Source organism: Capra hircus, chromosome 1, assembly GCF_001704415.2.
Source record: "Capra hircus breed San Clemente chromosome 1, ASM170441v1, whole genome shotgun sequence".
Taxonomy (NCBI): domain Eukaryota; kingdom Metazoa; phylum Chordata; class Mammalia; order Artiodactyla; family Bovidae; genus Capra; species Capra hircus.
Window position 1 is genome coordinate 96,233,893 of NC_030808.1, and position 72,089 is coordinate 96,305,981.

Consider the following 72,089-nt stretch of genomic DNA (forward strand, 5'->3'; position numbering starts at 1 on the left):
CAGACATGATAGACTTCAAATGGTTTGATTCTATTTATGTGAAATTCTAGAAGAGGCAAAACTATAGTGACAGAGAGCAGATCAGTGTTTGCCGGGACCTGGGGGTTGGGGTGGGCATGAACTACAGATGGGTATCAGGGAGCTATCTGGGAGGGTTGGAAATGTTCAATACAGGCAGTCCTCAATATGTGTGCTTTCAGTGATCACCATTTAGTTAAAAAACACCAGACTCCATTAGCTTCCCAGGTGGCTCAGTGGTAAAGAAGCCACCTGCCAAAGCAGGAGATGCAGTTTTGATCCCTGGGTTGGGAAGATCCTCTGGAGAAGGAAACGGCAACCCACTTCAGTATTCTTGACTAGAATATCGCATGGACAGAGGAGCCTGGCAGGCTACAGTCCATGGGGTCACAAAAGAGTTGGACACCACTGAGTGACTGAACAACAACTCCACAACAGAGTTCAAATTTCAGTATCTTAACTGTAAGTGCTTAAGTTAAAATATATGCAGCTAGCTCCTCAGTCCACAGACCACGATGTGAGAAGCAGGAATGCATCGTGATCAGTGATGGACCACATCGCTCCTTTCAGCCTGCTGATTGTTGGTAACCGACTACCTGTTCTCCAGTTCACAGACACCTTTGTGTTCCTGCCTTGTCTCCCAGTGATAACCCACGTGACATTTACAAAAGTGGATGATGGAGAGAAGGAACTGGCCAACAAAGATGTGCAGCAGATAGATGAAAAATGATAATGTTGGAAGTGAAATTGAAATCAAATGAAAATCAAGTTATAAAAGAAATAGGCAAACATGGGAATGCTGACATGGCCACCATTCAAGAGATTCTAGATGAACAGTGGAGAAACTCAGTGAAGGTGAACTTATTGTGCACATAAATGAGGAAAATGGCTGTGATTAAAAGGATGAAGAGGCGTGACAGCGGTAAGAAAAAAAAACCCACATTAACCCCGTCACTCTCAGAGAGATGGTTCATGAGCTGTGTGACACTGAAAGTGGGGAAGATTCAACACTGGAAGCTGATCCAGACTTAGAAAGGAGCACAATGATCTGCCAAGGTGTAGAAAAGATGCTCACTCTGCATTAAACTGGCTTCCCTGGTGGCTCAGAGGTTAAAGCGTCTGCCTGTAATGCGGAAGACCCGGGTTCGATCCCTGGGTCGGGAAGATCCCCTGGAGAAGGAAATGCCAACCAACTCCATTACTCTTGCCTGGAAAAATCCCATGGAGAGAGGAGCTAGCTAGGCTACAGTCCATGGGATCGCAAAGAGTCGGACATGACTGAGTGACTTCACTTTCACTTTCTGCATTAAACTACACGACAAGAAAAGGGCAAGTGCTGTTCAAACTACTCTTGATAAGCTTTCAAAGAGTAAATAAAAACTTTAGTTCTCAATTTCTTAGATATTTAAAATTACAGAGTACAAAGCATTTCTTTTACTGTTTTTCTAAATTTCTCTATTCATTTATAACTGATAGCAAGATAGTTTTTTAAAAAATATTTTGTAAACATTTTTGAAGGTCATGGGATAATCAAAAGCTTCCCCATTTTTTTTTATTAAGATTACTTTGCACAGTCATTTTTTACTTCTGTATTACTGTGGAAAGCAAGGACTACCTAAGTCATGATTGAGGGGTGGTTACAAGGCTATATATAATTGTTAAAACTCATCAGACTTTACATTTAAAAGAGGTGACATTAAATAAAATGATTTGGAATCATTCAGTGAAACTGCTATCAATAGCTGTTATATATTGAAATTGCTGTTTAACTGATATTTGACATATATGGAATCTTACAGCAACCCTACAGGTAGTTACTTTTATCCCAACTTACAAATAAAAGAATGAAGCCTCAGGAAAATGGTGTGACTTACCCAGGCCGTTCAGGAGGCAAGTACCAGAGCTATCACCAAGCCCTCCCTGTACCAGTGGTTCTCAAACTTAACTGCTAATTTTTAGAATCGCTGGAGGAGATTTTTTAAAAGTCTTGATGTCTACGCCACACCTTCCTCAGGTTGGGGAACCAATGCTTATATCATTCTTGTCTTCCATGGGCCAGCAGAAAACAATATGTGATGACTTGTTACATGAAAATACACATATTTTTTAGTGGGGGGCAGTATCTAACGTCTGTAAAAAATAAATAGTGACGGTTCAATACAGTTTTCCTATATAGAGACACAAACTACAAACTAAACTTTATTTATACAATTTATAATGTTCTCTAGTGTTAGTTGCTCCATCGAGTCCAACTTTTTGTGACCCCATGGACTTTAGCCCCCAGGCTCCTCTATCCATGGGATTTTCCAGGCAAGAATACTGGAACGGGTTGCCATTCCCTTCTCCAGGGGATCTTCCCAACCCAGGGATCAAACTTGTGTCTCCTGCATTGCAGGCAGATTCTTTACCATCTGAGCCACCAGACTGACCAAAAACAAAAATAGGTATAATTGAGATCTTCTTTGCAGGTAGGAGATCTGGGGTCTGAAAGACTTTTTGGTTGCAGTTAAGACTTTATTTTTTGCAGTAGTTTTAAGTTGACAGCAAAATGGAGCAGAAGGTACAGAGATTCCCCACATATCCCCTACCCCCACACATCCCTAGCCTCCCCCAAGATCAACATCCCCACCAGAGTGCTCCATTATTTACAGTTGTTGATCCTGCATTGACACATCCTTATCAAGGAGAGTCCATAGTTTATATAACAATTCACTCTTGGTGGTGTAGTAAAAGTCTTTTAAATCTCAGTTTTAGCTGATTTTTCAATCCTGCATTTTCAGCAGTTACTGAGTACCTATTCTGGGCTGGGCAGTCGTGAAGGGCTTTTTTTATATCATTTCATTTGTTCCTCAAATAACCCCATTATCCTCGTTTTACAGTTGAGATTCAGATTAGTTAATTTATTCAAGGTCTTACAGTTAGAAAGTAGAAAAGCCTAGATCTAAACCCACATCTGACTCTGAAGCCTGTGCTTTTCTGGGCCTTTCTTGCTAAGTCTGTGTCTGACTCTATGAGACTCCACTGGACTATATCCTGCCATGCTTCTCTGTCCATGGGATTTTCCAGACTAGCTTACTGGAGTGGGTTGCCTTTTCCTTCTCTGGGAGATCTTCCTGATCCAGGGATATAACTCGAGTCTCCTGCTTGGCAGGCGGATTCTTTACCACTGAGCCGCCAGGGAAGCCCTCTTTCTGTGCTTTGTATGAGTGTGCACGCACTCAGCCATAGTCTGATTCTTTGCGACCCCATGGCCTATAACCCACCAAGCTGTTAAACTGTTAATATGTTATATTACCTAGACAATCTGTCCAGAAAGTTTCTTGGTGCATAGACAGAGCTCAGCAACCATGAATCCCCTTCCCTGAGGATTCTGTCATCAATGTTGGGAGGAATTTCCTGGGGCCCAGCAGGTAGAAACCTCAGGTGGCCTGAACACTGCAGGTTGTGAGTGGGACTCCAGGCAAGTGACAGTGAGGCAGATGAAGAAGTCTGTGCCTTTGATGACTAAGGGGCAGGCTGGGCTGGTGGGAAATGATCATGTGACGTGAGTCTACATGCTGGGCTTATGGTAGGCTTCACTAGGCTGACACCTAGGTAGGCAAAAGGCAGGATGCCCACTGAACTGTTAGGATGCACAGGATAGCTGCTTAGCTTAGGTTTGTTTTCTTTGGGAAAGGCCTCTTTGAAGTAGGTTGATATTTGTTTCTTAAAGATTTCACTGGCCATAAATCATATGAGTTAAAAGCCTGGTGGTGAAATGCATGTGCTTCGGCGTCAAGCGTACCTGAGGCTGAATCCAGACCTGATCACTTATTAACTGCGTGACCTTGATGAAGTTGTTATCTTACTTGTAAAAAGGAGACAAAATGCCTAGGACTTAAGTTTATTGTAATCATTGAGTTCGTGAATGTAAAGCAGTTAATGCAATGCATAGCATACAGGAAGTTCTCAATAAACGTTAGCAATTTTTTTCAGTTTTGTTGAGATATAAGTGACATATATTAGTTTTAGGCGTGCAGTGTGATGATTTAATATGGATATATATTGCAAAATGATTACCACCATAAGTTTTGTTATCATCCATCACCTCACATAGTTATACTTTTTTTCTTGTGATAAGAACTTTTAAGATCTAGTCTCTCAGCAATTGTCAAATACATGACATATTATTAGTAGCTATTATCACTGATGAAACACACAAGCAGTTAAGAGGATAACGCTCTTTTATCTCTTGTTTTCTTTCTGTACAATTGTTCTTTTTTGAAGGTCAATTATTAGAGTATAATGAGATGACAGCTGACATTCACAGTAAATTCTAAGATAGACCATTCATACCTTTCCCTACATGTTCCTTAAAGCACGATTCATGTGTTAACTTATCTGCAGCGCAGTTCTTCCTTGCTTTATGGTTCCTTACCTTGCTTTAAAAATTTTATTTCACCTTTATTGTGACACTTCACATGCTGTTTCCTGCAAAAATAATAGTATTGGGACCTATATTAAGCTTCAAGGGGCATATGCTTATCCTTGGAGAAAGTATTGGTTCTAGCATCTTTAAAAACATAAATATTTAAATAAACAAATTGAAAGTGACATCCTAAGTTTGTTAATGCCAGAATAAACCAACTATGTTCCTCACCATTTGGAATAGGTGACCACAAATAAATCAGAAAAAAGTTTAATTGAAACTGGAAACAATACCTAATGCAACTCCCCAGACTACAAGCTATGAAATGAGAGAATAATAGAAAAGAGTTGTGGTTTGAATAAGGGTAAATAGCAATTTGCAGAATCCAGGATGGGACCAAAAATGAAGAAATGAATACATATTAATCTTCTGTAGTATATATAGAAAATAATATCAAATTATTAAGGAGGGGTTGATCTAAATATTGAAGAGTATCAAGATGTTGGATATGGTCAGGTTAAGAAAAACAAAATTAAAAAGAAAATATAACAAACAGGAGAAGGGACAAGAAGAATGAGATGAGGAGAGAAAGGGAGAGAGTTGGATTTTAGATTTTACATAAAGAAGAATTTCCCCAGAGAAGAGGATAAAGTTTGTGAAACGGATGGAACTATCTCCTTGACTGCTTTGAAGGTCAAGTTCAAAATTAAGGATGGATATAAAAGGACCTCAGTTGCTTCGAGTGCTATAATTCCATGAGACTCGGCTTTTTGGCTTGCGCCCCTGGACTCACCGTGTTTCTAAAAATCAAAACCTTAAACTTTGCAGCTTACATGGCTGGTGCATCATTCAGGGAACTCAAATCAGATTTCTGGCTTTCTCATTCTGTGGTTATCACTCAATTACATCTGTTAAGCAGCCAACCAGACCCTGTAAGAGTAGAAACAATGGGTCAGCTGAAATAGAAACAAAGATCTCTACAACCAATTAAGACTTCACATCAGGTTCCAGATGATTTGGAGGGTAATCTGTGCACAATGGAAGATGCTCTCCTTGTTGTTCTGCTGCTTCTTTACAGGAACCCAAGGATGTACGTTCACCTTAAAGTTTTGTATGACATTATCTTTCATTCTATCTGTGTCCAATGAGTAGCCCCCCGATGGACCCCATGACAGAATACTGGGATGGGAGCACATAACCAGTGTGAGGAATGGGACGTGACTCAGTTGTGAAATGTTGAAGGGTCAATATTTCTGGCTAGGGATGGTTCCTGCATCCTTGGAATGGGAAGTACGATTTACTGGGACATCTTGGGAGGAAAACTTACAGAAACAAAATTACAGGATTGGATTCATAATTACCCGCTTGTTTTATTAGAATGGATGGTCCCACACTGCATGCCCAGGTACCAGCAGTGCCAGTGAGGTCATAAAGAAATCTAGCATGTTATCTTCAACAACACCCCCTAGGGTACAATGCAACAACCCAAGGCACTGTGCTTCTGAAAAAACGTGATTCCAGCTGTGACTGAGAAGTTGCTGCCACATAAAACCTTCCCTGATATTAATTGAAAAAATAATCTGTAACCCCACTCGGTAAAATTGTATTTAAAAAAAAATTTCCGCTGTGCTTTGGCCACCTCATGCGAAGAGCTGACTCATTGGAAAAGACTCTGATGCTGGGAGGGATTGGGGGCAGGAGAAGGGATCGACCCAGGATGAGATGGCTGGATGGCATCACAGACTCGATGGACGGTGAGTCTGAGTGAACTCTGGGAGATGGTGATGGACAGGGAGGCCTGGCATGCTGCGATTCATCCGGTTGCAAAGAGTTGGACATGACTGAGCGACTGAACTGAACTGAACTGTGCTTAAGAACCTCATTTTCCTGCTACCAAGCTCACGAGTTGCCTTCCCTCTTGTTCTCTTCATCTGCACCTCTTTCCCCGGCCCCACAACTTCACAAATACCATTTTCCTTTACCAGCGGCTCCATGCTTTCATTGCGCCTCGATTCACGGCTCTCATTTCCTTTGATGGTCTCACTACCTTCCCAGTGAAGCTCCCCATTTCACTAATAGCCAAGCTTAAAATGATTTGGAAGCCCCACCCCCCCAAAAATGGTTTTCCACAAGGGCAATATGCTTGTTGAAAAAACCATGTAAGTCTGGGTCTCTTTGAAGAATACTTTTCCAAACAAATATGATAGATTTATGTTTAATTAATTTACATTAATCTTATATCCTACACAAATATATTTAAAATTTTGTATCTCATATGTTATTAGATGCCCATAGGAGACTTAGAAAAACTGGCAAAAAGATAAACATTACTCAGTTTCAAAAAGCAGAATTCTTTTTTGTGTGTGTGATTCTGTTATGCATATACTATTTTTGAAATTATTTTCTATATCTTGGATTGCAAGGAGATCCAACCAGTCCACCCTAAAGGAAATCAGTCCTGAATATTCATTGGAAGGACTGATGCTGAAGCTGAAACTCCAATACTTTGGCTACCTGATTCATTTAAAAAGTCCCTGTTGCTGGGAAAGATTGAAGGCAGGAGGAGAAGGGGATGACTGAGGATGAGGTGGTTGGGTGGCATTACCGACTCAATGGACACAAGTTTGAGTAAACTCTGGGAGTTGGTGATAGATAGGGAGGCCTGGTGTGCTGCAGTCCATGGGGTCACAAAGAGTCGGACAAGACTGAGCAACTGAACTGAACTGATAGGTTATTATAAGATACTGACTACAGTTTCCTTTGCTATACAGCAATCCTTTGTTGCTTGCCACATATTTATTTCTTTAAATTAGAAATCTAGCATTCTATTCATACTAAGCCAAGCAAATAGAATCAAAATATCATAAAGTTTTAGGCAAAAAGTCATGTTTTCTAAAATATATATATTATACATATTACTTACATATATGTATACAAAAGCTTTCCTACTACACTTGATAAAGGTGTGAGAAAGAACATTTAAAAAAAGAGAGATGAAATTGGAAAATATAAATGAAATGGGAGCACTGAACATGAAATAGAAAAAGTGAAACAAACTAGATAAAAGTAATAAAGATCCTCATATAATCCAGTTTGAAGAATACTTTTTACTAAGTCGTTAGAGTGATTTTTACTTCCTGCCTAAGGTCAAGGACAAAGAATCTCTTGGGATGTTGCCTCCCCACCTCTGTTTTTCTACCTAATGTGAAAATAATAGCCCATCCCTACAGTATTTCTCGCTGGTGTCTGTTTGCAGGTGGTCATCAGTTCCCCTTGCTTTTCAGCTCCATGGTGACATATTTAGCTTTGTGTGCTGGTGCTAAAAGCTATTTTCCTAAGGAGAAATGCAGCAGCACAGAGTGGACTGCAACAGCAGCTTTATTTAAACTTTATTTATTGACTGCGACACTTTATTTCTAGGAAGCTCCTATGATCAGTATTCAAGTCATTCTCTGCACATACCAGAGAAATAGGAAGGCAAATCTGTTTCTCTCTGAGCTTATCAGTGTGGAATCTGGACAAGATGCTGAACCCCAGTGAGCTTTGTTTTCCTCATCTGGAAAGTGGAGGTAATAATAAACTTTATGTGTGTGTGTGTTAGTCACTCAGTCGTATCTGACCCTTTGTGACCCCATGCACTGTATGTAGCTCCCCAGGCTCCTCTGTCCATGGAATTCTCCAGGCAGGAATACTGGCTTGAGGTGCCATTCCCTTCTCCAGGGGATCTTCCCAACCCAGTTTCCCCCAATGAGGGAAGATTCTTTATAGTCAGAGCCACCAGCAAAGCTGTATTTTATACCATGTGAAAATTAAATGTGTTTGAAGTCTTTGAGAGGTCTTCATAATGCAGAGTAAGAGCACAAACTGGGGCTGTACTGTCCTTGCAAATTCCCCATCAGGCTCTCACTGTATGTGTAATTTAGGGCAAGGCAAATTACCCTGTGCCCTGGTTTGCCAATCTGTAAAATGGGACAATAATTGAATCTATCTTATAGGATGTTGTAAGATTAAACAAACTAATGAAAACTTCTCAGCAAAGTGTACATGACAAATACCACGCATGTGTTTGCTATTATTATCAGAAAATATTAGCATTATTAGAGCTATTGAAATAATCTGTGGCTTTGAAAATGTTGTCCTGAAAAACTGATAAAATCAAAGTGAAGCTGCAAAGGTTTAATCTTCAGTTATACAAAGAGTAAGATGTTTCATTTTTCAATTTGACAAAAAGATTCAGGGATGGCATTGTCTTGGAGAGACCATCTGGGAAAGGAAGAATTCCCAGGTAATCTGTTATCTTCACATTCCTCAGGAAGCCCTGGTCCCCAGATGACTTGCACAAAGTGGGGAACTCTGACCTCATTATTGAACAAATCTGCTCTTTAAACCTGGAAAGAGAGCTAAAGGGGTGATTATGACGGATAATATTTCCCTTCAGGGAAACAACTTAATATAGTTGGAGGTCACAGGAGACAGTCCTCAGTACTCACTAACAAATTAATATTTGCTTGTTTTAAAAAGGGTGGTGATCAGTTCAAAGCAGGTTGGGAAATTATATGTTGAGACCGATATAACACTTGTTGATAAGGTTTGAAAAACCACATGTAACTACTTTATGCCCTTTTTGAGTCCTTTGTTGGGCTTCCCAATTGGGGCTCGTGGTAAAGAACCCGCCTACCAATGCAGGAGACTTAAGAGACTCAGGTCCGATTCCTGAGTCAGGGAGATCCCCTTGAGGAGGGCACGGCAACCCACTCCAATATTCTTGCCTGGAGAATCCCATGGACAGAGGAGCCTGGCAGGCTACAGTCCATAGGGTCGCAAAGAACTGGACTTGACTGAAGCCACTTAGCACACATGCAAGGCCTCTGTTAACTTTCATCTGCACCAATTATTTTGTTTTTCACTGTTTTTAAAACTCTTGGAAGAACCTGTGAGTGAGTGCATTGCTGAGAGATGTATGAGCCATTTAATGTGAATGAATGGTGAAAAGCTGTTTTTCTAAACCTAGGTGTGTTTTGTGTACCATTTTAAAACAGGTGTCCAAAAGAACCATCATACAGAGCAGTGTCAAGTAAACACTGAATGAAGAGTCTTCTGGGTGAAGTGACCTTGGACAAATCACTTCTTTGAATTTTAGTTTCTATTTCTCCTGCTTGTCCCTGAGGATTTCTGTGGATGCCAAACAAGATGAAGAATGTGAGGAAACTCTTTTTAAGTGCAAAAGTGGTACTAATGAAAAGACCTTATAAATGTAAATTTATAAAGCTGAGATTAGGAGAAGCAGAATGAGAAGGAGAGAGAGGCATTAATGGGAAGAAAAAGAATGTGAGAAGTGAGGAAAAAATTGATTTTCAAGACATTAACCTCAGGCACAAAAACAAAGCAGTTTGGAAGTTAAAAACACTTGACAAATGAAACAAGAGAAGGAAGTTAAAAATAAGTTGCATACAAGTATAAGATAGTGCACCGGCCGGTCGCAGCCTCCTGCGCTTAGTGAGCCGGCCAGGTCAGGAAAGGCGGCGGTGAGGAGACACCCCTCATCCAAGGTAAAAAGCAGCGGCTGCGCTTTGCTGGAGCAGCCGTGAAGAGATACCCCAGGCCCAAGGTAAGAGAAACCCAAGTAAGATGGTAGGTGTTGCAAGAGGGCATCAGACGGCAGACACACTGAAACCATACTCACGGAAAACTAGTCAATCTAATCACACTAGGACCACAGCCTTGTCTAACTCAATGAAACTAAGCCATGCCTGCGGGGTAACCCAAGATGGGCAGGTCATGGTGGAGAGGTCTGACAGAATGTGGTCCACTGGAGAAGGGAATGGCAAACCACTTCAGTATTCTTGCCTTGAGAACCCCATGAACAGTAGGAAAAGGCAAAATGATAGGATACTGAAAGAGGAATTCCCCAGGTCAGTAGGTGCCCAATATGCTACTGGAGATCAGAGGAGAAATAACTCTAGAAAGAATGAAGGGAAGGAGCCAAAGCAAAAACAATAGCCAGCTGTGGATGTGACTGGTGATAGAAGCAAGGTCCAATGCTGTAAAGAGCAATACTGCATAGGAACCTGGAATGTCAGATCCATGAATCAAGGCAAATTGGAAGTGGTCAAACAAGAGATGGCAAGAGTGAACATCGACATTCTAGGAATCAGCGAACTAAAATGGACTGGAATGGGTGAATTTACCTCAGATGACCATTATATCTACTACTGCGGGCAGGAATCCCTCAGAAGAAATGGAGTAGCCATCATGGTCAACAAAAGAGTCTGAAATGCAGCGCTTGGATGCAATCTCAAAAACAACAGAATGATCTCTGTTCATCTCCAAGGCAAACCATTCAATATCACGGTAATCCAAGTCTATGCCCCAACCAGTAAAGCTGAACAGCTGAAGTTAAACGGTTCTATGAAGACCTACAAGACCTTTTAGAACTAACACCCAAAAAAGATGTCCTTTTCATTATAGGGGACTGGAATGCAAAAGTAGGAAGTCAAGAAACACCTAGAGTAACAGGCAAATTGGCCTTGGAATGCGGAATGAAGCAGGGCAAAGACTAATAGAGTTTTGCCAAGAAAATGCACTGGTCATAGCAAACACCCTCTTCCAACAACCCAAGACAAGACTCTACACATGGACATCACCAGATGGTCAACACTGAAATCAGATTAATTATATTCTTTGAAGCCAAAGATGGAGAAGCTCTATACAGTCAACAAAAACAAGACCAGGAGCTGACTGTGGCTCAGATCATGAACTCCTTATTACCAAATTCAGACTCAAATTGAAGAAAGTAGGGAAAACCACTAGACCATTCAGGTATGACCTAAATCAATCCCTTATGATTATATAGTGGTAGTGAGAAATAGATTTAAGGGCCTAGATCTGATAGATAGAGTGCCTGATGAACTATGGAATGAGGTTTGTGACATTGTACAGGAGACAGGGATCAAGACCATCCCCATGGAAAAGAAACGAAAAAAGCAAAATGGCTGTCTTGGGAGGCCTTACAAATTGCTGTGAAAAGAAGAGAGGCGAAAAGCAAAGGAGAAAAGGAAAGATATAAGTATCTGAATGCAGAGTTCCAAAGAATAGCAAGAAGAGATAAGAAAGCCTTCTTCAGTGATCAGTGCAAAGAATAGAGGAAAAGAACAGAATGGGAAAGACTAGAGATCTCTTCAAGAAAATCAGAGATACCAAGGGAACATTTCATGCAAAGATGAGCTCGAGAAAGGACAGACATGGTATGGACATAACAGAAGCAGAAGATATTAAGAAGAGGTGGCAAGAACACATAGAACAACTGTACAAAAAAGATCTTCACGACCCGGATAATCACGATGGTGTGATCACTCACCTAGAGCCAGACATCCTGGAATGTGAAGTGAAGTGGGCCTTAGAAAGCATCACTATGAACAAAGCTAGTGGAGGTGATGGAATTCCAGTTGAGCTGTTTCAAATCATGAAAGATGATGCTGTGAAAGTGCTGCACTCAATATGCCAGCAAATCTGGAAAATTCAGCAGTAGCCACAGGACTGGAAAAGGTCAGTTTTCATTCCAATCCCAAAGAAAGGTAATGCCAAGGAATGCTCAAACTACTGCACAATTGAACTCATCTCACATGCCAGTAAAGTAATGCTCAAAATTCTCCAAGCCAGGCTTCAGCAATATGTGAACCGTGAACTTCCTGATGTTCAAGCTGGTTTTAGGAACCAGAGATCAAATTACCAACATCTGCTGGATCATGGAAAAAGCAAGAGAGTTCCAGAAAAACATCTACTTCTGCTTTATTGACTATGCCAAAGCCTTTGACTGTGTGGATCACAATAAACTGTGGAAAATTCTGAAAGAGATGGGAATACCAGAACACCTGACCTGCCTCTTGAGAAACCTATATGCAAGTCAGGAAGCAACAGTTAGAACTGGACATGGAACAACAGACTGGTTCCAAATAGGAAAAGGAATGCGTCAAGGCTGTATATTGTCACCCTGCTTATTTAACTTATATGCAGAGTACCTCATGAAAAACGCTGGACTGGAAGAAACACAAGCTGGAATCAAGATTGCCGGCAGAAATATCAATAACCTCAGATATGCAGATGATACCACCCTTATGGCAGAAAGTGAAGAGGAACTAAAAAGCCTCTTGATGAAAGTGAAATAGGAGAGTGATAAAGTTGGCTTAAAGCGCAACATTCAGAAAAAGAAGATCATGGCATTCGGTCCCATCACTTCATTGGAAATAGATGGGGAAACAGTGGAAACAGTGCCAGACTTTATTTTTTGGGGGTCCAAAATCACTGCAGATGGTGACTGAAGCTATGAAATTAAAAGACGCTTGTTCCTTGGAAGAAAAGTTATGACCAACCTAGATAGCATATTGAAAAGCAGAGACATTACCTTGCCGACTAAGGTCCGTCTAGTCAAGGCTATGGTTTTTCCAGTGGTCATGTATGAATGTGAGAGTTGGACTATGAAGAAGGCTGAGCACCAAAGAACTGATGCTTTTGAACTGTGGTGTTGGAGAAGACTCCTGAGAGTCCCTTGGACTGCAAGGCGATCCAACCAGTCCATTCTGAAGGAGATCAGCCCTGAGATTTCTTTGGAAGGAATGATGCTAAAGCTGAAGCTCCAGTACTTTGGCCACCTCATGCGAAGAGTTGACTCATTGGAAAAGACTTTGACGCTGGGAGGTATTGGGGGCAGGAGGAGAAGGGGACGACAGAGGATGAGATGGCTGGATGGCATCATGGACTGGATGGATGTGAGTCTGAGTGAACTCCAGGAGTTGGTGATGGACAGGGAGGCCTGGTGTGCTGCGATTCATGGGGTCGCAAAGAGTCGGACATGACTGAGCAACTGAACTGAACTGAACTGAAGTATAAGATGAGCTGTTATATGGGTATAAAAATTATTCTTACGAATGGCACGAGAAATACTTATAATGCTGACCCCAGAACAGAGCACCATGGTGCACGAATGTAGAGAATAAAGCTGATTGTATAAGAATAGAATCAAAAAAAGTTGGAAAGAAGTATGGTAAAATTAGTTCCCTCGGTTGTTGCTGTTCAGTCACTAAGTCAAGTCTGATTCTTGGCAACCCTACGGACTGCAGCATGTCAGGCTTCCCTGCCCTTCACTATCTCCTGGAGTTTGCTCAAACTCATGTACATTGAATAGGTGATGCCACCTGAGCATCTCACTTTCTGTTGCTTCCTTCTCCTGCTCTCAATTGTTCGCAGCATCAGGGTCTTTTCCAGTGAGTTGGCTATTTGCATCAGGTGGCCACAGTATTGGAGCTTCAGCTTCAGCATCAGCCCTTCCAATGTATATTCATTCAGGTTTGATTTCCGTTAAGACTGACTGGTTTGGTCTCCTTTCTGTCCAAGGGAAGCTCAAGAGTCTTCTCTATCACCACAGTTTGAAAGCATCAGTTCTTTGGTGTTCAGCCTTCTTTATGGTCCTACTCTCACATATGTACATGACTCCTGGAAAAACCAGAGTTTTGACTATATGGACCTTTGTCGGCAAAGTGATGTCTCCGCTTTTTAATAGGTTTTTTAGTTGCCTCTGAAGGAGATCAGCCCTGGGATTTCTTTGGAGGGAATGATGCTGAAGCTGAAACTCCAGTACTGTGGCCACCTCATGCGAAGACTTGACTCACTGGAAAAGACTCTGATGCTGGGAGGGATTGGGGGCAGGAGGAGAAAGGGACGACAGAGGATGAGATGGCTGGATGGCATCACTGACTCGATGGACGTGAGTCTGAGTGAACTCCGGGAGTTGGTGATGGACAGGGAGGCCTGGAGTGCTGCGATTCATGGAGTTGCAAAGAGTCGGACACGACTCAGTGACTGAACTGAACTGAAGAAGTGAGCAATTAGAAGAGATTATTTTTATGTTTTTATTCTTTCTGAAAATTAAGGTTTTCTTTAGTAATCATGAATTGATTTTTTAAATAAACTAAATAACCACAAAGCTGTGAGAAGGGCTAGATCAAGGAGGTTCTCTGATTAAAAGAGCATCAGCAAACATCCTGAAACTACTTTGGGCCTAATTGTGGGGTTTGTACTCAGAAGATCCAATTGAGTACCTTGTTACTCTGCTGGCCAGCAATCTAGTGTGCTGACAACGACAGCATCAGCAACAACAACAGATTTCAAATATATGCTTCTTATTTAGAGCCAGAAATCACTGAAAGTTTTATAAGTAGCAACTCACTGAGTCCTGAAAGATACCCCATTGCATCCTTTTGCTAGAGCTTGTGACTTAGCATGCACACATGCTATAACAAAATACCACAACCAAAGTGGTTTAGATGACAAAAATTTATTATCTCATAGTTCTGGAGGCTCGAAGTCCTAAATTAAAGTGTCAGCAATGTTGGTCCCTTCTAAGACTGTGAGGGAGGGTCTGTTCCAGGTCTCGCTCCTTGGTTCACGCATGGCTGTCTTCTTTCCCTCTGTCTCCTCACAGCATCCCGCCTCTGTTTATCTTTCTTTTCACATGGTGTTCTTTCCATAAGGACATTCGTCATATTGGATTAGGGGCTTACTCTCCTCCAGTGTGACATTATCTTAACTAATTGCTTCTGCAGTGACCCCATTTCCAAATAAAGTCACATACTTGTGGGGGCGGCTAGGAATTTATCATATGAATTTTGAAAGGACCCAATTCAACTCATAACATCCATGAAGAAGACAGGATGTTTGTGTCCCACTTTACAGATGTAGAAAGCGAGGCACAGAGCCATTAAGTGACTTTCCAAGGTCCCAGAGCTACTAAGGGGTGGAGATGGAATTCTAAGACCAGCAGCCTGACTCTAGAGTCCCTGTGATTGTATGGTCTGCAGCCTCTCTGGAGAGCTAGAGGAGAAACACATAGAAATTTCCATTTTCTTACATAGGCAGGCAAGAAAACAGTGGGAAAACTGAGTCTGACACTTAGCTCCTGTGGAGTCTTAAAAATTGCTTTCTAAAGTAAATTAGGCTGGATTCATTTTTGCAAGGATTGCCTGAGACGTCTACCTGTCTATGTCTAGTTTATACCCCAAGATGTCCCTTACCCTATAGGTTTTACCTCTCTAAAATACTAGTTTTGTGTGCTCTAACCTGGACAGAACTGACTCAGAGTTTGTCTATACTCATTTCAATCTGAAAACTGATTTAGATACTAGGCATGCAGAGGTTTCAGATCTGCTGGCAAGAAAAGAGAAGAGCTTTAATTTGTGAAGAAAATGCAAAGTCAACACATTAATACAACTCTCTTGTTTTCATTTAAGGTAGCAAGAAAGTCAGAGTTCATCAGCAGAGTGCTTTCATTGTGGCCATTTATTTATGATTAGCAGTTTCTTGGTATTTGGGGTTTGCATATTTAACTCCTCCAGAAGTTTCTTATGGGAAGAAGACAACTAAAGTTGAATGAAATGATAACTGTGGCACTGTATGTATATCTTTTCAAAGTGCTGAGACTCTCCAGGACAATTTATCCCTATAGTATATTCAGAAGAGGGAACGATAAGAAAAATGCACAGATATATGTGTTTACATTTTATGTATACAATATTAATATGATCTATTGTAATATATACATATATGTGAGTATGAATATACATACAAATATATACATTGCAGGTCTTCCAGTGGCTCAGCAGTAAAGAATTCGCCTAAAATGCAGGAGACGCAGAAGTAGAGCAGAGAGCAGGTATACGTATGTGAACACGTGTGGATGCGCTCAGTCACTTCAGTCATGTCCAACTCTTTGTGACCTTGTGAATTGTAGCCCACCAGGCTCCTCTGTCCATGGGATTCTCTAGGCAAGTATACTGGAGTGGGTTACCATGCTCTTCCCCAGGGAATTCTCCCAGTGGCGGGATTGAACCCGCATTTTCTGCCTTGTAGGAGGATTCTTTACCAGCTGAGCTATGAGGGAAGCCTCTATATATGTGTATACCTTGCTTACTTTTGCAAAGGATGAGTAGTTATCATTGCTCCCCACATTGATTTATTATTTGCCCTTGACAGTGTATGTGTAGTTATTCGAATGCTATCAACAAATTCTGAAGAAAACAAGTAATAGGAAAAAGAATTTGGTGACATTTCTTGATGATCTGAAATCCCCGCTTCTGCTTGGTGATATGTCACAACCTCTTTCCAGGTGACTCAGGAATCACGGGCCATTTTCCCCACTTGTTCTCTACGTCACACACATCTCAGTCACTATGTTGTTATTTCTATGGCCACAACTAAAATCTTGCTACCCTACCAAGTTGAAAGAATTATGGAGATCTTATTTTTGTCTTAATCCAAGAGCTTTGGGTTGTTCATTATATTCCTGTGAGTCATTCTGAAACTCAGGATGCTGCTTGGGACCTGAAATTGCAGTGATTTAATACTCTATTGTTCTTTTTTTTTCCACGTGGAGAACAGATTCTAATGTGGATCTAATTGAGTTAATATAATAAGTGCACTTTTCATGTGAGCAAATCCCTGGTGGGCTGCTGCTTTCTCTTTGAACATGAATCACAGGTTAGGAAATCTATAAATACCAAAGCAAATTTGCTTCTGCATTTAAAGGAGGAAAGATACCTTGTCATATCTTATTTTATATTCAAAATTCCTTTTCATATTTACCTTCTAAATCTTTGAGGAGTAGTAAAGTAGATTTTTCAGTACTTTCTCCAAGTAGAAAGTAAGATAAGTAAGCAAAACAGACAACAAAATAATGATTATATGAACCAGTTTTGAGTCTCAGCCAAATGGTGTTTTCAAAACATCACACAGGGGTTTACATTTCACATTGATTTTTATGTTTTTACATTAATGGTTTGCTCACTCCTGAGTCTTGCTTGTTCAAATTGAATAGACAGCAGTGACAAGGCAAGAATGACTCTCTCATCTTCTAAAAATGGCTCCAGGCAAACATCTCATTCTTCTGCTTTCCAGATGAAGTCTGAGATTGGGATGACACCTGTTTCAATAAGAAGGCAGCAGCTTGAGGTTTCTGGCAGAGCCCACTCAACCTAATTTGAATCTATGTTAATCAGGGGTCTTGCAGGGTATCAGGAGCTCCTGACAATTACCACCTAGCTTTTTCCCATCTTCTGCTTGATCACCATGCTGCTTTCACTAAGCTGCTGATGCCCCTCTATCACTATGCACTGATTTGTTAACCAACATGTATTAAGTGATGTTAAGTGCCAGACATTCCCCAGGTGATGGGAACCCTAACATATTCTCCTTGTTCTCAAGGATAAAGTTTGTTGATTTCTTAATCCCTCAAGGCTCCTAGAACACTTAGGTTTTAGCTAGCCCATCCTGGGTCCCATAGAACTGAAAACTCTAAAGTAATGAATGCTTTAATCAGATCTATATCTTCTAATCTGGCTTTGCGGACACAAGGGAGATTTGGAAGGGGAGTAGGGGGAATACCAATATTCCATTGCCCAGTTCCTTTACATAATCCACAAAAGCCTTACCTGCGGGTGTCATAGCATTTGGGAATGGCTATGGCACCCCACTCCAGTACTCTTGCCTGGAAAATCTCATGGGTGGAGGAGCCTGGTAGGCTGCAGTCCATGGGGTCGCATAGAGTCAGACACGACTGAGCCACTTCACTTTCACTTTTCACTTTCATGCATTGGAGAAGGAAATAGCAACCCACTCCAGTGTTCTTGCCTGGAGAATCCCAGGGACGGGGGAGCTTAATGGGCTGCCATCTATGGGGTCGCACAGAGTCGAACATGACTGAAGCGACTTAGCAGCAGCAGCAGCAGCAGTGTCATTTTGAATCTGAGATGTTTATGCTGCTCTGTAAACCTAAATCTGCATGTCTCCTCAGCTGTATCATGAACAACTGGAGAAAGAAGGATGCCTTTTATTTCTCTGAAATCTGTATATGGTATCAGGTACCCGGTAGGTTCTAAATACATGCTCTTAAAAGGCATACAAATGCATGTCACTGATTCATCACCAAGCTTGCTCTCAGTGAGAATGTACAGATTGGCAGTAGAACCAGCTGCTAGGAGGAGAGCATCCTCATTGCTCTCTAAATGGCTCCTATAAACACTAGACCATCCAACCCCAGGTCTCTCTCTTTTACACATTCAACACATCATGCTCATCTGTGATAGCATGTTTACTTCATCAGAGCTACAATAATCTTTGGGGTAATTTGAAAATTCTGAGCAAACCGCCACTAAGCACAAGGCTGGGCACTCAATACATGTTTATAAAATATTTGGAGTTGAAACCACCAATGTTCAGAGACCTCTTAGGAGGTCTTTTAAGGCCCTGTGAATATGACTTATTCTAGGCTGCCTCTAAAATACACCCCAACACTGTTCTCCTTCCTCCTCTTCCCCACCTTGCCCTGGAGGGCATGGGCGTGCTCACTTCTGTATCCTGAGTGACTGAAGTTTACCTTCCTGGTAAGAGTCCCTGGAGCTGTTTGAAACAGATAAAAACAAGTATGTGCGGCCAGGAGGCCAGCCAAGGGGTGGTCCCATGTGTTGTTTACAGGTTCACACAAACCTGTCTGAGATCAGGCTCCCTGGCTTCAAACTAAGACTCTGGGGTCAGGCTCTCACTTGCCAGTTTTGTGACTTTGGACCAATTATGGAACTTCCTTAATGCTCATTTCCTGATCTATAAAGTTGGGGAAATGATAGTGCAGACCTCGTCGGTTTATCGTGAGGATTAACGGATGAAATGAGTGCCAAGCGTTTAGCAGACAGACTGGCACAGAGCAAGAGTGTAAATACAGTTTCTCCAAGAGCATTCTGCTGAGGCATTCTTTTCCTGGGTTCCATCCTGGCCTTTTCAACTTCTCATTGTTTCTAGAATCCCTGTTCTTGAGGGTTTTCTCTGTTTGACTGTCTGCCACTTCTCTTTCTCACCTATAGCTCTAACTGGAAGGTAGAGACTCTACAGTACCCCAGCCCGAAGCTCTAGCTCCCAGGAATGAGTGTTTCCAACCTGCACTTCATGGGCAGATAGCTTTTCAGGAAGACATCAGAGTCAGTAGTCTCCTTGACACATCCCTTTTTCTCCGCCCAGCTCCCATTGGCTGGTTAAAGGTGGTTTATGGCTTGAATGAGTTAACACCATAAAGAATAATTTTGCTTGATGACAAGTTAAAAATATGAGGTTTTAAAAAATTTTTATTAGTTGGAGGATAATTGCTTTACAATATTATGGTTTCTGCCATACATCAACATGAGTCAGCCATAAGCAGACATATGTCCCCTCCCTCTTGAACCTCTCTCTCACCTCCCACCCCATCCCACCCCTCTAGGTTATCACAGAGCACCAGATTTTGAATTAATAGTTATCAAGATGTTTGTGGAGCTTCCCAGTGGTAAAGAATCCTCCTGCCAATGAAGGAGACGCAGGAGATGTGGGTTCCGTCCCTGGGTCAGGAAGATCCCTTGGAGAAGGAAATGGCAACCCTCCAGTATTCTTGCCTAGAAAATCCCATGGACAGAGGAGCCTGGTGGGCTACAGTCCACACAGTCACAAAGAGTCAAACACAGCTTAGCGATTGAGCACTCACGCATGCAAGATGTTTGTAGATATTTGTCTCATGACTGAGCTGTTTACTGAGAGCATGTTATAAGCAAAGGTTAGTGGTAGGAACTGTAGAAAAGGCATAGACAAATATAATTCCATTTCTGCTCAAAAAATTTAGAATTTAGTAAGCATTTACATAAATATTAAGATAGTGACTACTGTTTTATTATACATTTCATATACAAGGTTCAAAATATAGTAACTTTAACCCTTGAAACCAGTCTTTCTCACCTTGTAAAATGCATATAACCTTTTTATTTTTATTCTTTGATGTGGACCATTTTTAAAATCTTCATTGAATTTGTTGCAATATTGCTTTTGTTTTATGTTTTGATTTTCTGGCCACAAGGCATATGGGATATTAGCTCCTGGGCCAGGGATCAAACTCATGTCCCTTGCATTGGAAGGCAAAATCTTAACCACTTGGCAGCCAGGGAAACTTCATATAGAACAGTTTTAAAGAAAAAAACCCATTACGGTCACTAGCATTCACATAAAAACTCTGTGCTTCAAAAGTAACCATTAAAAGAGTAAAGAAGCAAGGCATAGAAGAGGGAAAATACTGGTAACACGTGTAACTGTTGTATCAATAACACAGGGGAAATACAGGCAAAGATCTGAAAGGGTACTTTCTTTTTAAAAGTTATCCAAATATCCAAAAATGTGTGCAAGGTCCTGAATTAGTGATCATGCGAAAGCAAATTAAAAGCATATATCTAAGTTTTCGGTGAAAATCAATAAAGTTGACGATGCCAAGTTTTGGTGAGGATTTAAAACTGTGGGAACTGATATATTGCTCATGGGAGTATAAAGTAGGACAAACACTTTGGAGAACAGTTTGACATTGTTTACTGAAGTGGAAGATACATGCACTTTCTTACTTAGAAATTTCACTCTTAGGAATATTCCCCAAAGAATTGTGTGCACACACATCCAAACACATATACAAAGATGTTCATAGCAGCATTATTCATACTGAAAGTGAAGTGTTAATCGCTCAGTCATGTCCCACTCTTTGTGACCCCATAGAGTACAGCCTCCTCTGTCCATGGGATTCTCCAGGCAAGAATACTGGAGTGTGTTGCCATTTTCTTCTCCGGGGGATCCTCCCGACCCAGGGATTGAACCCAGGTCTCCTGCATTGCAGGTGGATTCTTTACAATCTGAGCCATCTATTACCTCTATCTGAAAACAACCCAAGAGGCCATCAACAGTAGAGTGGATAAATACATTGTAGCGTATGTTGTGGGATACTGTAAGAGCAATAAAAATGAATGAACTACAGCTAAATGCAAGGAAACAGATGAATCTCACAAATATCATGCTGAGTAAAGGAAGCCAGATCCAAAGATGTATATACTGTGTGGTTCCATTTATACAAACAGGCAAAACAAACTACTAAGGGATGCACACTAGTGGTGAAATAATAAGCAAAAGCCAACAAGTAACTGACATAAAAGTCAAGATAGTATTTGTCTCTGAGGGGGGGATATAAATTGAAACAGCCACAGCCCACTCCTCTGAGGCTGACACTGATTAATTTCTTACCCTGGCAAGTGATTACATGGCATCAGTTCATCAAGCTGTGTATTTATGTGGTATGTACATATTGTATGCATATGCTATTTAAGAGTTTTTTTAAGTTTTAAAGTTTTTTTTAAGAGAAAGATTAAAACTTACAGATATTTCTTTGTGGGGTTTAGGTGGATAATAGCAGAGCTATCTTGGCTTTGTGGGTTATTTACTGTTAACCTTTGAGAAAGAAGTTTCATAAAAATGTGTGAGAAGTAGCCACACTTTTTAAGGTTTAGGGAAAAAACAAATTTTAAAGAAATGGAAGCTGATAGTAAAAACTTGCGAAAAATGCTCTAATGAAAGGAAAGGGTATGATAAAGTAGCTTAATTGGGCAGAAAGTTTACATTTTTACAATTTCACAATTGTAAAAATTTACATTTTTACAATTTCACAATTGTAAAAGTTTACATTTTTACAATTTCACATTTTATTTCTAAAATTACATTTCTATTTTATTTGTAAGACTTTCAGAGACTTTGTGAAGACACAAAGGAAGGAAGATAATCGATGGATTAGGTCTAGCACTATGAATCATTGGCGGCAAGATTGCCTGTAACTGGGATTAACAGGGAAGGGGTTACTTCCTCAATGATGGCCATAAGGGTGAAGACCCAGAGGAATGGAAAGGAGAGGATCAAAGAGAACCAGCTGAGAATCAAAGCCCACCCCTGCCCTTCTGCTCAGTAGGAGATACTAAAGTAGCTGCAGAGACCTGAGACAGTTGGACCTGCCCTAGGCAGATACCACGGTTTGTGGACAGCCATCCAAGTCCAGCTGAAGTTCGTAGTAAGAATGTGGGCAGGTTCAATCAGCAAGGCTTTGGGGGTTCTCTGGCAGACACAATACTTTGAGATTAATAACAGTAAATGTAAATGGAACAGTGCCATTTATCATGGTCTGCATATTGATGACGGAGCAGGCATTACTATAGGTATATTTGCCGGGAAATTTCAGAAAACTGAAGGGGTCAGAAAAATACTGCTTCCTTGTGTTTCTCAATAACAAAACAGACACGAATGTTTTCTAGGCATGGAGAGATGAAGATCTTAAAGAAAATGGAGAAAATTTGGAAAAGCCATTGAGGTCAATAGAGGAGGGAGCTGATCAAAGTCAAGAGCAACACTGAGATAATTTTATGGTTACCTGAGGGGTATGGGTGTGAGGGATAAATTGGGAGACTGAATTGGCACGTATACACGGCTATATATAAAATAAATCACTAATAAGGACATAAAATATATCCCAGGGAACTCTGCTCAATATTCTGTGATGGCTATAAGGGGAAGAGATGTATAACATTCACTTTGCTGTACATCTAACACAACACTGTAAATCAATTATACCCCAATAAAATTTAAAAAATAAGAGGGCAACACTGAGAGCCTGACTGAGGTTCTAAGCCATGGGTTTTCCGTTGCACGAATCTGTGGTTGCAGGATTTTTTCCACCAGCACTTAACTTCTTGGAGAAGGAAAAAGAAAACTGCAGTGCGAAATCAGGTGCCATATTTTGCTGGGTAGGTGTAGCAAGAGACAGGGCAAATGAGTAGTCGCCAGGAATCTGAAGGTGCTGGCAAAGAGTGGTTTAGACTCTCGCCATGGGGTCCCGTGTTGGAAAGAAAAGCCAGGAAAGGAACTTCTGGATAGAATGGAAGTGCCACGGTCCAAGATTAAGGGCAGAAAAAGTGGAGTCATGAGAGCTTTGGAAAGACTGACGGTTGTCCCTTGGAAGGTTCATTAAAAAAGACATCTATTTCACCTCATGACAATTTCTAGGGTGAGGGTAGGGGCTGAACTGGAGAAGAGGTCATTAAAATTAGGAGCTTTAGAAATTTCAGGGCTAAGTTATTGGATGAATCTCCTAAATGAATGCTGAAATCTTCATAGGATGGTAACGAGTTTTCAGATTTTATGCCAAACATGACTGAATGAATATTCTGTCTGCCTGGATAGCTATTTCAACTCATGACAGTTTCTAGGCCAATTTAAGGGTCAGATAGAAAAAAATACCGTGATAGATTAGCAGTGTTTGTCCATAAGAGGAGGGAAGAGTGATAAATGTGCCATACATTTTTTTTTGTGTGATACCTGTTCAAATATTATGACAGGATTTAAGCTTGAGAAGAAAACTGAGGGATGACCCACGAGCTCAAAGAGTGGGAGATAGTACCTAGTGCAAAATTAAATGCATGCAGTAAATATTAATAGCCAAGTTGGTTTCTTTTTCTTTCTAAATAGGCTTTAGATCCTCCTTCCCTCATCTCTCCTCAACTAGCTACTATCATGAATCCAAGCCTTCCTCCATTTTAAAGCTGGCCTAAAGTCTCCCTTCACCAGCATTTTGGAGGTTTGGCTAATCAAAGGTCATTCAGTGGAAATCTGCACAGCTATGTTCATACACATTTAAGGAATTCCAAACTGCTCTGGCAAAACCCCACTGGGTCCTGAGCAATACTCCCAGGGCTTTTTAGAAGGGAAAGAAAGCAAACTGGATCATTTATAGAAGACATAGTTTTATTATCTGTGAAATCAAACTGGCTGTTTAGAGTATGACTGCTTTGTACTAATGGAATAGTGGAATGAGAGTCCAAATTATAGCTCCACTTTATTGATCATGCATATTATCTCAATTAATATTTATGAGGGCCCCATGGATCAGATATTCTTCACTGGGTGTTTTGTTATTTCAAATTATTTTTTAAATTACAAGAAAATGCATCTTCCTTGAGACAGAATGTGAAGACATACATAGTATAAATAAAAAATCTCTTTGTTAACACATGTCATCTCTCACCCTTGCTGTTTTGCTGATAGAGACAGTGGCAGAGGCAGTAATGAAAGCCAGATTTGTCTAACTGAAGGCACTTTCATCTCTCTTTTATTACTTAAACACTACTGCCTAGTTCTGGTCTTTTCAGGAGGGTATCACAGTAGACAGGAAAGATCACCAGCAGTGATCCTGTGGACTACTTTTTGTCCATTATTAACTAAACAGGAAAATGAGGCAACACCAAGAAAGTGAAACCTGCTGCGAATAAAGAAGTTTTATCAAGGCAGGATGATCTACACTGGCCCCATGTGGGGTTTTGGACTTGCTCATGAAAGCAAGTGAACTGCCAGTGCAGTAATTAAAACAGGTTTTACCCTCCCATCTGGGAAAAATAAAGTAAAAAGGAAAACCCACCAAAAAAGCTAGAAAGAATATAAGAAACAACCAGAACAAAGAACTTGGAGATCAGCAATGAAAGAGCGTGAATGCTATGGAGAGGCAGTTTCTGCCTGCAGAGACTGTCCAAGCTGGGTCTGTGGCAGAAGGAACACAGGTGGGTCCAGTGGCCCCTCTGAGTGAAGGAGATGAAGTGGGGAATCTGGGGTAGCCAAGGTAGCTGGTGTTCCCAGGAAACAGTGGGAGAGAGGTGAAAGTCGCACACAGAGAACTTCAGATATCACAGGGCCCCGCTGTGTCTCCAGCTTCATACTGATTGGCACATGAAACTATGTGGGGCTAGTAAATGAACCAACGAAAAGGATTATGGAGATCATAGCCGGGGCTCATATAGAGTAGCATACAGTTTCTGATCCGATCAGCTAGAGTGGAAAACCTCATAATCCACATCAGAGAGAGGACTCTACAATAAATGCTGCTCTGGTTCCATCTGAAACACATTAAAATCAAGACCCAGAAGAGTCAAAGTGTGTCTAGGTAACTTAATTTTATAATGGTGCAAATCTTCTGAATGCTTACAGGTACCCCTAAATATCCAGCACTCAAGGTGAAATTGCCAATGTCTAACAACCAGTCAGAAATCAGCCAGCATGCCTCTTCCTCAATCCATGTCCTCAGTTCTGGTCATTCTGTTCCACGTTATGGCCACGTGTACATTAGATGAAAGAGAAAGTGTTAATTACTCAGTTGTGTCTGTCTCTGAGACCCCATTGACTGTAGCCTGGCAGGCTTTTCTGTCTACGGAATTTTCAAGGCACAAATACTGACGTGGGCAGCCATTCCCCTTTCCAGGGGATCTTCCTGACCCAGGGATCAAACCTGGGTCTCCTGCATTGCAGGCAAACCATTCGAGCCAACAGGCCCTTTACCACCTGAGCCACAAGGGATGCCCACCTTAGAGGGCAGGTGTTAATTGTATCCTTCACTCATGTCTGCCACTTTCTCTGAGAGCTCAGCAGCTCCTACTGGTCACTAGACCTTTTCTCCTCTGGGAGAATTCCAGGTCACTTTTCTCTCTGGTTGTCCAAAGCCACCTTTTAGAAGAAAGGCAAAAAAAAAAAAAAAAAATCTCTCTAATGGCCCCCATCTATTTCTCTATAATTCATTTACTCAGAGCTGCCACTTTGGGAGTGAGTGATACACTTTGACAACTTCTTGATGTTATAATGTCACTCAGTACAAAACCCAGCAAACCATAGCTTTAATAAATAGTGTAGCAGTTTGATGATGGGAATATTTGCATCCTGGATCCTCTTCTAGGCAAACCTCCTCAAAGGTACAAGAAGCTTCAAGTTTAAAGGCAGAAAACAGGAAAAGCTTAAAATGTGAATTATCCAGGAAAATAGGACCAAAAACATAAAATTCAAAACACGCATTCTAAAATTGACCACATCTTCTTATGTAGCATACCTGCCTTGTGTAATTAAGCCATGTATTTTGGAAAGAATTTGATTTCCTTCTTGAAGAAGAGCTAATAAATTCCACAATGTGTGCATTGCCTAATCTCAGTCTCCTTATTAAAACACCTTGGGAAGTAATAATACATCAAAAAAAAACCCCCAAAAACCAGCACTGAAAAGATTTGAAAATGTAGTGAGTTGCAATAAACTCCTCCTTTCCAGATGAAGGTCTCAAAGGCTGGGGATAGACTCATGGATTCACCTGGAAACTCTTGGTATCTTTGAAGTGTCCTCTTAGACAACCAAAGGGACAAATATTCAAGTATTCCTCACATTCCTACCATTTGTCTGACTGTTGGATGCTAAAGGCTTGGAATAAAATGAAGCTAAGACTCAGTCCCTCACTTAGGGATGTGCTTATTTGGGTAGTTTTGATTCAGCCTCTGCTGACAGTTTGCTCTGTATTGTTGTGGTTTAGTTGCTAAGTCGTCTGACTCTTTTGCAACCCAGCGGACTGCAGCCCACCAGGCTCCTCTGTCCATGGGATGTCCCAGGCAAGAATACTGGAGTGGGTCGTCATTTTCTTCTGCAGGGCACCTTCCTGACCCGAAGATTGAACTCATGTCTCCTGCTTAGCAGGCAGATTCTTTACCACTGAGCCACCTGGGAAGCCCTTATTCCATATTACCTAATGGTTAAAAGCCCTTATTTTGGAGTCAGGGCATCTTTCTGTGGTTACCAGAGAAGGCAAGACTGTGAAGGAGGGGGAACAAACTTTATTTCTCTCCTCTCCCTCTCCTCCTTTCATACCCTCCGTCAGGGCTGTGGTGGGTAGAGGACCTTGGTGTTACCAGCCTTAGTTGTAAATTGTCCTGCTTTGCCCAGCTCCTCCTCTAAGCACCGCTCTCCACTCTGTCTCCTCATGAGTAAGCCTCACCCCTGCCTAGCTCTACACATTCTCAGAGTTCAAAACTCACTTTGGAGAACTTCCCTGGTGGCCCAGTGGTTAAGACTTTGTGCTTCCTATGCAGGAGTGTAGATTCGATCCCTGATTAGGGAACTGGGAGCCCACATGATGCAAGATGCAGCCAAGAACTAAATATAAATAAATAAACAATTTTTTAAAAAGCTCACTTTGGAATATTTTGGCTTCAACCTAAGGCTAACTTCTTCTGGCCCAGCCAAACTGGGAATCAAATCTACCTTCTGCAAGGAATGACATCACTGTTTGGCAAGCCTTTGGACTCTGTGTTGGGGATGACCTTGGCGATCAGCCCCTGCTGGTCTGGTTTGTGAATGGCTTGTGCATTAACGTTCAAGACCCAGCCTGGTTGCTGAAATTCCTCCCGATGAATTGTACTCAGCGGTGTCCTGTTCCTTCCCACGTCCAGTCTTTGTGCATAATGTTCCTTCTCCCTGAAGCTCTTCTCTCACCATCCTGCCTTACTGCTCCAGTTTTCACCTAGTCGATGCCATTCTTCAAGTGCTACTTCCCAGTCTTTTGGGTTAGGTAATGTTTGGTTGAATTGTGGCCCCCAAATTGATATGCTGAAGCCCTCATCCCCAGTACGTTATAACATGATCTTATTTAGAGATAAGTTCTTGGTGGCTCAACTGGTAAAGAATCCACCTGCAATGTGACAGACCTGGGTTCAATCCCTGGGTCGGGAAGATCCCCTGGAGAAGGGAAAGGCTACCCACTCCAGTATTCTGGCCTGGAGAATTCCATGGACTGTATAGTCCATGGGGTCACAAAGAGTCAGACATGACTGAGCGACCTTCATTTTCACTTCTTTACAAAGGAAATCAAGTTAACATGAGAACTTTAATTTGGGCCCTAATCCAATAAGATTGGTATTCTTATCAAAAGGAGAAATCTGGACGGAAATACAGAGAGAAGACAATATGGAAACTCATAAGGAGAAGATGAACTGTCTGCAAGACAAGGAGAGAGGCCCTTGGCCCTCAGAAGAAACCAATCCTGCTGACTTTTTGATCTCAGACTTCTAGCCTCCACAACTCTGAGGCAATGCGTTCCTCTTGTTGAAGCCACTCAGCTCAAGGTAGTTTGTTATAGCAGTCTTTGCAAACAAATTTTGCTTTTCCAGGAAAACAGAATCTGAAATGAAGATCTGCAGTAAAAAAGTTCACTGGGAGTGTCTTCAGGATCAGCACCTGTGGGGGGAAGACAGAAGGAGACCAGGCAGAGAGAGGAGTTGAAGTACAATGCATTTGCTATCCAGAGCTCAGCTGAGTCCAAGGTCGTCCTGAAGCTGGTAGCCCTCCAGTGTTGTCCGTCTTGAGCATAAGGAGGTCAGGAGGGGAGGCCAGATCTTTATGACTAACACCTCCCTCCTTCCAACAGGGATCAGTCATTGGATGTGGGAGGGGACACCTTGGCTTAGGAGACTTCCTTTGACTGAATGCAATTCCTGCAGAGGGACTCAGCAAAGATCCTGCAACACCAAAGCCAGCAGCTGAGGAATGAGTCATCTGTCCTGCAGCGGGGAGCTGAGAAGCATCACAGCATCGGCTACCACCTCCTGGACCAGGTTTGCCTTGCTACACTCCGATCACACCACTGACCTCTGCCTCTGCTCCACAGCTTCACCACAGAGGTAGTAAAATTGTACTGTATTGTACCTTTTTCATTTATAAACTTAAACTTTCATTTGTAAACTTAATACTTAGAGTAAGAGTTGGACAGTAACTGTGCCAAGACCTGGTTTGTTTTTGTTCAGTTTTACATTATCTATGGGCTTCTTGGTAGTTCAGATGGTAAAGAGCTTGCCTGCAATGCAGGAGACCCTGGTTTGATCCCTAGGTCGGGAAGGTCCTCATCACATTATCTATGTCTAGAAAAAATTGTCTGGACTTCTCAATGATAGGCATGTAATACATTTTTGTGGCCAAATGAATGAATTACCACTATCCTGGTCCTGAGTATCAAATGCTTATCACACCAAACGCCCCTGAGCTCTGGAATTCCCTACACCTTCAGTTTACCACCTACCATATCTTCTGCATCATTAGTAAATGAAAACAGATAAAGATGCTTTGAAATTGGAGTGAAAGGACTCGAGTGTGGATCCTTGTGCTGAGTGGATCCTTTGGTGTTATGGACTGAATTATTCACCCCACCTTCATATATTGAAGTCCTAATGCCAGACTGGTTCCAAATAGGAAAAGGAGTATGTCAAGGCTGTATATCGTCACCCTGCTTATTTAACTTCTATGCAGAGTAATCATGAGAAACGCTGGGCTGGAGAAAGCACAAGCTGGAATCAAGGTTGCCGGGAGAAATATCAATAACCTCAGATATGCAGATGACACCACCATTATGGCAGAACGTGAAGAACGAAAGAGCCTCTTGATGAAAGTGAAAGAGGAGAGCGAAAAAGTTGGCTTAAAGCTCAACATTCAGAAAACGAAGATCATGGCATCTGGTCCCATCATTTCATGGCAAATAGATGGGGAGACAGTGGAAACAGTGGCTGACTTTATTTTTCTGGGCTCCAAAATCACTGCAGATGGTGATTGCAGCTATGAAATTAAAAGACGCTTACTCTTTGGGAGGAAAGTTAAAAACCAACCTACACAGCATATTGAAAAGCAGAGACATTACTTTGCCAACAAAGGCCCATCTAGTCAAGGCTATGGTTTTTCCATGTATGGATGTGAGAGTTGGACTATAAAGTAAGCTGAGCACTGAAGAATTGATGCTTTTGAACTGTGGCATTGGAGAAGACTCTTGAGAGTCCCTTGGACTGCAACGAGATTCAACCGGTCCATCCTAAGGGAGATCAGTCCTGGGTGTTCATTGGAAGGACTGATGTTGAAGCTGAAACTCAAATACTTTGGCCACCTCATGCAAAGAGTTGACTCATTTGAAAAGACCCTGATGCTGGGAAAGATTGAGGGCAGGAGGAGGAGGGGACGACAGGATGAGATGGTTAGATGGCATTACTGACTCAATGGGCATGAGTTTGGGTGGACTCCAGGAGTTGATGATGGACAGGGAGGCCTGACGTGCTGCAGTTCATGGGGTCGCAATGAGTCGGACACGACTGAGTGACTGAACTGAACTGAGTGCCAGCACCTTAGAATAAGACTGTATTTGGAGAGAGAGCCTTTAACGAAATAGTTAAGGTTAAATGTGGTCACATGAATGGGTCTTAATCCAGTAAGACTAGCGTCCCTGCAAGAAGAGAGAGACACTAGGGATTCAGGTGCACAGAGAAAAGATGATGTGAGGACATGGACCAAAGGCAGCCATCTGCAAGCCAAGGGGAGGGGCCCCAGGAGGAACCAACATTGCTGGCATGTTGATCTTGGATTTCCAGCCTCCAGAACTGTGAGAAAATTAATTTCTGTTTATTTATTACTCTATCTATTAATAGTCACCCTATCCATGATGCTTTGTTCTGGAACCCCTCACTTGGCCACCCTGAGTCTGAGTTTCCTCATCTGTTAATTAGGAGTAATAATTTCCATTGTATGGAGGGAAGGGAGAATTGAATGAGATAATATGTGCAACTCCTGGATGGATGAGGGTGTCATTCACAGTGTGGGGGACAGACTGGCGTATCTGTGCAGCAGCGGAGAATGAGTTCAATTCAGGACTCACTGATTACTGGGGTGGCAGTGGGACATCCAGGTGGGCAAAGGTACATACGGTGCTAGATAAGTGTTAAGCTGATATTGATCAACCCTTTTGTTCTCCCTGCCCCCAATTTTTCCTGTCCCTCCTTTTCATGCGTTTCATAAGCCACCAAGTCTGGCTTTCTCCACCCAGCCTCTCCACCTCCACTCTACTCTCTCCCACTCCTTACAACCCAGCAGCATAAAACAACTATCTGCCTGCCTCAGGTCACTGGGGAGTCATTTGCTGTATGGAAAAATATAAATAATGGAAATGCATGAAGTGTATGAGAGATAAGTAGAAAGTTTCAGAGTGGAATAGGCTCCTTTTGTGTTACAAAGATGAGACTTGGTGGCACAGAATGATTTATGAGGTTTTTGATAGCACTTTCCATGAGAAGAGACCCAGGAAGGCAGGCAACCCTATTTATTAATATGAACTACTTCCTTTAAAAATTGTATATGGAGACACGTAAACAGAGATGCCCGGGGCATGGATTCTCTGCACTTTAGTTGTTTCTGTGCTGTAGAGAAATAAATTTAGAGTGCATTAAATGGTTATATCTGGGAAACTGTATCTTATTGTTTATGTTTGAAATGAGGAAGAGTGAAAAGTGAAGTCGCTCAGTCGTGTCTGACTTTTTGCAATCCCATGAACTGTAGGCCTATCAGGTTCCCCTGTCCATGGGATTTTCCCAGGATACTGGAATGGGTTGCTATTTCCCTCTCCATGGGATCTTCCCAACCCAGGGATCGAACCCAGGCCTACCCACATTGTGGACAGATGCTTTACCATCTGAGCCATTAGGGAAACCTATATTGAAATGAGGAAAGGTCTGTCCCAAGCTCAACGTGTGTATATGTGTACATGCGTGCTTGGATAAGAGAGCGCACAGAGGGAGAAAGGAAAGTGAAGTCACTCAGTTGAGTCCGACTCTTTGCAACCCCATGGACTGTAGCCTACCAGGCTCCTCCGTCCATGGGATTTTCCAGGCAAGAGTACTGGAGTGGGGTGCCATTCCCTTCTCCAGGAGATCTTCCTGACCCAGGGATTGAACCCTGGTCTCCCGCAGTGTAGGCAGACGCTTTAACCTCTGAGCCACCAGGGAAGTCGCACAGAGGGAGAAGTGAAGTCAAGTCGCTCAGTCGTGTCCGACTCTTTGCGACCTCATGGACTGTAGCCTGCTAGGCTCCTCTGTCCATGGGATTTTCCAGGCAATAGTACTGGAGTGGATTGCCATTTCCTTCTCCAACCAAATGTTTGCTTATATTTGCTAGCTTTTATCTTATCTCAAGCTGTAATCTTTTTTTCTCTGGATACTCATACGTGCTAAGTCGCTTCAGTTGTGTTCGACTCTTTGCGAGTTGATGGGCTGTAACCTATCAGGCTCCTCTGTCTGTGGGATTCTCCAGTCAAGAATGCTGGAGTGGGTTGCCGTGCCCTCCTCCAAGGAATCAAAGCTATGTCTCTTGTGTCTCCTGCATTGGCAGGTGGGCTCCTTACCACTAGTGCCACCTGGGAAGGCTGTGGCCCTCTGATTACGAGTGGAAGGTAGGACCCAACAAAACGGCCAGAAAGAAGAAAATAGAAAATAAAGCTACCCAGAGAGAAGCCCAGACTAGACTTTCCTGTCTGACCCACTCCCTGACTTATTTTCATTCACTGAATTATAAGCCACAGCATGGTATAACCAGGAAGGGACACCAAGGTCATCTGGTCCACTTCCCTCATTTCAAAGAATAGGAGGAAGAGAAGCTGAGCGACCTGACAAACGGCCTGAGGAACAGCCAGTGGAAAAACCCAACACAAGTTTGGGCAGGTTTCCATGCTGCAAGGCCACTGACTGTGTGATCCACATGAGAGTCGAGGTCAGGGATGACAGGTTTTTGAAAGGGCAGTGCTAGAGTAGGGCTTTTTAATTTACGAAATTGAAGCCTATTTTGCAATAAGCAGCTCATCGGCTGTGGGGCATAGGGTGCCTTTGCGAAAATTAGGCAAATGCACCTCCTCCATGTTCATGACGCAGGGAAAGAAATGTGCCTTTGAGTAAAACAGGAAACTCTCCCTGCCCCACCCTGAGTAGGCACAGTCTGTTCACAGCTCCTGGTTGGAGTGTGGAATGCAGGAGGATTTCAGCTCCCACTTGCCCCTTTGTTGGCCTCTCTTCTGCCCTGGGATGTCCCAGGCAGCCTCTGGCAGAGCTCTGCCGGGCTGGGGGATGGCAGAGTGCTTGGGTACTCTGGGCTTCTCTAAGCTGTTCCACCTTCCTGCTGCTTCCTGCCTCCTTCCCGTCCCTTCTACTTTACTTCTTTCTTTTCTCACTGTCAGCTAAAGCGGCTGCCATGGCCTCATCCCAGGAACTAAGATGCTATTTCAGAATAACATACTGAGAACTGTACACTTGTAAGTAACTATGACAGTTATCAGCTCAAGGGAAACTTCGCCCAGACTCACCCTCGAAATGTCTGTAACCATTTATTTGATAAATGAGAACCATGTTCATGACACACATTAATAGCTTTCTCGGGGCTTTGCCTCTTCACCTTTAACCTATTCAGTAAAACCTAGAAGTTACAGTTTAAGATCATAAATATTTAGCATGTTACAGTTAATCTGTTTCCTTAGTCTATTTTTCATAGCTCTTCTATTTCTCTAGCATGTGGGGTCACCAAATTAATGCAAATGGAAAATGAAAGGAATTTTTTCCATGTTCCCTTAGAGCTAAAACTAGACAGTGAGAAGTTGAGGGAAAAGCATTATATAAAAGCCAGGAGACCTAATATAAGCCCCTGTTTTGTTACTTCTTCAGTTCAGTTCAGTTCAGTTCAGTTGCCCAGTCGTGTCCGACTCTTTGTGACCCCATGAATCACAGCACGCCAGGCCTCCCCGTCCATCACCAACTCCCGGAGTTCACTCAAACTCATGTCCATTGAGTCGGTGATGCCATCCAGCCATCTCATCCTCTGTTACTTCTTAGACAAGTGATATTGGGCAAGTCACTTAAATATGCCATGGGTTTTTGTTGTTTTTTTGGGGGGGGGCAAAATGGGAGTAAAAACAAAGTCTAACTTTTTCGAGTAGATGTTTGTAAACATAGTTCTCAAGCACTGTGCAAATATTTGTTATCATTCATTTTTACTGTCCTTGGCTCATTAAAGATGGCCAAAACTTCTTTGCTACTCCCCCCATAAAGAGGTGGTGTCTCCTTCCTCTCCCACATGAACTCTAGACCAGCCTTGTGACTTGCTATGGCCAATGGAGTGTGTGTGTGTAATCACAGTTGCTCAGCTGTGCTCAACTGCTCAGTTGTGTTGACTCTTTGCACCCCCATGGACTGTAGCCTGTCAGGCTCCTCTGTCCATGGAATTCTCCAGGCAAGCATACTGGAGTGGGTTGACATTTCCTTCCCAAGGGGATCTTTCCAGCCCAGGGATCAAACCTGAGTCTCCTGCATTTCAGGCAGATTATTTACCACTGCGCCACCTGGTCGAAGAGAGCTGTGGGGTAAACCTGGTAACAAGGACTGCATGTCTGTCATGTTAATACATAGAACTTTGGGGTTTGTTTCCCCAACCTAATACAATCTTTAGGACACTGCTGCATACCCCAGAAAAGAGAAGACAAGGATCTGGACTACTGATGGAGCCATAGGGGAGAGAATAGCTAAAGTAAGATAGGGTAAGGTAAGGTGAAACCCCCAGGAACTTTCCCCATCAGAGAAGATGGTGAGGCGTTAAGGAGTTGAGTATCCTCTGGGATCCAGTGAAAGCTCTACTGTCTGGAAGGAATGAGCAGCAGGACCTTCAAGCAAGTAGACAAATGTAATGAAGCTGATTGTGGAGGAATCCTTTGGAAAAGTAGTAGCCGTGGCAACAGACATCCAGCAATGCCATGGAGAAGCTGGAACACAGAGTGACCTGGCAGGGATAAACACAATAGGAAAACTAATAGAAGAGGCTGTGTTGAAGCAGCCTGAACCTTCTGGGCAAAGCAGATGGTTGGGGGATCCTGGGTTTAGCTTGCTGAGTATATCCTGAGTTTAGCTTGCTGAGTGTGTCCAAGGCAAGGGGTTGCCTTGACATGCTTATAAAGCTTTGAGGGATTCAGGTTATAGAGGGAGCAGAGGAAGACAAGGAGGTCCCCTCTGTTCTGTCGTCTTCCTAAGAACTCGCCTGAAGAACTAACTTCTTAAGATCTTTCCTGGCTGTTCCCTAGGAGCCGGGGAGCCCAGACTGCACAGACTAAGATTCCTGAGATGAATGGAGCCCAGTATACTTGCTAATAAGCCATTTTAGAAGTTTATGCGGAGCGTTGGGGTAGAGGAAAACAGCCCATTAGAGGGATAACTGATGATTTGGGCGGGTCTCAGAGGCAATTGCTTTGAGACGTTATTTATCCTATTTTCCGCCTTCGCCTATCTCAGCCTAGTTTCTCAGATCCTCAGCTAAGTGATTAAGAAACCCATGTGTTCTTCCATCTCTTCTCCAATCTATTTTCTTTTGCTGCCAGAGTCTCTGTTTCCACTTCGACTTTCCCCCGTAGATTTGGATGCAGCAAATCCTGTGAAAATCTAATTGAACTTTTTTTTTTTTTTTCCAATGTGAGGATTTAAAGCAGAATGAAGCTGAATGAATGTGCTACAGAAGGTAGATTTTAATTCAGCAGAGCATTCTTTTTATGTGCTGGGAAAGACATGACATTCCTTAAAGGATAATTTTCCAAAAAAGGCAGAATCATAATTCTCATAGAGCTATAAAATGAGCACATGTTAAAGATTTTATTTGACTCATTAATTGAGAGAAACAGGCAGCTGTTATAACTAGATTAAGAAGAATCAAAGAAGCATAGATTTATACCCCAAATTCATACCAACTAAAGGAATGTTGAAATAAATGTGCAAATGGGGGCGAAACCGCCTTTTTCTTGAATTAAGGGAAGGGCTATCCCTCCCATGCAGAGAATTCATTCTCATGTTTATAAAAAGAGTTGATTTGCATTGCTATCAGTTATCTACAGTACTCAGATGAAAATAGCTCCCATGGAATCAGAGTCAGACAGCCCAGAAGCATATGCTTTAGACAAGGCAGAGTTTTTCACTGAAGCATACAGTTTTTCTTACACATTTAGACTAGTCCTTCCAGCTCAGGAAATTCACTCATTGACTTCCTCCATGGATGACTTGGGCTACCTCAGAAAAAGCAGATTACAATTAACATCCTAAATCGGTAGCAATCTAGGTTGAACTAATAATAATTTAGGTTCAATAGTATACAAAAACTCTGCTCCTAACAAGCTCCATCCCCCTTTTGTTTTTGTCTCAAATTACATTTTTTTCACATTGTGTTAGGAAGAAAACGTAAGTCTAATTGCAATTTGCTTGGCAGGTGCCATACAAATAACCCAAATCTAAGCTTGACTCTGTCTAACTTTCATGGAAGGACATTAAACTGTATCTCATATTGATTAAATAACCAATATGGAATTTAACGATCATAGAAAGAGTCAGGGACCTGAGATCAAGTCCCAGCTTTCTGGCTAAAGTGAAGTGAAGTCGCTCAGTCGTGTCTGACTCTTTGCGACCCCGTGGACTGTAGCCCACCAGGCTCCTCTGTCCATGGGATTCTCCAGGCAAGAATACTGGAGTGGGTTGCCATTTCCTTCTCCAGGGGATCTTCCTGACCCAGGGATCGAACCCAGGTCTCCCGCATTGCAGACAGACACTTTAACCTCTGAGCCACCAGGGAACCCTAAGAAAGAAAGTGAAGTCACTCAGTCGTGTCTGACTCTTTACGACCCCATGGACTGTAGCCCACCAGGCTCCTCTGTCCATGGGATTCTCCAGGCAAGAGTACTGGAGTGGGTTGCCATTTCCTTTTCCAGGGGATCTTTCTGACCCAGGGATTGAACCCAGGTCTCCCGCATTGCAGGCAGAGGCTTTAACCTCTGAGCCACCAGGGAAGCCCAAGGAGGTGTGTAATCACTGAGCCTGGTTTTCTTACCTGCAAGGTGAAAGAGGACAGACTAGATATTCTCAAAAGTTCCTTTTTGTTCTTAGTTCCTATGACTCTACTTCTCACATCAGTGGGCTATTCGCTGTTTTATATTATTGTGATGATTAAATTTTGTGTCTTAATTTAGTGAGACTATGGTGTGTCTCACCATAGTCTGAGAAGGAAATGGCAACCCACTCCAGTACTCTTGCCTGGAGGATCTCATGGAGGGAGGAGCCTGGTAGGCTACAGTCCATGGGGTCGCAAAAAGTCGGATATGACTGAGCGACTTCATTCACTATGCTGTGTAGATATTTTTGAGAATTTTTTTAATTGGAGGATAATTGCTTTCCAATTTTTGTGTTGGTTTCTGCTGTACAGAAACGTAAATCACCCATAAATATTCATATATCCCCTCCCTCTTGAACCTCTCTCCCACCCCAACCCCACCCTTCCCCTCTAGGTTGTCACAGAGCACTGGGCTGAGCTCCCTGTGTTATACAGCAACTTCCCTCTAGCTATCTGTTTTACATATGGTAACGTATATGTTTATGAGAGTATATAAACGTATATAACGTATATGAGAGTCAATGCTACTCTCTCAAATGTCTCACCCTCTCTTCCCCCACTGTGTCTACAAGTACATTCTCTATGTCTACGTCTCTATTCCTGCCTTGCAAATAGATTCATCAGCACCATTTTTCTAGGTTCCATATATATGCATTAATAGATGATATATGTTTTCCTCTTTCTGGCTTACTTTACTCTATAACAGGCTCTAGGTTCATCCACCTCAGTTCAATGGACTCAAATGCATTCCTTTTTATGGCTGAATAATATTTCATTGTATATATGTACCACAACTTCTTTATCCATTCATCTGTCAAAAGACATCTAGGTTGCTTCCGTGTTCTGGCTATTGTAAATAAGGCATGCAGATATTTGATCAGACGTTATTCTGGATGCTTCTGTGAAGACTTTTTGGGATGAGATTAACAGTTAAATTGAGGGACTTTGAGTAAAGCAAATTACTTTCCATAATGGGGGTAGGCCTCATACAATCAGTTGAGATTTTAACAGAACAAAAACTAACCTCCCCCAAACAAAACAAGAATTCTGCAGAAGACTGCCTTTGGACTTGAACTACAACTCTTCCCTGAGCCTCCAGCCTGCCAGCCCACCTCATTGGTATTTGAATGACTCACCAAACCTCCATAATGGTGTGAGCCAATTCCTTAATATCTATCTATCAATTATAACATATATAGAGAGAGATCCAACAGAATATGGAATGAGTACACACACACACATTCCTGTTGGTTCTCTCTCTATATTTTCCTCTGAAGAATCCTGACTAATACAATTACTATGAGGAAAGAAAGATGGAGTTGCTGGAAATGGATAGTTATAGACTCCTCTGAAATACGTTGAAACCAGTATTTTTTTGCCCATACTCAGGACAGAAGAACAAAGTTTTGCATACTCATGTCTACCTATTCAAAGGAACACCCAGACTTCTTTCATAAAATCCAGCACATTTCTTAAGTAGAAAGAAGAAAAGAGCATGCTTGAAAGTGAGAACCCAGTTCGCTAATCATGGTGGTTTCATAGCCTAAAAGTGGAGTGGGCAGCTTTCATGTAAATGACTCAGAGGGTCTGGAGCCTGTAAGTCCCTTCCCAGCTTCCCAGTGGAGTCTGGCTTCCTCCCCAGGAACCAGAGGGGTGGGGTTACTAGCCTTGATTTTTCACTACCATGCTCACATGACACATGATTAGACTCACCAAGTCACATTCATATTTGACCCCTGAGTTTATTAAAGCCAAGGATAAACAGATGGGATCAGACTGAAGAAGCTGGTTGGGAACCAAGGGCTTACTCCATACTGGCGACTCATCAAGACCATTTTGCTAACGACACCAACTGTGCCAGTAACCCATTATGGAATGAGTGATTCTTGTAGCACTGACTTTTAAGCATAAAATATGCCAAAATGATACTGGGTTCTTTTCATACATTAGTGCTAATACAATATCTTTATATCCGTTCCTATCTAATTATCCTTTTCTTTTTTTCTTTTTTTTTTTTTTTAATAAATAAGAAAATTGAAGGGGCAGTCAAGTCAAGTAACTCACCCAAGGCTACAAAGGTAGTTAGGAGTGGAGACAGATCTAACTCAGCTCCTCTGGTTGTCAGCTCTTTCTGTTTCCATTGCATTCATAGCCCCTCTCCTGTGGCCCATTCTTTCCCCACCACCCCTCCTACTGAGAGGCCATGGACTAGTACCTCAAGCAGAGTGCCAAAGGTGAGAAGCTAATACTGCAGTGAAAAAGAAGGAAAATAAACACCACTTCTCAATGCAGCAGTCATTGGCAAGGGAAGCAATGTTGCTGTGAAAACATGGTGCCCATAATGCTTTATCAACGGAAAGGTAGGGGTCATCATACACACACACACACACACACACACACACACACAACAGGTAGAAGCTAGATTGTGGAACCAACAGAATCACCTCTGTGACTGTTTCTGACTGAGGAAAGTTCCCAAAAGTTTCCTCTCTGAGGTGTGCTTACATATGCCTCTTGTAGAAAAGACTTAAAATTTCACATTATGCATAAGCTTGATGGTGAATGTGTAGGTTTTTAGTCATTCAGTGGAATTTATTAAATGACTACTAAGGTCAAGACCCTGACCCCAAAGAAGCAAGAGAGGAATGCCAACATAGAATTCCTGGGTTCTTCCCTCCAGGATCTTTCTACCTAAACGTGCCAAGGAAGATTATAAAGTTAGAGCCAGAGAGACATACCACCAATTGAGAGGCTTTATAAAGTAGATGGCATCTGAGCTGGACCTTAAAGGCTGAGAGCGACTTCCAGTTGCAGGAAATGGAGAGAGCTGAATATCCAACTAAGGAAACAGACATGGACATGCGAGAGTGTGGTGGTTAGGGGACAGAAGGCCAGAGCACAGACAAAGTGAGGGATGTGGAGGGACACGAAACTGAATTTTCAGTGGCTTTTCTTGGTTTGTTTTTGTTTTTTGGCCATGCTTCTCAGGCTGCAGTTTCCCCAGTCAGGGTCAAACCCAGGCCCACAGTACTGAAAGTGCTGTGTTCTAGCCATTGGACTGCCAGGAAATTCCTCCTAAGGATTTTGAATGCTATGATAAGGAATGTGTGTTATATTTTATTATGGTTCCTGGCTCTCTACTCCTTCTTCCTGCAAGAGAAGTACACATCCCCATTCATTGCCCTGGGATTTTCAGTGTCTCCAGTAGGAGGAGTATACATTTCTGCCCCATTGACATTGGGCTTGGTCATGTGACTTGCCTGGACCCTGACATATAGACCATGTATGTCATGTTTGAGCAGAAACCTTAAGAGTCTTTGTTTCCAATAGCTCTGTTGCTTTTCCCCCTCTGCACCAGATTGGCTTATTCCATAGAGGACCTACTTCTTCAGCCGAGTTCTGGAATGAAGGTGATCCATGGAGTAGAGCCACAGCTGACCCCGCAATGACCCATGACTAACATGAAACATAAGAGAAATAAGCCGTTGCTTTGCTGTTGTAACTGAAATTTGGAGGATGTTTGTTGCCACAACAAAACTGAGCAACGATGCTTTCTTTAAACTTTATTCTGAAGGCAATAGGTTTTAGAAAAGACAACAGAATTTTTCCTTTCTCCTCTTCCTGGTGGTCCCGTGAATTTCAGTGGTGAACAAAATGTTTTAATCCCTGACTCTATTCAGATTCAATTACTTCAATGTCAGAGACATTGGGGGTGGAGGAGGATAAAATAGCAATTAGCTTAATACTCACTCTTCATAGCCACTGGATCCGAGTCACCTGGAATTTAAGTGAATCTGATAAATTGCACTGTGAGCATCCAACACTTTGTAGCTGATGGCAGCAAAAACATCACTTCTTTCCAAATTGTTAAGAATAGCACCAACTTGCCAGATAGGAATAAAGATTTTGAATTTAAACTTGAAGCTTTACTCTCCAGTGATGGAATGTTCCATTCAGCGTCAACAAAGAAATAAATGGACAGATGTTTCATGCTGAGATAACTGCCAGAGAAATCCTGTCAACAACACGGAAATTGTGCTGCTACTAATGTAAGCAAGCTTAAGAGATGTTTAACTTTCACTAGATTATTGAGCAGGATTTTAGGATATATCTGTTTGCACCACTATTTCTCATGTATCATTTCATTAAGTACCGACAAAGACCCTCATAGAGGGCTTCCCTGGTGGCTCAGATGGTAAAGAATTTGCCTTTAATGCAGGAGACCCAGGTTTGATCCCTAGGTTGGGAAGATCCCCTGGGAGAAGGCTACTCACTCCAGTATTCTTGTCTGGAGAATTTCATGGACAGAGAAGCCTGACGGGTTCCAGTCCATGGGGTCCCCAAGAGTCAGACACGGCTGAGCAACTAACACTTTCAAGGATCCTCATTCATCACATAGTGTGAGAAGGAGGATGACAGGAGGAGAGGTCAGGAGTGTGAATAGCACTGGTAATAGTGATGATTTAAAAAATAAGAAAGAGAATGGGCTCTGGATACAGCTAAACCTCAGCTGCAAGAATGGCTTGCAACTTATAGGATCTGGGAAAAATACCTGAAACAAAGTTTCCTCATTTATAAAATAGATGTAATAAAAGCTCTCTGCTACAGTGATCATGAGAATGACGTGAGATGATGAATAAAGTACTTGGCATATGTAGTAGATGCTCGTACACGTTGCTGATATTTTCTGTCTTCAACTTTTAATATTTATCTGCTTCTCACCTGAATGCTTTTCCTTAACCTCATCAAAATTCTACCCATCCTTCAGTGTCTGGATTTATCCTCTCATCAAGGCATTCTCTGACTTCAGTGTGTGGTACTCTACCTTCTCTGAAACATCAGTAGAGGCCATGGATGTTCATTTAAAAAAATTTTTTTAATTAATTAGTCATTTATTCAGCAAGTATTTCCAGGGTGCCCTATTCTGCAACAGGCACTGTTATAGGTGCTGAAAATACAGCTGTGAATAAAGTCTTGCTCTTACTGAGCTCACATTATAGTAGGAGGAGAGTGATAACAATAAACAAATAAATAAACACGTAGTAAGTGAAACAATGATAAGTGCTTTGAAGAAAAACAAAATAGGAAGATACCAGAGTGGGATGGATACTAATTTATATCAGATGGTCAAGAAAGGCCTCACTGAGGCAATATTAGAGTAGAGACAAGGAGCCATGAGGAACCTGTGGGATGACATTTCAGGGTAAAGGGTCTAGCCAGTGCAAAGGCCCTGAGGCAGGAGAAATCTTGGCATGTTTTGGGAAGGACACTAGTGTGCGAGCAGAGTAAGCCAGGGAGAGTGGTGAGAGATAAGGTCAGGAAGGCAGGATCTGGTAGGTGATGGGAAGGACTTTGATTTTTAGTCTCAATGAGTTGGGAATCCATGGGAGGCTTTTTGAGCAGAGAAGTTACATAATTTTACTTATATTTTTAAAAGGCTCACTCCATATGCTGTGTTGGAAATAGATTTCAGAGGAATAAGCACAGAAGAAAAGACAAAGTTAAGGGGCTTTTGCAGTAAGAGGTGAGAGGCAATGGTGACTTAGACAAGATGTAATAATGGAAGTGTGAAAAACATGGAGCCTGGTTATATTTTGAAGAAGGAATAAAAAGACTTTCTGATGGATTGAATGTGATGGGAGAGAAAGAAAGGAGTCAGGAATGACTCCCAGTTCTCTGGTCTTCATAACTGGGAGCACGAGGAATATTGGGAGGAGTAGATTTTGGGTGGAAGGAGATTCATACTCATTCTGGCATCTGTTGAGTAGTTATTTATTCAATATCCAAGTAGTTATTTATTCAATACCTATTAGGCAGATGGATGTGTAAGTCTGGAGTTAGAATGAAAAGCATGTAAATAGACTTTAAAAAGCTGTGAGACTGGAGGTTATGGCAAGAGTGTTCAGAGATTGGGAAAAATAGGAAGGAACAAGGAAAGGAAACAGAGAAGGAGCAACCAGGGACAAAACTGAGAGTGATGCCCTGGAAGCCAAGTGGTGGGAATGAAAAGAAAGTGGTCAACTGTAAAATGCTGCCAAGAAGATAAATAAGGTGAGTGCAGGCGATCAAAGACATACATCCACCTTAACATCTTTGAGGACCCCAAAGCAGCCTAGTTGCTATCTGCTCTGATCTTCTTTATAGCTGAGCTAGTTAGCAGAAAGTAATCTCACTATCCATATGGGTTGTTCCTTTTACCCCTTGTATCACATAAAACATAGATTTTTCTTTCCTCAAAAGCATCCCTCACAGAATATATAAAGTGACTAGATGAAGAATCTAAGATAACAGGGAGAGCTGGGTCACCTCAAACCTCTAATTTCTGCACTTAAATAATGCTTTGACTATTTCTGCCAGCTGAAGACGCAGGCTTCCACCAAAATATTAAGCCCTCTCTTCCCCTCTGCCTCCTTCTCTGTGCTCCATCTTAAATCTCTGTCCATTCCTTTGAAGAACTCAGCTCTGGAATCCCACTGAATACTTAAAGTCTCTGCTGAGCTGGGTTCTCACACCTTCCTCTCTCACCCACTCATCCATGTCAGGAGAACAAAGCCTCCCTCCCCACCAAAAAAAAATAAAAAAGATGTATAAGGTGAAGACTGAGAATCAGCCATTTAATGTAAGATGGAGTTTGCTGAAGATCTTGATAAGAGCAGTTTTCGGGAAGCAATTTTGAGAATGAAATCCTGACTGAAATGTATTTAGTAAAGAATGGAATGGGAATTGTTGGGTCTAGAAGGCTCATCCAAGGGGATTTGCTGCAAAGGAGACCAATAGTTAGAGGGGAGGGTGGGATCAAGGCAGATTTTGCTTAATTTTTGTAAGATGAGTGATAATTCAGCATGTTTGTATGCTACTGGGAATAACTCCATAGAAAAAGAAACATTATTGATCAGGAAAGAGAAGCGATGGTTGCTGGAACTATGCGAAGAGTTGACTCATTGGAAAAGACTGATGCTGGGAGGGGTTGGGGGCAGGAGGAGAAGGGGACGATGGAGGATGAGATGGCTGGATGGCATCACTGACTCGATGGACATGAGTCTGAGTGAACTCCGGGAGTTGGTGATGGACAGGGAGGCCTGGCGTGCTGCAATTCATGGGATCGCAAAGTGTCGGACACGACTGAGCGACTGAACTGAGCTGAACTGAGAAGGGAAGCAATCAAGAACACGGTGGAGGGTTTGGCTTCACATAGGAACCCAACTAAGTCATCCAGGGAAACAAGCGGGAAGCAGATACAGTGGGAGAAGTAGGAGCTGGGAGAACAGAGAAGTTCTCTTCTGGAACTCTCTATTTTTTTTTCCCTCCAATAAAATAGAGGTTAAAAAATCGAGGAGATCCTGGAGGCGCAAAGAGAGAAGAGAGCATGTGAAATAGTGATCTAAGGAAGTAGAAGATGGAGTGGAACTTGACAACACAGAAGGACTGCCAGTTCCACACACCCAATGAGGTCGGGAATCATGAATATAAAATGAGACTTGTCACTGTGGCTATGGAGGTTCTCTCCAGCACAATCAGCAGCTGGGTGCAGGTGAACAGTGGACAGGAGTTGACTGAAGCATGATTTTACCAGGCATAAGGCAAGAAGGCAGAGAAGGCAATGGCATCCCACTCCAGTACTCTTGCCTGGGGAATCCCATGGACAGAGGAGCCTGGTGGGCTGCAGTCCATGGGGTCACTAATAGTCAGACATGACTGAGCAACTTCACTTTCACTTTCCTGCATTGGAGAAGGAAATGGCAACCCACTCCTGTATTCTTGCCTGGAGGATCCCAGGGACGGGGGAGCCTGGTAGGCTGCCGTCTATGGGGTCGCACAGAGTCAGACACGACTGAAGTGACTTAGCAGCAGCAAGGCAAGAAGGAAAAGTGACTGTAAGGGACTGGGAATAAGGACAGGGGCCACAAGCAAACAGCTGATGGGCGTGGAACGCAAGCAGAGTAGCAGGGAGGAAAGGACAGATCTTAGACAAGAGATAGTGATGGGGGGACTCGAACTGGTGAGACTGAATGTTTGCTGGACTTAGAGGTATTGAGAGAAAGTGGCCTGAAAAGACGTTCAGCAGGTAAGAGTGGGGTGCACAGAATGGCCAGGTCTAGGGCATGGCTATGCAGTAAGTGACTGAGGATGAGATGGTTGGATGGCTGCTGCTGCTGCTGCTAAGTCACTTCAGTCATGTCCAACTCTATGCAACCTCATAGACGGCAGCCCACCAGGCTCCCCCGCACCTGGGATTCTCCAGGCAAGAACACTGGAGTGGGTTGCCATTTCCTTCTCCAATGCATGAAAGTGAAAAGTGAAAGTGAAGTCGCTCAGTCGTGTCCAGCTCTCAGCAACCCCATGGACTGCAGCCCACCAGGCTCCTCCATCCATGGGATTCTCCAGGCAAGAGTACTGGAGTGGGGTGCCACTGGTTGGATGGCATCACTGACTCAATGGACTTGAGTGTGAGCAAGCTCCAGGAGTTGGTGATGGACAGGGAAGCCTGGTGCACTGCAGTCCATGGTGTCACAAAGAGTCAGATACAACTGAGCGGCTGAACTGAACTGAGGCAACCGAGGAGAGACAGAACAACCTCTCATCAGTATTACCGAGGGCTAATGTCCCCAACAAACCTTAGGGAAGACTAGCTATGTCTTACAGGTCTTTCTCCCTGAGCACCCAGCACAGGGCTATGGGTTTAGCAGGGACTTCATTTATGTTTACAAATGTGTTCCATGAAAGTTCAGTCATTGAGTAATACAGAAAAATTGAGGCAAGACTCAGATTTTCTATTATAAACTACACCCCCCTACACACACACACACACACACACACACACACACACACACACACACACATACAATTATTGCTAAGCCATTGGGATAACTAAAGAGAATCCCTGACCCTAGAGGTACCTAAGTCATGGTTTCTATTAGTCAACCCAATCATAGAATTCCATGGCAAGAGGTCATTTGTAATTTGTGAAGGCAAGAATTTGGACTTCATGGTTTGGAGTCTTAGCTGGTGAGTGAGACTAGACAGCTACTTAATGTCTAGTGTGGTCATATTATTTTATAGCTATTATCAGTTCTGTGGGCTTTCTCTGAAGGGAAGAAAATATATTATTTGTAAAAACTGCCTAAAATCAAAAGCTGTATTTTCCTTGGGGAATCCACAGAGGCATCTGCATACAAACCTCAAAGCTGAGAAAGCAAGCAAATTTCACATCCGTTTTATTTAAACAGACTCACTGCTTTAATCTGTATATCAGCATGTTGCTAAATACTGAGGCCAAAAAGTACCAGGCACTGGGGGAAATTATCGTCAGCCAAAACTAGCATCTGCGGCAAACTCAGGGAAGCAAAGATGAAAAAAAAAAAAACAAAAACAAAAACAAAACCTTTCGCAGTCATGGGCTGGGAGAATGAAAATAAACAAGATTTTTAAAGAATTCACCTTGTCAGATAAAATGTACTGCCCTGTTCAGCAGTGGATGGATAATTGGAAGTCTGAGGCTTATAGTAATCAATCAAATCTGAGCACATAGCAGAAAGAGAGTGGGGTGTAATTTAACGTTTGGAAAGAGCCTGCTCCCTTTCCACTCACCCTGCCCAGGAAAACAAGGTCCTCAGAGGCGTAACAGTGACTCCATCCTCACCCCTACATAGTCCTCACCTCCTTGTGGTTCTCTGCAATCCACAAATCTCACTGAATGAATTCCCACAACCACCCTAGACAATAAATAGAGTCGAGTCTCACTTTGAGGATGTGAGTTGGAGGTTCAGAGAGTCCAGGTGATCTGCTGCTGCTGGCGGAGCAGTGATTCAAACAAACCCCATCTTCTCCATCCAGGTCAGGCCATTCTCATACCCTAACCAGACCTAGATTGGTAAGAATCCAGCCTGAGGGGCATTTTGTCAGCTCACATGGGACATTTGTCCTGGCTCACTCTCGGTACATTTCAATCAGGATTCCCAGTTGGGAGGCAAGAACATCCCGGAAGCAGGTTTTCAACCTTACCTTTAAGAGGACCATGACTTCCTTCTTTACAGCCCCTATTTCTTCCCCTTTTCAGTCCCACTGCCCTCCATCACTTCATATCAAGTTATTATGTCTAAGCTGAACGTTCTGCCGCTTGTGTCTGTTCCTTCCAAATCAGTTTTCTCATCGGTGTTGATTAATTTTCCTAAGATGCCCGCTTCATTACTGATTTTAAAATGTTCACTGGCTGCTGTTGTTAGGACAAGGTACAGATTCCTTGACTTGGTACTCAAGGCCTTCATAATTTGGCCCCACGCTGTTTCGAAATCTGTCCCACTCCTCTGCTCTTTGTCACCCCAGACCATGCCTTTTCCCGAATTGGAACCTTGATGTCCTGTGTTCACTCTGAATACAGTGTCCTCATCCCTCCTCTTGCACCTGTACATTCTACTTCCATTCTTCCAGAGAAGGTCCATCTTTTCCTCCTTGCAGCCAAGACACAGCAGCACACGGCAATTCTTTCAGGGCTAGCCTGTGGTTTGCCCCTCCAGATCCACGTTCCATCCTCTCCACCCTGCTCACTGCCCCAGGAGGTGAGTGGCATGGGCTGGCTCCCTTACTCCCCCAATACTGCACTCTGTGTGGTTTTCCCCTTTACAAACACTCCCCTTTGTAAATAGTCTTTTTAAAAAGTTAAAGTCTCCTCAAATTCCTAGTTTAAATCTGACATCTGCTTCCTGCCAGGACATTGACTGATATCTTTCCCTTCTGCTATTTACTAGCCAGCTTTATTTATTGCTTTAAGCCTTCGTATACCATATCAAATGCTGTCTTGAATTAATAGCTATTTTCCTCTGTGATTATACATTCCCAACCTCACTCAAGTTTCCTGAAGGAAAGAAATATGTATTAGACTCCTACATATGCTTGATTATCCCCCTTACCACTGCTATTGCAATCAGACTTAGCACATTTTTTTTTGTTATGTGTCCCTATGTAAAGATGACTAAATGGGTTACCAAAAGGAGATCTGTTTAGAACCTAAGCAAATATATTCTTGAATGCATCTAATTATAAAGAAACAAATGATTGAAGAGAGTTGATAATGATATATTGCACCTATCTTCTGTAAGTAATTGGTTCCACTTTAATCCTGCTCAGGATTAAGTAAATCATTACAATAACTCAGAGACATTTCCATTGGCTTCACTTTACTTACTTCCTGGCCAGTGGCAGCAGCTACAAAATATGGTACCAACTTCAAGCACCTGACAAGCTTTCTGTCCCTTAGAAATGGCCTCTAAAAGGGCCGGGTAAAAATTTTCCAGAAATCGAGGAAATGATAAAAGGTAAGTTTACCTCTCATAACTTTTGTGAAGACTAAAGGAATAAATATAAAATACCTAGCTCAGTACCTGGAACATGGTATTATTCAATGAGGTAGCTCTCTTCCTCCTTATATTCAGATGCAAATATATCATATATATAATTATATTTAAAATGTAGAGTTTTATATACAGAGTGCACATAGGTTTAATTATAAATATGTTGCATACATTATATGTAGCATTAACATAATACAGATTGTGCTTTTGGAAACTTAAACTGAGAACAAAATATATAAGCATTTAACTATAGTAAATATGGCAAACATTAAGAGAAATTACCATTTTCCAAAATTCATAAGCAAGAGAATCACTACCTAAGACAATTTGCTGAAAATTAAATGTGATCTGTACAGTGTCTTTGTGGCTATTGTGAAATGCAAATATGGAAATGTTTTGATCATTTTAACTGCCCTAGGCATTATAATTAGCTATAAATTCAATCTAAGTTTTTTGAAGATGCTTTAAAAAGAAAGACCACTGAATCCATTGACAAGAAAAGAGTTACAAAGAACCAGCTAAAAAGTATCTTTATTTTCTTGTAAAAAATCTCATAAATAATGGGAAATTGAATCCCAGCTCTGGATTGGAGTGAGATGGGTTTCTGCATACAACCTCCGTATCTGCTTCCTTCTCTTCTTGCTTTTCTTATTCCTCTGATACTTGTCCAGGACACCTGGACAGAAGTAGCATAGCCAGAACTAACTAGGAGATTTTTGTGGTTTCCACCACATGACTCAACATCCCAAAGATAGTAAGGATTCCTAAAAGACCACCGGGGAAGCAATTAACAGATGGGCTCCAGTCTAACACTATGGAAACAGAATTGAAAGTCGAATACATGCTAAAACACAATGCTTGGAGCATGTATTGTACATTTAAAGAACATGGGTAGCAACCATGATTCAGTGGTAATTGAGTATGGTTTCTATAGCAATATGATTTATTTCCAGTAGAATTTGTCAACCTAAAATAGTAGGTTTCCCCTCATTAAGAGAAACAAATAAAAAGAGCATCAATATTTGTTTTTCCATTATGCAAAGATTATAATGTTTGCTTATGGCAAAGAGATGATAAGTCACATCACAGAACCAACATGCAATAAGGTCACCACTGTTTTTCTGGAACTAAATGGATGCTCATTGTTCTTGGGAAGCTGCAGCAAAGGACACCAGGTGCTGGCTGTGTCAAGTCAAGGCTGGAAGTTGCTACAGTGCCTGCAAGAGTCCTAGAATACCCTTGAGTGTACACTGGCTTTCCTTAAGTGCAAACAGAATTTCAAGAGATAGAAGGATTTTCTCCAGGAAGGAGCATTCAGCCTTGAACAGAACAAGGAGGTGTAGAACTAGAAGAAAACAATAGGAATGAAAACTAACATTTTCTGTCTTCCTCCCTGTCAGACACCACTCCAGGCGCCTCCTACAAACGATCTCAGTTTCTTTTCCCAGCAACCCCATGGGTAGGTACTACTACTATCCCTGAATTCCATGTGTGAAAACCAATGCAGAAGCCATTCAGTGTCTTGCCCAGGGGTACACAGTTGGGAATGGTGATGGAAAATTTGAGTTCTGGAAGTCTGGCCCCAAACCCTGCACTTTTAACCACTTTCCTACATAGGCAAGGAAGTGAAAAAGGGAACATTGCTTGCCCAAAATCCCACAGTGACTTAAGGGACCAAACTTAAGACCTTAGACTGCAGGTTCACTGGCATTTCCTTCATGCCAGGCCGGCTCTTCATGCCCAGGCTAGAGTACTAGGAGAATGAAGAGATTCATGACAAGCAGAGTGATAGATGTGCCAAAGGCACCTGTTCTTCCTCATGCTTTTTATTTATTTATTTGGCTGCCCTGGGTCTTCATTGCATTGTGCAAGTTTCTCTAGTTGCGGTGCACAGGCTTACTTTCCCCGAGGTATGTGGGATATTAGTTGCCTTGTTTTTTAGCTGCTAAGTCATGTCCAACTCTATTGCAGCCCCTTGGACTGTAGCCAGCCAGGCTCTTCTGTCCATGGGATTTCCCAGGCAAGAATATTGGAGTGGGTTGCCATTTCCTTCTCCAGAGGAGCTTTCTGACTCAGGGATCGAAGCTGGGTCTCCTGCTCTGCAGGCAGAGTCTTTACCCCTGGGGGACCAGGGAAGCCCAAGGATCAAACCTGCATCCCTTAAACTGGAAGGCGGATTCTTCACCCCTGGACCACCAGGGAAGTCCCTCTCATGCATTCTAATAAACACATGCATCCTACTACTTTCAAACAGTTCTCTCCAAGACTCCCTTGACAGCTCAAACTCTGCTAGAGCTACTCTAAGTGTGTGCCATAGTTTTGGTGGAGTTGCAGTTTGATTATCTGATAATTATCAAGCCTCAGATTTTAACTGGAAATTTCCCTGCCACACAGTGAGTATTGTGTTTGGAGGAAAGGGGTTTGCTCTGCAGTCCTGTTAGTCAGAGAGTGATGATATCATATAATAGTTGCATTCCACACTCCAGCTATCTTTGCTGATCTTGCAGATAAAAGTAACTTGATTATAAACAGGGACACTGGCTGCTACCTGCTGAGACTGAAACCCCAAAGAGTTTGTCTATGAGCTTGACTGTGAAGATAAACATCGGGGAAGCAGTGTTGCATAGTGATAAATAATGTCACATCTGCAAATGGGTCTGAGCTCAGCTCTAACATCTACTAAGTCAGTAATCCTGAGCAAGTTATATAATCCACCAAGCCTCAGTTTTCTCATCTATTAAATGAGGTTAACAATACCACCCTCATAGTGTTATCAAAATTAGTCAAGATAATCAATATAAAGCTGTTCTAACAGCATCTGTCTCATGCTAAGCCTCACTCCCTGCTCCCCTTGGCACTCCAGCAATACTGAACTTCTCTTAGTTCCCCCAAACACCTTGTTCTCTAAGCCTTTTACTCTGCCTGGAAGGCTCTTCCTCTGTTTGTCCTCTGGAAAAATCTCTCTTAATTCTTCAAGTTTCACTCAAGTGCTTCATGACTCACCAATACATTCTTATGAATCTCTTCCATCCTTCTACTATTTCTATTCATCCACCATTATAACTCACTAAATGGTGACGATTTCTTAATGTGTCTTTTCAATCTACTTCCTGAGTGCACATTAATTCTTAGTGCCCAGTGCAGAACCTGGCACATCATGGGTATTTAATAAACAGTTGTTGAGTAATGAACAGGAAAGCACTGAGTTTTAGAATAAAGTCCAGACCTATGTTCAATAAAATAAGAATGTCTTCTAGAGATATTAACAGCCTAATATAATAAATCAGGAAGGCTCTAACCATAAAATATAAAGTGCATTCTCATTTTGGTTTTAATAGAAATCTGAAGCTTTAGAAACTACATTCCAAACATAATTGGATCCGAAAGAGATTAAAGATCACTTTATGGCAGAAGGAGACTCAAAAAGCCAGCGGGAGGAGCCTGAGATCATGACCCAACCTGCATGAGAAAAGTTCCAGGATTCAAATTCATGTCCCAAATGGCAAATTATCATTGATTTTTTGCCACCTAGTAAGTGTTCTGAATAATAATTCACTGAAATATGAGTACATAAAACATCAAGAACAACTAATTAGGAATTATCCCGCGCACTAAAATCAAGGTCTATGGAAACAGTTGTATTCCTTTCATCACTCCAAAGGGATATCCAGCCCTTGGACAGTTTCACTGTGATGGAAATAGAGTGAAGTTCAGAAATCAGCTCATTCACACAGTTCAAAGCTTCTCTGGTCTAGACTGCTCTCACAGGCAGGATACTAGCAGATTTATAAGGGCAGAAGATTTCCACATTTTCTAAATAAGAACTGAGGAAATACACATTAAAAAAAAGAAACCCTGTACAAACTCACTGCAGAATGCTACCTCTCATGTAGCCTGCTGACCAGCCAATGTGAAGCATCAGCTCACAATCCATGAAGAGAGGAAAAGTCAGCAGTATCAGGATAAAGGCCAGGTACCCCAGAGACTTATGGGGGAAAGGCCCCACAGAGAAGGACAGGTAAAGCTTTCAATGAGACAGGTCCCACAAGAATTTTTCACTTGTCTCAGGCTTGAAGGGGACTCTGAAGTTCCATAATCGCTTTTGTAGAATGCATTTTCTTTTGTAGACACCATCTGCAGTGTTGTGGTTGGAAGGTGTGCATGTGTGTGCATGCAGAAGAAACACCACCATATATTCCTAAAGATACAGGACAATCTGGTAGCTTTAAAAAACATCAATACTGAGGGCTAGCTATATAGCTCAAGCTAAACAGTTGAAGTACAGTTGTGCCTTTTGCAAGACTAAAATTATGGCAGATTCAAAAATTGATCCCAATTCCATTACACCGATTTTAAAAAATATTTCAACTCATACTCTCACAGGTAGAATGAATTGTGTACTGGCCATGTGTGGAGGTTTTGCTTTGATGCTTTTACGCTTCAAGCTATGATCTAACACACTCCAGCTGTGAAAGCAACATATGGATTCTAAATTCTCTGTACCTTATCTGTTAATTCCCCCTGCTAATGTCAACTCAATGTGAGAAGCTAATGGAGAAGCTAATTCAGCTCAATGTGACACTCACCTTGCACAAAAAAGAATCCAGTTAACATTTCTCATCACTCTCCCACGTGGTTGTTATTAGGTTTTCATAGGATAGTGGTCATTCACTTCCTTGTGGTGGGCACTCAATGTGAGTCATTATGCTTTTCCTATCTGTTCCCTCACTCATTACCCACCAAAGCGGAATCAAAGCCCTTATCAGGGGCTTTGGGGGAGGAATCAGGCAATAGGAACTCAGTCCTTTCTTCTCTCCTCCATCTAGGAAGTCAGCTGCTCCTAGATAGCAAGCGTTCTGAATCTCTGTGTTCTAAGTTTTTTAGTAGGAGAGCTCCATATGGTGGGTGGCAGGCGGGAGGGCTATTGGCTGTCCAGATGAGCTTGTGTCCACGTGGTTAAGTCTGCCTGAATCCAGGGTTCAGGACTGGAAGCCTGTTCTTGCTGCTCTTTAACCACATTCACCATCTAGTCTTTATCAGCAAGAGGGATGATATTGATACATTGGACTCCATCTGCCTGACTGTTTTGTATATTCCAACCGGTTCAAAACTGGGTCAGGGAAAAGGAGTGTATCTACAGGCTCCCTAAAACCTCAGTAGGTTTGCACTGAGGTTGCTATCACCTGCGTGTTATCACCTTGTCTTTGCCACAGCAGACAGACGGCAGTGTCTACAGGGCAGCCTCTGGTCTTTCAGGCTGTCACCCAATAATCAACTGGATGTCCGTCCAGGGGAAAATCCATCTGCAGTAAAATCTTCAGTGTTGACTGATTTCCGTGCTGCAGACAACCACACAATTGCTGCTTTCAAATGATACTCGAGACATCATTGAACAGAGTTGGGAGGAGACAGACACAATCTGCTCTCCACACCAGCAACGTGCCAACTCAGCCAACTCGCTGCACCTCTCTGGAGCCAGGGCAAACATCCTCCAGAGAGGCAGATGGCTGTGGTGCACGGCTAGATGCACCCCTCTCAGCTGGACTTCCTGTTTGTGGACTGTTTGCTACCCTGAGAACTGGCCCAAAGGCCAAACCTTTGTGCCATATTCAGTGGCAAGTCCACTGTCCGTTCAATTTACAATGAAAAGAAACAGGATGAGAACAAGGTCACCTGGCAAGTGACCACCCCAGGAGTCAGCCCAGCATGGATTAGGAGGACTGTCTTCCTAAATTCCTGCAGTTACACATTCCCTGGTCTTATTCTAGAGTATAGTTAATCACTTCCCCATCACGTAGGTAAGGTCATTTTTCTGTCCCTAGCTCTGATTTCCTCAGCAACGGAAATACTAGAGTTTGCATTCTATTGAGTGATGGTAGGCTGGTTGCTTACACCATCTTGATTCTTACTTTCCATATTTGAAAAAAGTAGAGATTGTGATATTTTCCTAGAAGGTTGTTAGAAATATTATAAATAATATTTCTAAAGCAGCTAGGATGGTGTGTCGCGTGCGGTCAGTTCAGTTCAGTCGCTCAGTTGTGTCCGACTCTTTGCGACCCCATGAATCGCAGCACGTCAGGCCTCCCTGTCCATCACCATCTCCTGGAGTTCACTCGGACTCACATCCATCAAGTCAGTGATGCCATCCAGCCATCTCATCCTCTGTCGTCCCCTTCTCCTCCTGCCCCCATTCTCTCCCAGCAATAAATGATAGATATGTAATCTCTCCTGTGTTGTGGCAGGGGTGCAGACACAGCCCAAGGAGATGAAGTGGTAAGCGGAGCTCCCTAAATGCAGTTTGTTCCGTTTGCCTTCCCATTTCCTCAATTTGGAATGTTTGCACCCGTTTTATCCATGTTGCAGACCACATATGCGTCCTTCTTCCAACAGCACCTTCTTCTGGCCCCCCTCTCAGAAGTCATCACTCTTACGGAACTAAGGAGACTGTAAACAGAAGTGTGTGGAGGCAGGGCCTTTCCTCCTAGCAGTGGGTAAAGGTAAAATGCCTTCATATGCCTATATTATTAGCATTTTTCACATTTTAAAATAGGCATTTTAAGTGCATGCATAATATTCCATTTAGTAGATACACCATATTTTGTGATAATTTCCTTAACTAGATCCTCAGTTAGGTTGTTTTCAATATTTCACTATTATAAAAAATACTTCTTCAAATATCTATGTGCAAAAATGCTTACCTACATTCAGGTTACATCTTTAACAGATTATATTTGTTACAGTGTTTTTGCATACAGCGAGCAGGAAATGCATGCCTAATAAGAAACACCTTTGAAGCTGTTTCAAGCCCTACCTGAGGAAAGCTGTGCAGTTTTCTTCACAGGCAACCTGCAATGATCGTCTAGATCCCTCCCCCACCCCCTGCTGTCCCTCAGTACTTCTTCCATATTTTTGATATAACTTCCTAAAATAATCCAATAACTCCAGAACAAAAATTTCCCTCAGAGTCTTGGTAAATTGATTTCTTCAGCCGGGTTCCTCCAAGAAACACTATGAAACAAAGATTCAGGTGCAAGTAGTTTATCTGAAGATGAAGGGGTGGTAAGGAGACAGAAGAAAGCCAATAAAGGCTGCCTATTGGGCCAGCTGGGCTTCCGAGGTGGCGCTAGTGGCAAAGAATCCGCCTGCTAATGCAGGACACGCAAGAGCGGAGGATTCGATCCCTGGGTGGGGAAAATACCCCTGGAGTGGGAAATGGCACCCCACTCCAGTATTCTTGCCTGGAAAATTCCATGGGCAGAGGAGCCTGGCGGGCTACAGTCCACGGGGCCACAAAGAGTCAGACATGACTGAGCACACACACAGACTGAGCCAGTTGTCACCGTGGTTGACTGGGACTTAGGCCCCTGAGAGAACCACTTGGGGGCCCCCCCCACCCCCACCCCAGGCATAGGGGCCCTAGGGTATTCATTCACCAACTCCTGTTAGTTACTAACTGAGTAGGATAAGGTAGAGGATCATTTCCTGGGGAATTTAAGCAGAGCAGCCTTCCAGAGAGGAACCGTGTAATGCTGTCACCCCTGGCTTTGTACGCTGCAAGGTGATGTCACCCCAGCTCATGGACAGAGGGGAAGAAACCCTGACGGATGGGCCAGAATGGCTCTGCCCAAGCTTGTGACATTGGGAAAACCTCCTAGATTTCATGGACACAGTCCAGATGCACGAGCTGGGAGGGGAGTTTGGAAAGGAAGGCTCTGCGGGAGGAAACAGATGGCACCGACAACCTTCTCAGAGGAGCCATTGCGTCATCCTCTCCTTTGATTCTGCAGATGTAATTATACCAGCTCCCAAGGATGAGGGAATTTGCCACAGATCAGCAAGCTTTTCCAAAGAATAAAACATCTACACATATATATGTAAATGTTTTACCCTCTGGAAATTTATTTTTTGTGTATATATCACAAGTTTTAAGAAGACGAATCAGTATTACAAATTCTGATTTTCATTATGAGAAATACTAAATAGAATGTATTGTTTGTATATACATGCTTATGTGCCTAGAGATTTAGGATTTTACATAACCTGAAAATTTTTTTTTTCCCTTTCAGACACATCCAAATGTTTTTAGTCTATGCAAAGTAATACTTAGTAATGATGGACATAGTAATGAATGGGGTCAACCCTTATAAATGAAGCCTGTCATGAACAAGTCCTGCAGAAGACTAACAGCAACCCCATGGTTAGGCTTGCTAGATTCCTGGATCAGACTTTCTAAATGAAGGTCAATGCATACTGTATTATTTCAATTGATTTGCAAGATGTAGAAATATAAAAGAGTTTTTGAAACATAACTATTTCAAAATTTGTGTTTTTTTTTAACTGCACTTGGAAAATTATTTTTCTATTATTTTGCTCTTTGGAGTTAAAATACTGAAATATCAGAAACATAGTTAATCTGGGACAAATCAAGTCTCAGAAATTTTGGAAGCACTCACCTTTTGCAATGTCTGGCATACAGTTAGGCTCAACAAAGTCATTTCCCCGTCTCCCCTTGTTGCCAGGGGTCATCTGGGAAAGTAGCCTATCTCCTCATCATTCTTGCCTGTTGGCCTTCCTATTCCCATTCTTAGTCTGACTCCAAACATGAGATATCTTTGGATGTTTCTGCTTACAGCTTACACTGCTCCTGGTGCTGGGAATGCGATGACATGCCCCCAGAGGCTGACAGTCTAGAGAGGGAGAAAGGCACACAAACCTTGGACAGACTGTCAGTCTGACACTCACCTGTTTAGATTTAATTCCAAGTTTCCAGTCACAATTTGCAGTTATCTTCTCATCTGGCTTTCTTCTTCCTCAGGCCGTCCAGTTCCATGAGTGGGGTCAACCCATAAGTGAAGCCTGTCTTGAACAAGTCCTGCAGAAGACTAATAGCAACCCCATGGTTAGGCTTGCTAGATTCCTGGATCAGACTTTCTAAATGAAGATGAATCTTCTCTTGACTTGAAGAGGGAGATAGTTTTTAAAAGCAATGACTGTGAATTGAAAACAAATACAAATCAATGACTCTAGATGGAGCAAAGTTAGCTGCCTAATCAAAATCTAGATTAAAAGTTTTTTTCTCACTCTCTTTCATTTTCACCCATCGAAGTTTTCATTTAATAAACATGGACAGAGTGTCTGCCCTGGACCTGGCCCTGCGCAGGCACTGGGTTAAGATGAATTATACTTGGTGCCTGCCCTCATAGAGGTCATAGCCAAGTGAGGGAAGAAAAGCAAGCAGCAGACAAGAAGAGGGGAGTATGGTGAGGACTATGGCAGAGTCAGGCACAGGGAGCTTCTAGAATTCAGAGGAGGAGCGCCTCAACCAATTTGGAAAAATTTGCTCCCTCACAGTCCACCCCTGGCCAGTTAATCAGCATTACTGTACAAGCAGTGGTCCTGGCACAGAGAATAAGAACTCATTTTTCCTGATTCTAGTTTGGCGAGATGAGATGCAAATGGTGTGTCTTAATATTTGCATTCTTCCTGCTGAAGCTGTAAAGCCTGTTGAGATACAGATCTCAGTCTGAGAGTCTCCTGGACGCTGTGTCCCTGAGGACATCTCAGAAAGTGGCAATGGCAGGACTGTCAATGGTATCATCAGATCTCCTTCTAGTGGAGCCTGGGTTCAGAACCATTGGTCCACATTGAATTGAAGCTCATCCCCTTGGGTTTCCAGACTGGTCCATTGGTATTCCCCTAACGGATGGTGCGCATTACCACCTCCTTGCCTATCATCACCCCCTAAACTGGGTTTGATCAAGTAGAAAGTCTTCATTCCTCTAATTTTTCCTTTCAGAGGTGTATCCACTGAGCCTGTTTATTCTCACAATGGGGTGGTGAGCTGTGAGCCTGAGAAGATGCTCTCAGCTGATTGCAACTCAGAAAACTAAGAGACATGGCACTTCGGCTCTGCTGGTTTCCACCCTGGTGGCTCAGATGGTAAGGAATCCGCTCACAATGCGGGAAACCTGGGTTCGAACCCTTGGTTGGGAAGATCCCCTGGAGAAGGGAACAGCTACCCGCTCCAGTAGAATTGCCTGGAGAATTCCATAGACAGAGGAACCTGGCTGGCTACAGTCAATGGAGTCACAGAGTCGCACATGACTGAGCGACTTTCACTTTCACTTTATTGCCCTGACCAGAGAGGAAGCTGCCTTTTGTGGTACTGCAGGTGGAAACAGACTTGGAAGGAAAGATCCAGGAGATGCCCGGAACCTGCAGCAGAACGCGAAAGTGGGAGGAGTGGGGGACCAGCATCTGAGAGCAGCCTAGTGGGACAGAGGTGGAAGCCAGAGGAAAGTCTCATCAACCAGGCAGAACTCAGCAGCAGAAGAACTATAGAGGAGCGTGAGATTTAAAGTGTCTAAAAGAACCCTCATAATGTTCTTAAAATAATGTTTAAAAATAAACAGAAATCAAGCTTAAAATATCACATGCTTTGAAACTGACAGATATTTATCTTTTTTTTTTTGGTAAGGAGGAAAACTGACTTACAAATTATGGGAGTCGCTGGAAGCATCAGCTCGCACTCTAGGGAGGAGTTGTTTATGAAAGTAGGGGAGGAGGGAGATTTTTTCGGAAAACGAATTTTCTTTTCTGATTGAAAAAGGTTTTTACACTGCTCTATGAGTATAGTGCAAACACAGTGTCACTTTTTCTGGTTTTGCTCTGTGGAAGGAAAAGAGAGGCACCCCTCCAAAGAGAAGAGACGTGATGTTATGTTTTTCTCACTCTGCTCACAGTTCTTCCTCAGATTAATGAATGGCAACATGACAAAAGTAACAGACAGTAACTATGGCTTCTGCTTGGAACAATCACCTTACTCCACTGCAGAGCTGGGCTTGGGATAAGCTGAGAAACTTCAATGGCAAATTAAGTAAAGGAGAGAGAAATGCCAGGGGTTTATCTACAGAGAGATATAGGAAATTTTAGCAACCATAATCAATGAAGCTTAGTAATAATATGCTAAAAATACATGCAGGTGTTTATTTTTAAACATCTTGCTCCATAGGAAGAGCATATTTAAATATAGTGTTCTTTAATGTACTTATATGTATTTTAATAATATTTGATAAGATTATGGCTGGATAGAAAAGCAAGTTATCTTTCTCAATTCACTTGCCTGCTATGCGGACTTACTTCTGACTAAAAGTAACCTCAAGTAACCTCAAATCAGGATATCCAAGTTTCAGGAACACTTTGTAAGTGAGTTGGAATTATAAAACTCTTAAGTGATTAATTTGGAACCTAAATACAAAAAGGACAAAAAGTACTCTATAAAAAATACTCTTATCTGAATAATAATATGTTAAACTCACAGTGACCAAAACATCTTAAATATTGAATTTAAAGCGCTGAAGAGAAACCATTCCCATACAGCTCTAAAGACAATTGACGTGAACAAAGGACTCTGCAAAAATGATTTTGGAAGTCAAATGGGGACTCTATGGGATTAATCATCAGAGTTAGAATCAAAGCCCGGGGCTTCCCTGGTGGCCCAGTGGTTAAGAATCCACCTGTCAATGCAGGAAACCCGGGTTCAGTCCCTGGTCCAGGAATATCCCACGTGCCTGTGCGGCACAACTACTGAGCCTGCATGCCGCATCTGCTGAAGCCGGTACACCCTGGAGCCTGAGCTCTGCAGCGAGCGAAGCCACAGCAGTAAGAAGCCAGAGCAACTAGGGAGTAGGCCCTGCTCACCATGACTAGAGAAAGCCCGCACGCAGCAAAGAAGACCCGTCGCAACAGTAAATAAGTAAATAAGCCAAAGCAGCCTCTGATAAGAACGTCATCCCCCGCACTGAAGATGATGCTGTGATTCTTTGGTGGTAATGAGATATGAGCAAACCCTTCCAAACCACAAGTTGGTTCATTTTTTGGTGTATCACATCTTGAAAAAGATTAGATAGCAGGAAAGTCAGTTAACCTTCCTAGACAGGTGGCACAGAAACTAGTGGTCCTGTTACGCACTGTCTGAATTAACTGACTCACAGAATCTATGAGCGTAATAAAATAGTTGTTCTATCCTTTTAAATGTTCTTTTTTTGCAGGAGGGAGGGGAGTGGAGTGGGAGGATAAGGGGGAGGGTAATTATACAGCAGTAATAACTGCAATGATCAGTATCAAGTCCTCCAGGCCAGAGACTGTCTGTGACAGTAACTAGAAAATAGACCTCCAGTCTTCATCCGAGATGGGGGAGAGGTACATGCCAATCATTTGGATTCGAGGCGAGGATCTCAGGATCCAAGTGCTTCTTTAATACACTTTCAGTCAATCTTGTCTTTGATGACACACATACCCCGACTTCTAGAAGTCTTGGTACCATCAACGCCTGAGCCCTTTGAGGGGTCTGCTAGGCTTTTTTTTTTCTCCTTCACCTTTTCCTTCTGCCAAGCTCAGGATTCTGCTTTCTCTGATCTGCTAAGATTATCTGTCACTTATTCCCTTAATTGCCTAGCTTCTAAAATGTTGTTGCTTCCATTTCTTTTCTTTTTTCCCCCCACATTTTAATGAAAGCATTTGTTTTATTTATATTAATGTATAGTTTTACCAAGTAACATTAAACTCCTTTCTAGGGGAAATAAGCATCAAGTTCTTAGTTCATCTCCCTGTCTTTCTCTCACTTATTTTATCTCAGTTATCTACTGTTATATAACAAACTCCCTTACAACCTAGACGTTGTGTTTTTTTTTTTTTAATTTTAATTGGTGGCTAATTATTTTATTGTAGTGGGTTTTGCCATACACTGACATGAATCAGCCTTGGGTATACATGTGTCCCCCCGTCCCAAACGCCCCTCAGACTCCCCTCCCCATCATATCCCTCTGCATTGTCCCAGGGCACCAGCTTCATCAATCTTGGACTGGCGATCTATTTCACATATGCTAATATACATGTTTCAATGCTATTCTCTCAAATCACCCCACCCTCACCTTCTCCCACAGAGTCCAAAATTCTGTTCTTTATATTTGTGTCTCTTTTGTTGTCTTGCATATTGGGTCATTATTACCATCTTTCTAAGTTCCATATATATGCGTTAATATACTGTATTGGTGTTTTTCTTTCTAACTTACTTCACTCTGTATAATAGGCTCCAGTTTTATCCACCTCAAATGCGTTCTTTTTAATAGCTGAGTAATATTCCATTGTGTTTATATACCACAATTTTCTTTTTTTTTAATTTTTATTTTTACTTTATTTTGCTTTACATTGCTGTATTGGTTTTGCCATACATTGACATGAATCAGCCACGGGTGTACATGAGTTCCCAATCCTGAACCCTGCTCCTACCTCGCACCCCATATCATCTCTCTGGATCATCCCTGTGCTCCAGCCCCAAGCATCCTGTATCCTGTATCGAACATAGACTGACAATTCGTTTCTTACCTGATAGTATACATGTTTTAATGCCATTCTCCCAAATCATCCCACCCTTTCCCTCTCCCACAGGGTCTAAAAGTCCATTCTATACATCTCTGTCTCTTTTGCTGTCTCACATAGAGGGTCATCTTTACCATGTTTCTAAATTCCATATATATGCGTTAGTATACTGTATTGGTGTTTTTCTTTCTGGCTTACTTCACTCTGTATAATAGGCTCCAGTTTCATCCACCTCTTTAGAACTAATTCAAATATATTCTTTTTAATGGCTGAGTAATACTCCATTGTGTATATGTACCACAGCTTTCTTATCCATTCATCTGCTGATGGACATCCAGGTTGTTTCCATGTCCTGGCTATTATAAACAGTGCTGTGATGAATATTGCGGTACACGTGTCTCTTTCAATTCTGGTTTCCTCGGTGTGTTATATACCACAATTTTCTTATCCATTCATCTGCCAATGGACATCTAGGTAGCTTCCATGTCCTAACTATTGCAAACAGTGCTGCAATGAACATTGGGGTACATGTGCCTCTTTCAGTTCTGGTTTCTTCAGTATGAATGCACAGCAATGGGAGCTTCCATTTCTTTCCTTTGTGATTTTTATGCTTTAAAACATTACCTTATTGTTTTAGTGGAAATTGGCAGGGTGGGCGCAGGAAATGGAATTACATGCATAGGTTCAATTTAGCATCTCTAACTGGAATGGTACTAGATGTTTAACTATCTTATATGGATATATTGACCTCATCTCCTTTTATTTACTTAAAAAAATAAATTACTGAGCTTTCAGTGGTAAAGAATCTACCTGCCAATGAAGGAGACATAGGCTGATACCTAGTCTGGGAAGATCCCACATGCCGCAGAGCAACTAACCCCATGCTCCGCAAATACTAAAGCCTGTGTACCTACAGCCCATGCTCTGCAACAAGAGAGACCGTTGTAATGAGAAGCCTGAGCACTGGGGTGGGACTAGAGAGTAGCCCCAAATTGCCGCAACTGGAGAAGACCCGCACACAGCAACGAAGACCCAGCACAGCCATATGTAAAATAAATAAATCACTGAAGAATACTGAATACAAAAAGACTTGTACTTTATTAGAAAATACTAATGCTGCTGCTGCTGCTAAGTTGCTTCAGTCGTGTCTGACTCTGTGTGACCCCATAGACGGCAGCCCACCAGGCTCCCCCGTCCCTGGGATTCTCCAGGCAAGAACACTGGAGTGGGTTGCCATTTCCTTCTCCAATGCATGAAAGTGAAAAGTGAAAGGGAAGTCACTCAGTCGTGTCTGACTCTTAGCGACCCCATGGACTGCAGCCTACCAGGCTCCTCCGTCCATGGGATTTTCCAGGCAAGAGTACTGGAGTGGGGTGCCATTGCCTCCTGCAAGAAAATAGTAATACAACAACAAAAACTTTCCTCTCACTTTTTTCAAATATTTCAGTTCTCCAAGATTTATCCAAATGCATGTGATGTGAAGTCTCCCCCTTTCTCCAGTTCTAATCCTCACCATTAAAGAGCTTTTGTGCTTGGTCTGTGTTGCATATTCATAAGAAGTTATAAAAACACAGGCTCATTCCTGAAGGATAAGACAACCTAAAAATAGAAAACAATATAGAGAAAGCACAAAGACTGTCAAAGAGCACACCATGCCTGTAAATAAGCAGACTGGATGAGGCATTTACAGAATGAATAGGCCAAAGGTTGGGTACACCAGTGGGTGTTTTGGGCCATGAAGTCAAGAGAGTTTGAAGTTTTTGCTGTGATCGTAACTGTAACTGTTATCACTCATTAGGACTGCCAACACACCCCTCCCTGCCCTTGCAGACAGGGCCTTGGAGGCTTCCGTTTCTGCTGTTGGACTCTTCTGGAAATGGAAGAGTCTTTCTCCTGTTCTCTCTACTTTAGCAGAAGTGAAAACTCCCTGCAGGACATTTTTCTCTAACCTCTCAGCCCTAAGTCACCCCCTGTCTGTTGTTCCCTGCTGCAGGTCTTCCTCAGTGTCCCCTCTGGATGGCTGCCAAGGGCCACACAGAGAAACCATCCTCCACAAACCGAGTTAGCCAGCACCTTCACTCCCCACTTCTTGATCTGATAGGTGCCAGGAAGTCATTCTGCTATGCTCATACCATGCACTGATCCCTTGGAAATGCCAGCTCTGCTCATTTGAGATTGAGAGAGAGTCTCAATCTCTCTCTCTTTAAAAGAAAAAAGAGAACAAAAACTCACATGTATCCTTCTTTTAAAAGAGTTAGGGCAGAATCTGTTGTGATTTTTCATGTGTTCACTGTAACCAATGAACATTCAAACATCCTGTGATCAAACAAAACCACTGTTATCAAGTGTTTACCTTAATAGATGTAAGGTGGGTAGTCCTTAGAAGAATTGTGCTCAAGAAGCTAATTTTTGAAGTTAGCTTAGAATTTCTCTAAATGTAACTTTAAGCTGATGTCATTTATTTTAAAAGTAAGGCATACAGTCTATGTCTGACGCAGGATACAGCATGCTTGGGGCTGGTGCATGGGGATGACCCAGAGAGATGTTATGGGGAGGGAGGTGGGAGGGGGGTTCATGTTTGGGAACGCATGTAAGAATTAAAGATTTTAAAATTTAAAAAATAAAAAAACTAAAAAAAAAAAAAAAGTAAGGCATAAAAGTATGTCTGATAATTCTATGCATCAGTGAGAATATATTTATGCAAATACTTTAATGTATTTTAGAGTATTTATTTAATCAAAAGTCTAAATGATTCAGGAGTAGAAGAATATCTGAAAAAAGGAAAGACCATGAAGACAAAAAGGACAGAAGAAGGAGGTGTGTCAGAAATGAAAAGGCATGAAATTCCCGAAGACTAGTGAAACAAATTCCCGAAGACTGGTAACGAACAACCTATAGTCAAGATACAAGAGTGGGCCAGGAAATACGTCAGTTTTCTGTAAATGTCAATGTTGATCTCACACCACACACACCTTTCATTCCATCTGACACAAGTGTACTTCCCAGAGGCAGAGAAGACAGTTCTTTAAACACCGCACAGGTGTATAGTGACTATTAACAAACCAAAGGGTCAGATTTTGTTAACAGAATGCTTATACCTCTGTTTTTACCCAAATTTTGCACTGATCTCTTATACTGAATCCTATAAGTATAGTATTGCTTACTACAGACTTAGATTTTATGTTAAAACTGAGACTGTACATTAGAACAAAACTGTTTCCTCTACCCTCTTGACACTTCTGCCATCTAGCATGTGGGTCTTTCCGCACTAAGCAAGTCTCCAGTTCTCAGCAGAATTTGAGTGCCTCCCTGGACTCACTTCTGACACCGACTACCTGAGGTCAGCCCAGACCCGGTAGGGTAAGGGCTCAGTCCCACACAAGAGCTCCTCCACTTCAGGTGCCATTCCAACCCCCAGGTTGTCACCTGTACTTCTGATCGGCCAGCTATAAATTGGGGGTTCGCACGACCCCCACTTCTCAGGTTCAGTACTTTGCTACAACAGCTCACAGAACCCAGGGGAAAGTTTCCTCACTATTACCAATGTATTAAAGGATGAAAATAACAGCCAGGTGAAGAGGTGCACAGGAAAATGTCTGGAAGAGTCCTGAGCACAGGACCTTCTGTCCCCATGGAGGCAGGCACACCACCTCCCTAGCATGTGGATGTGTTCTTGTTTACCAACCCAGAAGCTCTCCAGACTTTGTCATTTAGGGTGTTTATGGCTTTATTAAGTAGGCATCCTTGACTAAATCATTGCTCATTAACTCAGCCTCCAGCCTCTCTCCCTGCTCCAGAGGTTACAGAGTGGGGCAGAAAGTTCTAACTCTCTAATCACACTGTCCATATGGTCAAAGCTATGGTTTTTCCAGTAGTCACATTTGGATGTGAGAGTTGGACTATAAAGAAGGCTGAGCACCAAAGAATTGATGCTTTTGAACTGTGGTGGTGGAGAAGACTCTTGAAAGTTCCTTGGACTGCAAGGAGATCAAACCAGTTAATCCTAAGGGAAATCAATCCTGAATATTCGTTGAAAGGACTGATAGTGAAGCTGAAGCTCCAATACTTGGGCCACCTGATGCAAAGAACTGACTTTTTAGATAAAGACCCTGATGCTGGGAAAGATTGAAAGCGGGAGGAGAATGGGATGACAGAGGATGGGATGGTTGGATGGCATCACTGACTCAATGGACATGAGTTTGAGCAAACTCTGGGAGATGGTGAAGGTCAAAAAAGCCCGGTGTGCTGCAGCCCATGGGGTCACAAAGAGTCAGACACGACTGAATAACAATTACAGTCACACCATTGGTTCCTCTAGCTACCAGCACTCCCCTCATCCTAGATGTTTTCCAGCAATCACTTCCTTACTATAAACTCAGGTATGGTTAAAAGGGTCTTATGAACAACAAAAGATATTTCTTTCACATTTATTGATCTGGAGCTATTTCAGAACTGGGAACAAAAACCAAATATTTTAACAAAAGATGCTCCCATCACTCTTAACCCTCAGGAAATTATAAGGATTTTAGAAACTCTGGCCAAGAGCCCAGGATGAACATCAAAATATTTATTTCTTACTCTACCATAATGTCTTATACATTGTGTTCAACTGAAAAATATAAGTAAATTAAAATTCAATAATATTACTATGTTTAAAAACCTTTAAGTTCAGGTTTGTTCAGTTCAGTTCAGTTCATGTCCAGCTCTTTGCAACCCCATGGACTGCAGCACAGCAGGCCCATCACCAGCTCCTGGAGTTTACTCAAACTCATGTCCATTGAGTCGGTGATGCCATCCAACCATCTCATCCTCTGTCATCCCCTTCTCCTTCAGCCCTCAATCTGTCCAAGGGACTATCAAGAGTCTTCTCCAACACTGCAGTTCAAAAGCATGAATCCTTCAGTGCTCAGCTTTCCTATAGTCCAACTCTCACATTCATACATGACTACCAGAAAAACCAGAGCTTTGACTAGACGGACCTTTGTTGGCAAAGTAATGTCTCTGTGTTTTAATATGCTGTCTAGGTTAGTCATAAATTTTCTTCCAAGGACCAAGTGTCTTTTAATTTCATGGCTGCAGTCACCATGTGCAGTGATTTTGGAGCCCCTCAAAAAAGTCAGACACGACTGAGCGACTTCACTTTCACTGTTCACTTTCATGCATTGGAGAAGGAAATGGCAACCCGCTCCAGTGTTCTTGCCTGGAGAATCCCAGGGATGGTGGAGCCTGATGGGCTGCCATCTATGGGGTCGCACAGAGTCGGACACAACTGAAGCGACTTAGCAGCAGCAGCAATATAAAGTCTGTCACTGTTTCCACTGTTTTCCCATCTATTTGCCATGAAGTGATGGGACCAGATGCCATGATCTTAGTTTTCTGAATGTTGAGCCTTAAGCCAACTTTTTCAGTCTCCTCTTTCACTTTCATCAAGAGGCTCTTAAGTTCTTTGCTTTCTGTCGTAAGGGTGGTGTCATCTGCATATCTGAATTTATTGATATTTCTCCTGGCAATTTGATTCCACCTTGTGTTTCCTCCAGCCCAGCATTTCTCATGATGTACTCAGCATAGAAGTTAAATAAACAGGGTGACAATATACAGCCTCGACATGCTCCTTTCCCTATTTGGAACCAGTCTGTTGTCTCATGTCCAGTTCTAACTGTGGCTTCCTGACCTGTGTACAGATTTCTCAAGAGGCAGGTCAGGTGGTGCGGTATGGTATTCCCATCTCTTTCAGAATTTTCCACAGTTTGTCATGATCTACACAGTCAAAGGCTTTGGCACAGTCAATAAAGCAGAAATAGATATTTTTCTGGAACTCTCTGGCTTTTTTGATGATCCAGTGGATGTTGGCAATTTGATCTTTGAGTCCTCTGCATTTCCTAAAACCAGGTTGAACATCTGGAAGTTTATGGTTCACGTACTGTTGAAGCCTGGCCTGAAGAGTTTTGAGCATTAGTCTACTAGCATGTAAGATGTGTGCAATTGTGCAGTAGTTTGAGCATTCTTTGGGATTGGAATGAAAACTGACCTTTTCCAGTCCTGTGGCCACTGCTGAGTTTTCCAAATTTGCTGACATATTGAGTGCAGCACTTTCACAGCATCATCTTTAGGATTTGAAATAGCTCAATACATCACCTCCACTAGCTTTGTTCGTAGTGATGCTTCCTAAGGCCCACCGACTTTGCATTCCAGGATATCTGGCTCTAGGTGAGTGATCACACTATCGTGATTATTTGGGTCATGAAGATATTTTTGTACAGTTCTTCTGTGTATTCTTGCCACCTCTTCTTAATATCGTCTGCTTCTGTTAGGTCTGTTTCTGTCCTTTATTCTGCCCATCTCTGTATGAAATGTTCCTGTGGTATCTCTAATTTTCTTGAGGAGATCACTAGTCTTTCCCATTCTATTGTTTTCCTCTATTTCTTTGCATTGATCTCTGAGGAAGGCTTTCTTATCTCTCCTTGCTAGTCATTGGAACTCTGTGTTCAGATAGATATATCTTTTCTTTTCTCCTTTGCCTTTCATTTATATTCTTTTCATAGCTATTTATAAGGCCTCCTCAGACAACCATTTTGGAGAAGGCAATGGCACCCCACTCCAGTACTCTTGCCTGGAAAATCCCATGGACAGAGGAGCCTGGTGGGCTGCAGACCATGAGGTCGCTAAGAGTCGGACACGACTGAGCAACTTCCCTTTCACTTTTCACTTTCATGCATTGGAGAAGGAAATGGCAACCCACTCCAGTATTCTTGCCTGGAGAATCGCAGGGATGGGGGAGCCTGCTGGGCTGCCATCTATGAGGTCGCACAGAGTCGGACACGACTGAAGTGACTTAGCAGCAGCAGCAGACAAGCATTTTGCCTATTTGCATTTCTTTTTCTTGGGGATGGTCTTGATCCCTGCCTCCTGTACAATGTCATGAGTCTCCATTCATAGCTCATCAGGCACTCTATCAGATCTGATCCCTTAAATCTATTTGTCACTTCCACTGTATAATCATAAGGGATTTGATTTAGGTCATACCTGAATGGTCTAGTGGTTTTCCCTACTTTCTTCAATTTCAGTATGATTTTGACATTAAAGAGTTCATGATCTGAGCCACAGTCAGCCTCTGGTCTTGTTTTTGCTGACTGTATAGAGCTTCTCCATCTTTGACTGCAAAGAATATAATCAATCTGATTTCGGTGTTGACCATCTGGTGATGTCCATGTGTAGAGTCTTGTCTTGTGTTGTTGGAAGAGGGTGTTTGCTATGACCAGTGCATTATCTTGCCAAAACTGAGCCTTTGCCCTGCTTCATTCTGTACTCCAAGGCCAAATTTACCTGTTACTCTAGGTGTTTCTTGACTTCCTACTTTTGCATTCCAGTCCCCTATAATGAAAAGGACATCTTTTTTGGGTGTTAGTTCTAGAAAGTCTTGTGGGTCTTCATAGAACCATTCAACTTCAGCTTCTTCAGCATTATTGGTCAGGGCATAGACTTGGATTACTGTGATATTGAATGGTTTACCTTGGAAACGAACAGAGATCATTCTGTCATTTTTGAGACTGTATCCAAGTACTGCATTTCAGACTCTTTTGTTGACTACGATGGCTACTCCATTTCTTCTAAGGGGTTCTTGCCTGCAGTAGTAGATATAATGGTCATCTGAGTTAAATTCACCCATTCTAGTCCATTTTAGTTCGCTGATTCCTAATATGTAGATGCTCACTCTTGCCATCTCCTGTTTGACCACTTCCAATTTGCCTTGATTCATGGGCCTAACATTTCAGGTTCCTATGCAATATTGCTCTTTACAGCATCAGACTTTACTTCCATCACCAATCTCACTCACAACTAGGTGTTGTTTTTGCTTTGACTCTGTCTCTTCATTCTTTCTGGAGTCAATTCTCCACTGATCTCCAGTAGCATATTGGGCACCTACCAACCTGGGAAGTTCATCTTTCAGTGTTCTATTTTTTTGCCTTGTTATACTGTTCTTGGGCTTCTCAAGGCAAGAATGCTGGTTTTGTTATACCAAAATAAATGTGGAAATCAGCAGGAAAAACATGACTGTTCTCCCTAATGTTTTCACCCAAGTTCCATTCCCTCTTCAGAGGCAATGGCTGTATTTTAATTTGCTGTATAGTTCTCTTAGGGCAAACACTGACTGAAACCGCCCACCCTGGCCAGGCATCATAGTAACTATTTGTGTGAGTTATTTTATGACAGGAGATCCTAGTAAGGAACACAGAACTAACAAGCCACCACCAACTGGAAGAGTTCAGAAAAGGTCAAAAGGAGACACCATCACCTCCCAGAATCCTTCTTGCTGGTATTCATCTTGACTGAGCAATGTGTGCACCACCAGGAAGGACCCTGAGTCAGAATGACGGGCCAGAGAAAAGCTGGGAACTCATCCCATCACTATAAAACCAGAGACTACAAGCCTCTTGGCAGAGCAATCCTCTTGGGTTCCCTTACCCTCCTGTTCTCTGCCTGGGCACCCCTTCCCAATAAAGTCTCTTGCTTTGTCAGCACATGTGTGTCCTCAGACTATTTCTGAGTGTTAGACAAGAGCCCCCTTTTGGGCCCTGGAAGGATTCCCCATTCCTGCAACAGTTAAGTATATGTCCTTCCAGTCTTTTTCTTTGTGTTTACACACATAAGAGTGCACAGACACTTGTAATAGGCAGGATAAAGGCCTTTCAAAGACTCATTTGAAAAGAGCCTGATGCTGGGAAAGATTGGGGACAGGAGGAGAAGGGGATGACAGAGGATGAGATGGTTGGATGACATCACCAACTCGATGGACATGAGTTTGGATAAACTCTAGGAGTTGGTGATAGACAGGGAGGCCTGGTGTGCTGCGATTCATGGGGTCGCAAAGAGTTGGACACGACTGAGTGACTGAACTGAACTGAACTGAACTGAAAGATGTTTACATCCTAATCCCTGGAATCTGTGGCTATGGGAAAGTTTATGTAGCAAAAGGAAATTAAGGTTGCTCATCAGCTGACTTTAAAATAGAGAGATTATTCTAGATGATCTGGGTGGAGCCAGTGTAATCACAAGCGTCTTTAAATGTGGAAGAGGGAGGCAAAGGGATCAGAATAATGAAATATGAGAAAGTCACAACCAGCTATTGCCAGCTTTGAAAATGGAAGGAGGCCAGGAGCAAGGAATGCAAACAGCCTCTAGAAGTTGGAAATGACAAGAAAACAAATTCTCCCCCAGAGTCTTCAGAAAAGAACAAAACACTGCTGACATCTTCATTTTAGCCCAGCAAGACTTATTTAGGAAACTGGCCTCCAGAACTGTAAGATAACATCTTTGTGTTGTTTGAAGCCAAGAAATGTGTGCTAATTTACAGCAAAAAAAAAAAAAAAAAAAAAAAATTAATATATGGACTTTGGGAATTCCTTGATAAATGACCCTCCCAGTTCACTCAACAGGAAAGTTCAGTGCCAATAAACTATATGCACACTCAGTTCCCAATCAGCTCTTCCCTTGGTTCATAGTCAAGTGCAGACAGACAAGGATCCCCAGACACCTGATAAACCCTTGTAATGAAAGATAAGAGAACAAAACAATTTTTTTAAGTCTTTTAATCTTTTTTTTAAGTCTGTTAAGCCTTCCTATAGGGCTGATGGGATTTTGTGAATTGATAAGCAAAACTTGTCCTTGTTTCCCATCAAGAGGCTGAATTAGTTTCTTATATTTTCTTCCAATGCTTATGACACTTTAGTTCTTATGGTTTTAGCTCTTAGAGTCTTCCCTTTCCATCTATGATAAGCCTGGGTTGATGACCTCAGTTTTCTAAGGCATTTATAGATTATTAATCCCTTAATAGTTCTAGCCCTCAAGGTTTTGTAAGAACAAGTGGATTAATAATTCTCAAAGTAATCTGTAAAAATAAATTGTAAAAAATATTTTTAAAAAACACTACTCAAAAAGTTTTAGGATGATGACAATGATGATTTTATCAAGATTTCCAACAGTCTTATTCTTTGCCCGTTCATTTGTAGGTATTTTATCCATTTAAAGATGGGATCATCTCTGTATTCCGGACTTTCCTTTTGTTCCCTCCTCATCTCTGAAGTCCCCAGAGTCCCAGTGAGGAATTTTTCATTGCCTGGAAACACCAACTTTGCATCATCAGAAACAGTCCCGGACAGCACAGAAATTTTGGAAATCTAGTCACGACTCCAGTGTCACTGTTTGTAACAACTTTGGTGATGGTGGAGGCTGCTCCACACAGACACACAAGCAGATCGTGCTCTGCCTCCACCCTGCTTGGGCTTATTTACCAGGCCAGCATTCAAGACAGAAGCTCGATTCACTTCATCTCTCTTTCAGGCTTCAGAGGGTGGCAGAAACACTCCCTAGGCCATCCTGGAACCTGGATAGGCTTGTTAATCAAAGTTTCTTTTGCTTCATCTAACCACAGGGGTGTGTTGAATAAAACTCCCAGAGTCAAGTGT